This window comes from Thalia democratica, chromosome 6, assembly GCF_965202585.1.
Source record: "Thalia democratica chromosome 6, ktThaDemo2.hap1.1, whole genome shotgun sequence".
Classification (NCBI taxonomy): Eukaryota; Metazoa; Chordata; class Thaliacea; order Salpida; family Salpidae; genus Thalia; species Thalia democratica.
In genome coordinates, this window is record NC_139170.1 from 25,967,032 (window position 1) to 26,039,120 (window position 72,089).

Sequence of the window (72,089 nt, forward strand, 5' to 3'; positions counted from 1 at the left end):
CAGCTTTTAGCGTAAAGATCACACCTTTTGCTTTTGTTTAATGACTCATTATTTAAACTTGAAACGATTAATTCACAAGGTGGAAGAACTGAATTTAAAATAACTACACTTGCTTTACAAACTCCTGGCATTTTTATATCAAACACCATTGAAGTTTTTGTAAGTTGATGATGAGCAACAAGTAAATCATCCACAACATTAAATGCAAACTTTCCAGTATTCTGAAGTGGTAGAACAAACATTTTATGAACCTCTTTATTGTGCAACTTATATAGATCTAATTTACACTTTTCATTTTTGTTTATGCTGGACTGGTTTGGGTGCCTAAGAACAGCAATAAAAGTATTTCCATAAAGTTCAACAACACTTACATCTCTGTTCTGTAATTTTTCTTCGTTAGTAGATGAAATATTGCTTGAATAATCAACACTTAGTTTGTTTATTTTTATAAGTTGTTCATTTTTAAATTGTAAAGGTATTAAACAGTTTGCTTGAAGAGTGGTTGACAATACAAGTGTTTTGGAAAAAGGTGAGTAAACAGACCAATTGGTTTCACAAGGATTACTTTTAATTAGTTTCAGAATTCGTTTTTCACAATTTATATTGTAATATTCTAGTCCCATATTAGTGACAAAAGCTATTTTATTATTTGTAATCCAGTGAAAATTTAAAACAGAATTTTTCTTACCTCTTTTAGTTTTACATTTTTGACTATATTCTATAGTATCAGGCATTCCATTATCAAAGTTTACAAAATCAACTGAAGAGTCATTTCTTTGCATTGCAAGAACTTTTTTGTCAGATGAAAGTTTAATTGAAATCAAGGCAACCCCTTTGTTAGGTATTCTAAAGGTAAAAGAAGAATTACTATGCTTTGGTCCTGAAACAACTACTCCAGTTTCTCCACCAGAATTAACTGTATAAACTTGAAAGTTTGTTTCATCAAAAAACACATTTGTGTCCACACCATTTGGATCAAAAACAACAGCTTGGTCATCATCAAGCTTCAAATACTCAGCATTCATAATTGTGTTAATTAAGATGCTTTAAAACAAAAAAATTATCAAAAAAAAGAAATAATTATATTTTACTACACTAAAACTTATTAACACTTTTATCTTATTTACTAGTAGTTTTAACAAATATAAAAAAACTTAATAAAAAATTATAAAAACTACCTTAATTTTACAATGTTGGGTTTAAAAGGTATCTTGTAAAAATTAAAAAACTTATTACTAAAAATTTCTAATTTTGTTCTTTTTGACTATTAAATAAAAAACCTTGAATGAAAGAAATAAAAATATTATCAAATATTATAATATGATTTCCAAAACAACCATATATAAAATCAAAGATGTATATACATTATTACTATTAGTTTAGTTAAATTCAAATGACAAATGGTGGCTAGATTCATGCCTATCAAAGAGAATTCTCAAATCCCTAACTTGGTTTAGTGTTTAAAAAATCTCTCAAGTTTTTACAAAGTTTTAATATAATTAGTATTATAAATTCTATTTTTCAATTTTTATCAGCAACTATTGAATGAAAAAATATGGAACAATTTTTGTTAAATGGTGTAAACAGAATAAGTTTAATATTTTCTTTCAAATTAGTTTATAGAATAAAAACAACTTTTCTTGAAATTTTTCAAATCACCAGAAAAAAAAAACTTATGATATAACTTTTATTAAAATTAGGGGTAGGCACTTTTTTTTTGGTCATATTGTAAAATTCATATGAGGACATATAATTTATATGTGTTTTAACTTTATCTAAAAGAATCTAAAAAGAAAATTTTTAATTTTTTAATAACAGGGTTCGTGCGCGAAATTTTTTGTCATTTAGCCTGACTGAGACCAACTTAGCCTGACATTTTTCAAAGTAAGGAAAATCCCCTATAGAAGTCATTTTAGGTGTTTGGGAGTCTTGATTATCATATTGTAGTCTCCGACATCAACCAGCTTTATCTCAAAAATATTTTGAGCTTTAAAAATCTGCAAAAAGCAACTCAATAAAATAAAACTAAGTTGTGAAAAGAGTGATAGCCCCCCCCCCCCCCTATGCCCTTAACATAACAAATTCAGTGGTAAGTTTTAAAATAAATGTTATATCTAATGTATAACTAATGTAAAATTTTAATATATATTAGTAAACACAACTGTTCTATTTAGTTAAGATCTAAGTAAAAACATAACCAGAAGATTTATATTAAAACGACGTGCATTGTTGTGTTTTATTAAATTTTAAAATGAAACGCTTACACGAGTATTAAAATTCAAACAAACAGCCAAGTTATTGAACTAAACTGTAGTTTTTTAATGAATTTTAATAATTTAGACATATATAACCCACTCAAAACAAAACAATTAAGGTTCTTAAAAATTTTTAGAGATTCAACATAAGGTTTTAAGCACTTATTATTACAAATAGTGACTGATTTTATCTTTAATAACTAAATCTTCAATCAGAAATAAATTCACATCTCAATTTGATCTTAAAAAGATTTCTCAATTTATTCTAATCAAAAATTTTCAAGCATTTGAACTGAGAAAAACTGATATTCTTAAATTTTTAAATAAAAAAACTGATTTAGCCTGACGTTTTTTAACTTATGTCAAAAAAACTGATTTAGCCTGACTTAGCCTGACGCGCACGAACCCTGAATAAAAAAAATTGCTGCCCAAAAAAATAATTTCAACCCTAAAATTTGCAAATTTTTCGACTTAACCAGTTATAAAAATAACTTATACATGTCCTAGACTTATAATTTATATCTTAATTGAAAGTTTATAACTGTAGGCATAAATTAAAGATACTTCGACTGCTTTTGATGTATTATGACGTCATTATTACACAAAATATACAAACTTTGTCTGTAAAATCGTACTTTTTTCTAATGTAAAAAGCAAACTCTTCTGCTGGTTTTACTTTTTTTTCTCTGAATGTAAAATGTGAGGAGTCAGCTAGCCAGAAAGATATTACTGATGTAATGCCATTTCAATATCATGTTGATATAGATATTAAATACATTTTAAATCAATTTCCGTTGTTAGAAATCATGATTTTTGAGAGCACCTGTCTAAGAGTAAAAGATATAGACCTATATATCATGGAAACTGCATGTAAATTTATTAAAGTTAATCTTATTTTATTTTCAAATCTGAAGAGATTTTATTTAATAAACAATTTAACAAACAACAAGTATTATAAGAAATCTGATTTGGTAGTAGATGCGATTTACTCTTTTGTTAAAATAGTATAATACTGTTTCTTGGGGGTTCCAAATGTTTTTATTTAAAGTTTTCAATTACTATCACTAACAAGTTTCGTTTTACTTTAGTTTTTGATATAACATATCATTCACCAAATGCTTTGGTGTACTTGGCTATTAATATCTTTATCATTTGTTGTACGCCAAAATTGAAAAAGGTGCAAGACTGTTTCTGCATATTCAAAAGCCCTCAATTTACATTGGACCAAATCATTGTGAAAGATATGTTATATCAAAAATCAAAGTAAAACGAAACTTGTTAGTAATAGTAACTGATTACTTTAAATAAGTGCATTTAGAGCAATTCCAAGAGAAAAAAAGGGTGCCTCAAGAAACAATATTGTACTATTTTAATTAAAGAGAAAACCACATCTATTATTAATTCAGATTCCTTATACTATTTTTCTACTATGAATATGCTTTGGTTAATATTATTAATTAACAATAAACTAAATAATAGTTAATATCAACTCAATACCTAGTAAAATGGAATTTTATTATGTGTATAATATAGCTCTTAGCAAGGTGTAAGCTTTTATATATTTTATAGATAAAAGTTTATACCTTGCTAAGTGCTCAGTTTTGTAAATAGCATTTATATAAGTAAATACAATAATGATAAACTGCTAAGAGTTTAAAACTAAAAAGGATTTGATACTACGCTTTTAAATTAGAGAATTAAAACATTTGAACAAACTAACAGTCTAAGTTTTTATTAAATTAAATGTATAACACCTTATAAACTTCAATAGTAATGTGAAGACAATAATAAACTTAAGGCTAAAATAGAAAAACTTAATACAGATAAATAATAATTGCTTATTAAATAAAATCTCTTCAGATTTGAAAATAAAATAAGATTAACTTTAATAAATTTACATGCAGTTTCCATGATACATAGGTCTATATTTTTACTCTTAGAGAGGTGCTCTCAAAAATCATGATTTCTAATAAAGGAAATTGATTTAAAATGTATTTAATATCTATATCAACATGATATTGAAATGGCATTACATCAGTAATATCTTTCTGGCTAGCTGACTCCTCACATTTTACATTCAAAAAAAAAAAAAAGTACAATTTTACAGACAAAGTTTGCATATTTTGTGTAATAATGACGTCATAATGCATCAAAAGCAGTCAAAATGTTTTTAATTTATGCCTACAAATATAATCATTCATTTAAGATATAAATTATAAGTCTAAGACATGTATAAGTTATTTTATTACTGTTTAAGTCAAAAAATCTGCTGTAATTTTGTGGGTTGAAATTATTTTTTTGGGCAGCAATTTTTTTATTGAAAAATTAAAAACTTTATTTTTAGATTCTTTTTAATTAATCCAAAACATATATAAACTATATGTCCACATAAGTCTAGCAAACATTACCCAAGTACTCCCTACCCCTATTAAAGTACACAAATAATATTTTAAATTTTTTGTGAGTACAGGGTTGCCACTCGTTTTTTTAAAAAAATCTCCAGGTTTTCCAAATTTATTCCAGGTTTTTAAAAATACACATTTTTGGGTTTATTTATGGTTTAGAGTTAAGTTAAAGGTAAGCAACTGTGTTAAATAGTATAAAAACATTGAAAAGATACTGTAAAGCTACTTTAAGTATGTTTTTTAGTAAATAAAAAATTTGGTGATGACAAAAATTTTTATTTATATAATAGATTTTTTGAGTCAAAGCAAAATTTTATTACTAAACATTTGAAAATTATTAAAATTCCAGATTTTTTTAGTGATTTTTGTTTGAAATTTCAGGTTTTTCCAGGTTTTTTTGCCTAAATTGTCAAATTCAAGGTTTTTTGAGGTAAAGCGGCGAATCTAGTTAAACATATAGTTTTACTGTTGTTCTTCAACCATGAAGCTAATAGAATATTATTGATAATATGCTTCAACATTTTTTTAAAGTTCTCAACAAGGTGACTTTACAGTAGAGATGAAAAAATTACTAAATTCTGTAGTAAATTAGTACATTTTAATGAAAAAACACTTAACAATGTTCAAAGACTCTTTTTTTTATGTAACAGTGGTGTTTTCTTTTTTTGATAAAATATTTCACTTTGTTTTTATTAACTTTTTAATCTTCATTTCATATTTGTTTTGAAGCAACTATTAAAATGGTATTTAAATAAATATATATAAAAAACTTTAATAGTTAGTACATTGTTATTTGGGATTTTTTTCATTCAACTAATGTAAAATTTTATTTAGAGTAGTTCATATTTTATGTAATATATTGTATTTTTGTCCAAACTTTGGTTTTTAAACAGCATTTTTTTTCGAAAATATTTATTAAACTAGACAGGGTGACCACTATTTTAAAAAAATTTCTTCCAATTTTTCAGATTTTTTTCCAGATTTAAGTGAGTACAAATTTTTTGTATTTGTTTAGTAGAATTATTTTATTTATGTTTTTTTTTTATAATATAGAGTTACTAAAAAATGGTGTAATGCTTTTTAAAATGTGTTTTATAATAAAAGTTATCCAAACAATACATTTTTTGTTGACAACAGTTATTTCTTACCAAATCCAAACTTCAATAATTAACAAAAATTGTTCTAAATTCCATGTAATTTCAGGTTTTTTAAGGATGCCAGGTTTGATAACCACCCTGATTATTTAAAAAACAATGTGTTAGAATTAAATTCACATTTGTTTTTAAATATAATAAGAACTAATCATGGACTTATTCTATCTAAAATCTTCTTAAATTTTCAACACTACTGGCTAACACATTAACACATTTAAAAAAAATCAATGTCTAAAATTTTCGCTTTATAAGTTAGAGAATTGAGTTTAGAAAAAATCCTTGACAAGAATTACTGTATCAGTGTGTATGACGTTGTAAAGGGAAGAGCAAGACTGATTTTTTTTCAATTATTTAAAAAATAAACATGCAAAAAAAGAAATGATGGAAAGAAATATAATAATTTTAATGTAAATAATTATAATAATAATATAAATAATAATGAAATAAATAATAAGATAGAACTTGAAAAACTTATTTTTATTTTAGAGAGGAGATTAAGCACTGATAATTCTTCATTCAAAAAGCATTATAACTTTTTATTCCCACTTCAGTATTTCAAGAAAAAAGTAAATATTTTTTATAAATAAAACACAATGTTTTCGAACCTTAATAGATAAATTAATTAATCAGTTTTTTTAACTATTAGGTGTTTTCCTGTTGATATTTACCAAAGAAAGTCTTAGTAGTGTGATCATTGAAATGCAATATGTTGCTAGTAATAATCAACATTCTTATACAATAGTCATTTCATGCCTGGTTAATCCCCAAAACTAAACATGATCAATTTGTGTGAATACTGTTAGCTGCAGTAATACTGCTAAAATCTGATTAGATTAAAATTTAATTTTTCTTTATTTCGAGTGTAGATAACTTTTAAGTTTTTTTGGTTAAACAAAAGTACTAAAACTTGTATTAATTGACTAAGTTTGGTTTAAAAAAAGATTTAGATTTCAAACATTGGATAAAATAGGTAAGGAGCATTATTTAAAATTTTAATACTGTACTGAGTACTGAGTCTGACACTACTGAGTACTGAACTGACTGCTATACTGTTACAGCTTTTCCTTTGCATTAAAAAAGTTAAACTACAACCGATTCTTTTAAACTAGAAAAAATGTACGATAGAATTGACAACGATTGCACAATAGTGAAGGATGACAATTTATTTTTAGAGTGACTATAAATACAAACTTTGATTGTTGTGCTAGCCACGTCTACTAGAAAAGTAAATCTCTAAGATAAACTACCTCAACATTAAAAAATTAGATACCGGACTCCGGACCGGAGCCATAATAGAAGCTTAAGAACGGGTCCGATTGTAATTAAAAGGTGTTTTCCCTAATATTGGCTGAGTCGGCAATATATTTATACTTTTTTTTTGAAATTTATACCGTTATTCTAACCCACCTTACCAACACATAACTAAACATAAAAAAACAATTTTGCTGACTTAGCAAGTATTAGGGAAAGTCCCTTTAGATTACAACAAGATTAAAAAATAGTCAGCTCAGCACATTATCATAAACTTTATAAAACGGATCGGTTTAGACTTTAACGGTATCAAATCAACAATAAATTCGACTTGAAATAAAAAATAGCTTTCCGACCCAAAATTTAACTAATTATAAGAAAATACATAAGTTAAGCAACATAAAAAAAAAATTTAAAAAGTTAGAAACAGAATTATCACTAAACAAAAAAATTAAAACATGTAGTTCGAAATAATCAAAAACTGCTAATGTAGCTTGGGATAGTTTGTAGTATTGGATTTGACAGAACCGGGAATTTTTTCTGATGTCTGCGCACGCGTTGCGTTACCATTTTACTTAGGTTCATGGACAATGAATAAAAGTAGAAAATAATAGTGACAAGTCTATGGACAAGTCTAAATGGTAGACTACCATGAATCATGGTAGTCTACCATTTAGACTTGTCAGAATTTGTTTTCGTCTTAATTATAGCTGTTAAAACGAGAGAGTTGTTAAGCATGTGCTGTAGTAAACAAAAGAAATTAAATGTTTAAAAATTGAGAAAATAAGATAACTTTACCATTTTTTATTTATTTTCAAAAACCTAATAAATGTAAAAATTAAAAGGTTGTTTTGATTTATTATCTCCTTTTTATTTTAATGATTGTTTGATTTTGTATCCAAGCAAATATCATTCATAATACTTTTGAAAAATAGGGTATTCCCCTACGAAAGTTATTTATACAGTATAAAAATTTATTTCTAAAAGAATTATTTGGCAAGTCTACTAGAGAAGACTTTAACTTTTTTATTGGGAACGGGTCAGAAAAGCACGGGTGAAACTTTAGCACAGAGTGATACTTTAGCACGGAGTGACACTTCAGCTCGGAGTGTCACTTCAGCATGGCGTCACTTTAGCACGGAGTGACATTTTAACACAGAATTTATGTTGCAATTTTTTTTCTATACTTAGATAACATTAGGTACTGTTATATTCAAAAATCTATAAACGAACTATGTATCATGTTAACTAAAATTTATCAAGTTTTAATTGAATTTAGGTTTAAGCTTTAGTTAAAACTAAAACAAATGTAAACTTAAAAACTTTAATAACTTCTTTTATTATTTAATTTTAAATGAAAATATTTTGACACTTTCATTTATTTTTCGAAATAAAACCATTTTAATAAAGCTAGCAATAAATACAAGCTCTAAGATTATTTAAAAATGTTAAAAGGCATAATTTAATTATAATAAGGCTAAACTTTTAGCGTAACTTTTAAGTAAAAGGTGAAATAGTTAAAAATGAAAAACTTTCTTACAGTAACCTCTCGCATCTTTACGTACTCGTGACGTTACGCACTCTCGTTTAGTTACGCATTTCAGAATTCTAAAAAACTCAAAAATTATGTTTTTTTTAGTTTTGCAAAAATTAGTTTTATTGTTAAATTTTAAATAAAAATATGTTTTTAATTCAAGTATGCATTAAAAAATGCTAACTTACCTCTCTATATCTTTAGACTTGTAAAATTATGTTCCTTGACTAATTCATTCTATTAATCATTTTTCTTATACTTTATCTATTTCTGTTCAAAAGAATAATAAACAATGAACTTTACCGCAAGATCAACAAAAACAGCATCCGAGACAATCCTACGACCGGTTTCGTCCTTATTAGGACTCATCAGGCAGGAATAGTCGCGAGAAACCGCTATTGTAATCTTAAACAAGCAGGCTTAAGTACTAAGTACTGAAGCGACCGTTTGTGGGTAAAATTGAAAAAATGACACAGCTATATCATTCACAGCTCAACGTCTCAGACATTGTCAGCTTGTTGTGAGATTGTAGTCTGCGCTCGTTTGATCAGTTTTAGCCAATATTTATTTCGGCCATCATCAACAATGTTGAGATGTTTTATGCCATCGATAATAAACAATGAACTTTACCGCAAGATCAACAACAACCAGGATTGTCTCGGATGCTGTTGTTGTTGATCTTGCGGTAAAGTTCATTGTTTATTATCGATGGCATAAAACATCTCAAGTTTATTGTTTATTAAGTAGAATAGGTAATAAATGTTAAGTATCAAATAAGTTACATATAAATAAAGATAAAAATAAAACCAACTTATAATTAAAATTAGTAAAATTTTTCTACAAGTATTATTATTTTTTATAAATTTAAATAATCTACTTAATTTTTAACATATGTATAGTTTTATCTTCTGTTTTCATACTTATAAATAAAGTAAACAAATTGTCAAAAGTGGGAACGTCCCAAGTCTGCTTTTAACTAGAAGCAGTATCAAAACAGCCATTATAATAAGTATACTTGGTACCTCTCGTATCTTTACGATCTATCGTATCTTTACGCATTTTTTCTGTGGACACAGTGTGCGTAAATAAGCGAGAGGTTACTGTATTTCATTTTAAGCTCATAGTAAAAACTTTGTTAATAAATTTTTTTAGACGACATATTTAAAAGTGTTAGAGTTAATTTTCACATTTGTTGGTTTGTTAAGTTGACAATTTCAAAATAATTAAACATTATTTAAATGAACATTTAAAAAAACTTTAAGTAATTACGTGCAAAAATGTCACTCCGTGCTAAAGCGACGCCATGCTGAAGTGACACTTTGTGCTAAAGTATAACTCTGTGCTAAAGTGTCACTTCGTGGTAAAGTGACGACCCGTGCTAAAGTGACGCTGTGCTTTTCTGACACCTACCCTTTTTATTACCTCTACTTACAGTTTTTAGATCAATTCGACGATTTGAGTGTAAGTTGCTACCTTAACGCTTAAGCAATTTGGGTCCACTGTATAACTGCCCATGAACTTTTTGCGACTGCGGTGAAACACTTTTTTGTAACAACGCTTAGCTTAATTTCTCTTAGCAAAAATACAATCTAGTTGCCCTACTGCATTTATAGTTTTTAGCATATAGCAAGACAACTGTTTAAGTGATAAAAACTATCTATCAAACTACTATACTATTTATCTTTTAAAACTGCAAAATAGTATGCTTATTATTTGTGGAATCGCAAAAAGTACAATACATTTCTGATTTCTTAATTTTAATCGTTTGAATAAACGTAAAAATTTTAAAAATTGGCTTATTAGTTAGTGTTTAAGTTCTTACTTTTGTTAATACTTTTTAAACAAAATTAATGAATAAAATAAAGTTTAACTTAAACTAGTCCTATAACTACTACAAATCAAAACTTAACAAAAAAGCTATAAACAATAACGATGTCGTAATAATTTTTTTTTTGTATAGCTTTGAAAATCTTTCCAATAACAAGAAATTTAAAAACTATTTAGTTTATTATTGTATCACTTGAGGTTAATTTTTGAAGTAAATTGATTAAGTTGGGAACGTGTCACAAGTGCACGGAACTTTTTTTGCACTATCTTTAAATATCAAATTAAAAAACTTTTACAGTTTTACACTAATTTTCTTCAAAACGTTTTTTTTTCAATTAATAATAGTTTAGTTTGCTTTTTTTTTTAAACGTTTTTTTATTGCAAAAGTGGCAATTTGTGCAAAAGTGACGCTTCATGCAATTTCTGATACCTACACGTGTAAGTAAGTTTTTATGTAATAACCTTTACAGACGTATTCTGTTTTTATGATAACTAATTATCGATATAAAACATATTGTACTCATCGTATTCAAAAATTTATCATGTTCTTATAAAACACCCAATAAATTACGTATATTGTAAACCAAACCTCATTTTTAAGTTAAATTAAAATTTTAAGTCAAACTTTATATCACGTACAAATTTAAAAGCTACAAATTCCAATAAGTTATACAAAAATTAACTGTAAAAAAATCAAGTTTTCTTGGACTGCTAATTAAAAAGCTACTTATAAAGTATTTAAACTTATAGGTCAGTTGCTAGTGAACACGATTAAAATGATATAATTTTATTCTAATTTACAAGTTAATAAACTATTAAATAGTCTAAAATTTTCTTATTAAATGTAAAGGTTTTATTATTACGTAATTTTTATGTGTTATTTTACTTTAAACTGTTAAAAAAATAAAAGATGACTGAGTTAAATGAAAACTTTCCGGAAAACTCTTCAGAAAGCTCTCCTTTGCCCAGTTCTTCAACTTTCAATGAAGCCATCAATGTGACAGAGAACTCATCTCAACAAACAACCAATGCAGATTCCACTCAAAAGCGCTCAACTCGATCGCAATCTAGGTACCAAAAACGACTAGAACAAAATGAAGAAGACGACAAAAAGTGGGAAGGTCCTCCCTGGAAAAACTTACCACATGTAGCGCTTGTCAATGTGTTTAAGTTTTTACCCGAAGATGATCGTTTAGAAGCGCAGTTTGTTTGCAGACGTTGGTATGATCTAATCAGAAACACACCTTGTATTTGGCGGGTAAAATATTTCAAGTTTTCCGGTCGTAACAAAAGAGATTTAACTCATTCACCATATAGATTCGCGACGCACTTCATAAAAAACTTTGGCCACTTTATCAAAAAACTTGAATTTCGTTTGTACAGTCCTATTTCGTCGAGTGTTTGTAAAAAGTTTCAAAAGTCAATAAAAGTTTCTCTAAATCAGCTAACAAAGGTCGAATGCAAATTAGAAGAACTTTCTTTGCCTCTCCTCCAGCTTGATAGATCTCATTGGGCGCAGCACCGAGAAGAAATGTGCAGTTCTTTAGCTAAGTTTTTCAAAAACAGCAAAGGAAGCCTACAAAGAGTTTACCTTAGGGGAGCCAGAGTAAACGAAGATGAAGGCTTTAACATTCTAAATTCCCTTGGGTGCAACGCGGGAAATACAGTTGATCAATTAGACATTGAAGACTTTTACAACTGTGGACGTCCTGTTTATCAGCAAACAAAGTTTAGCAGTTGTTTTAAATATTTTAATCGACTGTATGAGCTCGACATTAACTACAGCTACATATCAAACAAGCTTCTAGATACTCTCTCGGACAGTCTCAAGTTTGGTAGTTTGAAGTATATGTACATCAAAGTTAGCCCGCACGAAGAAAGATGTCAGCTTATCAGGCCGCAATCGTGGCGAAGATTGAAAGACGAGTGTCCAAAACTAAAAGTAAAATTGATGTTCTTGCGTGTTATGACTTACAGCGACCATTATAGAATTCTTTGCCCTGAAATACCATTAAACCAGGTAATGAAAACTAAGCTGTAGAAAATATTTTTTTTTGCTTTTAAATAAGTTTCGTGCAAAATGTAATTAAATTACAACAGTTGCTTAAAAAATACATTAAAGTTACTTTGGCAAATTAGGGGAAAATGTTAATACGTCAGGTCTATTAGCTTTATCAAACTAGAGACTTGTCCGATAAGTTTTGTCTTGAAATATCGTTAAATCAACTTTTAACGCACACGGTAAAAGATAGCAAAAGCACGTAGGAATATAACCTCACTGAAAAATAGCTTTAACTGCTTTTAACAACAAAAAATCAATAAAAAGAATTGTTTATGACTAATAAAGTTGTTTGTCTGAACTAAAAAATATTGTTGTAATGTTAATAGCTTATTTAAATAATAGTATTAGTGCAAGTTAAATATTTTCTTCACAACCAGGTTTTGGATGTAAAATATTTATAGATAAGCAACATTATCAACTGCAACTTACTACTTTATTGTACTTGACAAAATCGTAATTTTTTTACTAACGAAACCTGGTAGTGAATAAAATTTACACTTATATTATTATGTAATTATAATAACATTATTTTTATAATATTATACGTTTATAACAAAAAATTATAGCTACTTTTATCTGTTTGAAAAGTTGATGTTTTGTCAATAAACGTATATTAAACTTGTGTCTTACTACTTAATAAATACTATTTATTAACACTTTTTAGTTTTTGTATTGCATATTCTTTGTTGGTTTGCTACATATAGTATTCTTAAGAGATAAAAAGTTATTTTACGGAAGACACAAACAGTTTCAAAATCCAATAAAAACATTTTTTATTGATATCTCAATTAAAACTGATAAAATTATCAAACTCTTGGTAATTGAGAAAAATTATAAAATTCTAATATATAAACTCTTAATTACTAAGAAAGAATCGGACAAAAAAAGAAAAAAAAGTTTTAAATTGTTTTTGTTTATTACTATGAGCTTATAATGCTAAATATCTGCAAAAAGTTTCAAACGTTTATACATTCTGTATAAAAGTTTACTTTGGACAAGGTTCAAATTATCTTATTTTTATAAAATGAACAGTTCATTATTATTCTTATATGTTTGTTTCTAGTAGCAAGTATTGCATTTGGAACCAAGTTGCATAAAATACAGTGGTTATTTAGATTTTATTATTCATCTGACTTTAAATAAAACAACAGCATACAAAAACTTACTGTAAATGTGGTTTCAATTTTTTTTTGATAATAAAACGAAACTACTTAAACTTAAAAATCGTTTAATATAGTTTATCTGTAAGTATTATAAGTATTTAGATGAGGTATAACTATTAAAAATAGAAATTTAAATGTTTTCTAATAAAGATCTTAGCGAAACAAGTTCACTAGAATATATAATAAATACAAATTTAAACAGCACTCTTTCTTTATTACACTAACACAAGTTTCTGTGTGTTAACATGTTAACACACTTCAACGGAGCTATGAAGTTTAAGAAATACTGTTATGAGGTATATCTAGATTTATTTAATTTTTGATAAAGGTTACTTTTGATGGGTGTTACTATGCGGATAGGGACTGGCAGATTTGTCCAACAATTACGAGTTTGCTCCCAAACTTCAAAGAAACGCTTGAAAGATTATACCTTGGTTGGTTTAAACTATATTTTACTTATTGTAGCTTCACGTAGTTATAGATCACAAGTACAATATTATGACAAAATCTTAAAAATATGTTGACCTATTAATACAGTTTTAAGAACTAATCTAATTTAATACTGTTACTTTACGTTATTCATAAATTTAATTTCTTAAAAATTAAATTCAAAAAATTACTAAAAATTCAATTGTTACTAACATATTAAGTTAAGAAAAACTTAAATAGAGCAATGTTTAATAAACGAGTTTAATAACTATTTAAATACAAAACTCCAATTTATTATGACAACCTTTCTTTATTAAAAGCATTTAGGTTTTTTTTGTTATTTCTAATTATTTTGAAATGTTTTTTACACTGTTTACATTTCGATAATAAAGATACTTTTATAGAGTGTAAAGTTCACATTCTCTATTAATTGGTTAGAAAAGTTTTAAGCACACAGTTTAGTTTGTACAACATAAGTATGCTATGCAAAAAACAACTATCTAAAATTTTATATACTTAACATAGAAAATAAGGCTTAACAGTTTTTTTGTTTCAATAATGTAAGAAATCTAAAGTTCATGTCCAGTAGTTAAGTATAATAAACTAGTGTTAAGTATTTTGAATCGTACATAAGTCAAACTTTATTTTAAGGTTTATGTATTTCTAATTTTTCAACAGAAATACAACAGTCTAGTCTTTTGTCAAAGTAATTTACTCGCTCTAGCTTTTTAAACTACGCAGTATAGTCAAAAGTAGTTTTGCCATGTTGATTAAACAATACGTAAAACTAGTTGAGTTGCATATATATTCTCGTTACACTTAGCTAAAAGTTTTATCAGGTTATGATTATCTGTAAAAAGTTTTTAGTTAAGTTTTAAATTTAGTTAAGTTATTCATTGTAATTGTAATTTTAACCGGCATTTAATTTTTGTCAGCAATGTTTTTATTATTTCAAGTAACCAAAGTTATGATTAAAAGTTATAACTGTAGCAAAACCATAAACCTTCTGGTTTACTTATTTTTATAATAGTCTGGTCAATCGTAATAAATAATGTGAATAAATTTCAACAAAACAAGTGCTCTTAATCAATATTTATGTTGCATTTGTTTATTTTTAAATACTTTTGTAACAAATATGATTTTATTCAAGTACACAATTGGTTTCCACTTATTAATGTTTTCTAGAGTAAACTCTGATTTTGCAAACACTATATACCTTATTATAAAATCTTAGTTAACCAAAAAACGATAATTGAAAAGTATGCTTATATTTAAAACGATACCTTCGTTTTCATAAAAAAACAACAAATCTAAAAACTAAAAATAGGTTATAAATATATTTTCTAAATCAATGTAATGTTGAAGAGTTTAGTTGTAATTAGAACTATCATTTTATTATTCACCTAAAATATAAAAATATTAGATTTGAACACAGATCTACCTGACACCAGAGAAAGGTTTGAAAAAGAATTGCTAAGTTTTATTTCAAGTTGCAGTAAGCTGACTGACATCAAAGTAAATGCTTTTATCACAACAAAATTCTTAGAGAACCTGCTTCAGTTAAAGGAAGACGGAAAATGCAGCTACAAATACTTAAAGGTAACAAAAAATTAAAACTATATAGTTTTTAAGATGATAAGTTTAAAAATGTTCAAAAAAAATCAAACTTTTTTAAAATGCTAATAAGGAATATTTAAATTTAAGTAAAAAGTGTATAATTGAAATGAAAAAAACATATTTACAATTCAGATAATTTATTATAGTCTTTTAGTAAATTGTTAAAAACCTAAATTGCTACCAAAATTTTGAATAAAAGCTTTGCAAAGTTTTTATTCATAAATATATCCAAAACAGATTCATTGCTTCACACATTTTTAATGATAAGAAAATTTCTTTAAACAAATACTAAAGTATACTTTTAAGACATAGTCTTTGGTGTTTATCAAAGAGATAAAGATAATTAAAACAAAAGTTATACTAAGTTTATTGCTTTACAAGTGTTTCTCGCAAACGCGATGGTCACAAGCAAGTAAACTGAAAGTATCAATGGATAAACACTTCATATAGTTTTAGCTAGGTAATTAGATAATTAAGTGAATTTAAATGAATTTAAGTAAAAATAATTAAAATTAACATAAAATACAACAATAACAAAAATACAATAGATAGAAGCAAAATTACAAAGTATCTAATAAAAACAATAGTAGGTGAATTAAACTTAGATCTAAATAATCGCTAACCAGGGTGTTCAACTTATACAAAGTTAGGGGCCTGGTTTATAACGAAACGTGCGCTTCAACTTGTATAAGCGATATCCCTTAGATAACAATTGAACTATAGTTGATGTTAGACTAATATGACTTACTTACTATTTACTAAAGGTTTTATAGATAAATTACTTATACTACTGTTAAACGTAATTCGAGTCTGTGGTGATTAAATGTATTTACAATGAAATTGCGAAACGAAAAGATTATAAAATACTGTAAAACATAAAACAAATAAATCGAATTATTAATTCTTTTAAAAGACTAAAATACAAGAATCAAAGAAGCTGAAAACTAAGTGGTCGTTCAAACTAAACTCATAAAGCAATATAAAAGCGAACTAAATTCGATTAAACAAGATCGAAACCATTCACAATTAAATGCAGCGAAAAGTCGTAATGGGCTAAAGCTAACTGCGACGCAGCAAAAACTAAAAAGTCATTCTCAAACGCGTTCGTTAAATTTATAGGAAGCTTGAGAGAAGAGAAGAAAAGAAATAAGATGACACTTACCCCTATAGCGGTACAAAACAATTAAGATCTCAAATTAAATTTGGTGAAATGTCTACATTTTCTAACTAACTCTGATCTCAGATTTCAAGTTGTTATCTGCAAATTCAATTTCAAGTCTCTCCAAATTGCAGAGAGTGCAAATTTTTCCTTGTCTATTTTGATTTGTACAATGAACAATCTCCAATTTGATTATATTTTTCCAATTGATGTTATCTTTTTTGATTTTGTGGATGAACATACTTAATCTTGTACTTTCCTTTATTAAATAGATGCTCTCTGTGTGTTTAAATCAAGAAGTAAAACAAGAGTTCATGTTCTAAAATGCATAATCATTTTTTTATTAAAAATGACTAAAATACACTTAACTTTACTAAGAAAGTCAAAATTATATTGTAACACCATTACTTTTGAGTGTATCTAATTGAAAAAAATTTCAATTGCGATCGTCAGCTGTTTTTTTAATGTTTAACACTTTTTCTGTAAAACTTAGGTTAAAGTTTTTAAGTTTACTTATAAAAAGATAGAAAACAAAAAAGTTTATCGACCAAAGGTTAAAACTTTAATTTGTAAAAACTTATTAAGTTTGGCATAGTCCTTTAGATTGTAATAATTAGTTGTATGTACAGTGTACATACTCTTAAAAACTAAAGTTTTGTTAATTAGGGGCGTGAAAAATCGTTTATAACCTAGCTAGAGTTAAGCAAGTTTCAAGTTTTATGTTATTCAAAAAAAGTTTCTACATTGTCTAAAACTGTAGCGCAGACAGCTTAAAAGTTACAACCTTCTTTATTCGATATGCACTCTAAAATTTGGCTATTAGTTGTAACCGAGGTTACGGCAGACAATTTTTTTACTAACCATATAACATTCAACTGAGATTGCTCTCATTGCTGCTTTGGTTGCTGTCTTAAACTCAATGGTACTTCAGGTTTAAAGTATGTGAAGTTTAAATAATTCAGGTAAAACCAGTCGTTAAGGTATTGCAAATTATAAAAAATTAATGGGTTTAAGCACGGTGAATACTTCGATCACTCCGAGTAACGTCTGCAGCTCGTCAACCTGTCAAGAACACTCACTCAGCTGTAGCCATGCCAACGATTGTTTTTGTTTGTAGGGATATAATTAAACTTCTGCCCTGACAACCTCTTATAGTTGACTTAAAGCTGCCCGGACTTGTTAACCACATAGAAATACTGCATTGTATTTGTTATCACTAACTGCTAATTAGTATACTCGAACATTGGTTTTTAACTATATTAAATTGGGATATGGTAATTCAAACAGTGTACTTAAGAAAGTGTAATGATTTTTGCAAGTTGTATTAAAGGAATGCGGTTGCTTTGAAATGTTTTAATACTTAACGTGACCAGAAAACAAAAAGTTTTGATAAACTTCTATAGAAAATACAACTATAAGTACTCTAAAATAAAGCTTAGCAGATTTTAAGAACAATAACACTTATTATGAAATCAAAAAGTATAGCAAAATTGTTTTCAATTTTTAAAGTTATTCAGTTTTTTTTCTTCCACTTTATATAAGGTAGCCAGTTTAAGTTCAAACTGTTTTTCAATTTCACTACAGATTCGAATTTATGTTCAAGATTATGATACTTCAACGGAAGATAGGCAGTTAGAGCTAATATACGATAAGTTTCGGGATTTAATTCACTCACAGTTAGATGACTACTATGCAGTTTGCTGTGTTTCAATTTAAGAAAATCAACAGAATAAATAACTTTAACAATCATTTTAATAGTTGTATTTTAATACATACTTGTGCTTAAATTTAATAAAACAGATAAATATTTAAAGTTAAAATAAATTATTGTTTCTTAGTTTTAACTAGTTTCAAAATAAATGTTTTCTATCACTAAAATAGATGACTAACGTACTATATTTTTACAAAACGTTTTTTTCTATACACTTATTGTTTGTTTCATTTAAAAAGTGTAGCTACTGTTGTAATAATTTTATGACATAATTTTATTATCATTTTATTAAAAACAGACTCTATTTCCCATACTTTTTAATAGAAGCCACTAGTTTGTTTTAATACTTTACTTTTTAAAAGATTAGAACATTAAAAAAAAAACTGCTTTATAACGTTCTACATAAAAAGAAGAAGATAATTTTACTAATTCGGTTCAAGTAAAACTATACTTTACGTCTTTTTTTTTTTCAATTTTCGAACGAAAAATGGTAAACTTCATTCTTTAGCAAAAATGCTTGTACAATGCTTTGTTGAGCTTCTGAGAACTTATTACAACTTAATTTGTTCATCAAGGTATGTACAGTTTTATTTTTATTACGCTTATAAATATAAGAAATTAATTTATTCATATGGACAAACAAAACAATAGCTTTCATGAATATTAACTAGGCGAAGCCTAAGAACTAGTAGCTTGCAATTTAAAAATGAAATCTAATAAAAAAGTAGATAAAACGTTTTTTCTAATCAAAACATGCTCAGTTTATCAAGTTAGGTTAAAACTACTACTTTTACGTTTCTTATTTGTAATAAACAATTATAAATCAAAATTTATATAACTTATGATCTTTATAAAATTTTTCATTTAAAATTTATTCATAACTACAAACTTTTATTTAAGTTTTTATAATAAACTAGTTTTTAAACTATTCTATAACTTTAGATAAGCTAGTATCAAAGAAAAAAGTACAACAATTGTTAATAATTAAATTTTAATTCGATAATTCAAATGTTGCTCAAGAGATTTGTGTCCTTAAATCATTTTTTGTAAAGTGTATAGTTGTAAAAGTTTCATGTTAAACTGCAACTATTTTAAAATAAACATTTGCATTACACGTTAATAATAGTTCATAAAGATAAAGTAAATAAGTTTTGATAAATTCAAAAACTGTTATGCTAATAGTTGATAAACAAAAAGTAATCTAATTTTTTTAAGAATAGGATAAAAAAATATTAGTTTCAAGAGGTAATTAACAAATTTAAAATTTGTTTCAATCTTGTTTTATTTAAAAACTTAAATTTAAATACTTTCATTAAAAAAACCTAAGTACATTTGAAGCTAGTAAATAGAAAGATACTGAAGTTTTAGAGAGAAAGTTACTACTTATCATTATTATTATTCAGAGCTAAAAGTATAAATTGTAATTAACTTAAAATAAAATATCAAAAAAAAAAATTTGAAAGCAAATAATTACTAGTTAGGCAAAACTTAGCAAAACTACATTTTAGATAAATCGATAGTTTTATGTACCAAACTAGTAGAAACTTAGTTTATTTTTAAATAAAAGCAGTAAATTTAGCTGTTACAAATTAAACTTAACTTATAAACTACTATAAAGTTAAAATAAAATAGTTTATTCAGTTTCCTTGTCAACAAATTTAAATTTTAAACTAATTATTTATTTGTAACCTTAGCTAGGAACTGTATCACAAAATCAAAACAAAATTATACACTGACTTAATATTTTGTTAATTTTCATAAAATATTAACTTAAGTTTTGTATTAGTTTAAAAAAATGATTTTTGTGATACTTAGATTTCTTATTTAACTCATATACTTTTGTTAGATTAGCTGTGTTCTGGATAAACAGCTTTTTTAAAAAAAACTTCACACAAATTCTATAATACTTGTAATTTTAATTTTTTGAAAATGGTTTGTTTCAAAAAATTTCGTTAAAAACAACTTTCAGCTCTATTACAGATGTTCAGTTGTTACACTTAAAACCAGATGTATAATGTCACTTTGTACAACATAAATCCTAAGATTATTAACTACATTCAAATGATATAACTTTAGGGTTCTTAACTATTTTCAAAAAATTAAGATACAACCAGCATTATGTATATATAAAAGTTTAATTTTATATAAAAAACTATTTTCGGTTTCGACGCAAAATAGCGTTAGTTTCAAAGCAAATAAAGTTTATTAGCTGTATATTCTATAAAGTTTTTCAAGTATACATATTGTGACGTTTTAAATAAACTAACTTTAGTCATTCCATTTTGAAATATAATATTGTACAAGTAAGTTATTTCTTGATTTGTAATGTCTGGTCTTCTTTTTAGTTTTAGTTTAATTTTACTTTTAGTTATTGTTTTTTCGATGTTTAAAAAATATATACTGATTATTGAGAAAAAGTATGTCCCTTTCTTTTTTTTTAATGCTATTTTTTGAAATACCAATTTTGTTTGTTTTAAGCTACATAATTTACACGTTTTTTAAAGCCTAGAAAAATACAAAGTTAAAAAGAATATAAGCTGTGAGCAATATAAAAAAAAGCATTTTTACATAAAAATAATTTACAAATTGTAAAAGTTTCTACCTTTTATATTTAGTTAATTATTTATTATTTTGTCAACTAAAAAAAAAGAAACAAATAAAAGTACTAAAAAGACTAATAAAAAGATATATATTTGTAAAAACTATGATAAATATTCTTAAAACTAAAAAAGTGTATTACTATTTCGAAGTTATATATTTGTTGCTTGATTAATATAAAAATTATGTTTAAGTCTTTTGTAAAATAGTAAGTGCGTTATTAAGGTCATTAAAATAGTTTCAGATTTTATAATACTATTTTTAAATTAGTGTTACAGCTGCTTTAGTATAAGAAGTTAGGTTTTCGACACCTTTTCTCTATCTTTTCATACCAACTAAACAAATACTTTTTATAATTTAAGTTTAGTTAATTTTTAAAGTTAGTAAATAAACTTTCACGTTTTTTTTTGGTCACCGAGTTTTTTTTAATGTCTTTCAAAAACTAAACTTGATATCTTTTTATCAGCAGCAATAAAGTTATTTCAAAACTTAATTGTTTTCTTACTTTGATCTATAGAATATATATAAACTTTGACACCAACTTAAACTATTTTTTGTATGTAGATAAGTTAAAAAAATATATTAATTAATCTATACAAAAACTTTAGAGCTGAATTATCATAAATTTATTCAACAGATTATTACTCAGCTACAAATTACATATCTTTAATCATAGTATATTTTTAAGCTTCCATTATGTTTGTTTTTTAATTTTTTTTAACTACAACTTCCTTTATCCCTAGAATTTTTTTAACGTCCTTATTAAAAAAGTAACATTTAAAAACCTAATAAACAAAACTTTATAGATTTTTTGATTTATTTAAAAAAATCAGTAGACATGATTGACTTTGACTACATTTTATCAAAAATAAATCCTCTTGGACCTTACCAACTGTTTCTAGTTATACTTGTTTATTGGCTTGCCATTCCTTCTCAAATGCACAATGTAGCATCTGTATTTATAGCTGCTAAGGAAGACTTTAGGTATACGATTGTTTTATGTTTTTTTTTAAACTCAACATGCAGCATAAAGAAGTACTAGAGAATATTTACTTCTATTTGTTTTTTTATAAGTGTTCTATTTTTTTCAAATTTATTTCAAGTAAAGTATACAAAAGTTTGAAATTTTAGTAGAGTATACAATGTTAAAAATAAAAGTATCCTAGTACCAACTTTTAAACTAATACTTGTTTTTCAAATTAGTATTCAAACTTATATAAGCAAAATATACTCTTGCAATACGTTAGCACTTACATTACAAAATTCGTAGTAATATTTTATCATTACGCATGAGTTTGATAAAGTAGTACTCATCCTAAAACAAAAAATTTTTAATTTGACTAAAACAACAATTTTCTTAGACATTTTTAAACAATAACTATTTATTCAATACAACCAATGTAAAAATAATAGAAAAAAAGGAAGCTTTTTGAAATACTAAAAATACAATTAGGATTCATACTGCGTATAGTAACAAAAATAGAAAGTAGAACAATAAATTGATGTTTTAAACTGTTTTATCTCCTAATTTATAATCGGTAAAGATACTAACTTGATTACTTGTTTAATTTTAGTTAAAAACTTGTTGTACATGAAAATTTATTACAACTGATTCCAGCCGTGTATCTATTCAGAAATAACAACAACGTAAAAGAAGTCATTGAAAATATTGAATAAAACCTTCCTGTTGTGCATTTATAATTTTTTGCAAATTTATAGCATAATTATGCACATTGTAACTGTAAAGTAAAAAAGTAGTTAATGTGGTTAATACAACAACTTAATGGCAACAATATTTTTTTAAATCTTGACATTTTCATCATAAAAAAAAATTAAAGACATCGATAAAAGCAGTTAGAATTTTTTTAAATATTAAGAAATAGTTATTGTGTTATTTTTCACTCGTAAGTTAAAAACTTTGTTTTTAAAACAGTTTTAACTCTATTTCACTTCACAAGCAAATAATGTCTTTTTATTTTATTTAAATTGCTTGTAAAAACAGACCACAAAATATTAACCTTTTACTGACAAATTTTTAACATCTTGAAACTATAGCCTTAGCCTGTAAGAGCTTGTGTTCTAGTAAATTTTGTGATGAAATCAAATATTATTTTCGAGTCATTATTTACTAACTTAAGACATCTAAAAAATTAGAACGGGTAAAATATGCATGAAAACACTTTGGTTCGAAGGGTCAAATATGCACAAAGGGACACTTTTGCACGAAGACACTTTTACAAAAAGATATTTCTTCATTAAGACACTTTTGCACGAAAGTAAAAAATAAATAAATAATAATTTTGAAAATAATTCATAAAAACAAATTAGTAAAAAACACAAAAAAACAAAAATAAGTTACCGACCGTGGGTAAGGGTTAGGGGTAACAGTGATAGTGAAAATAAAGTATAAAAATAACTAATAATATAAAAATATATATATATATAACAATAATTAAAAAAATAAAAATGAAGAAGAAAAAAATAGTTACCGACCGAGGGTAAGGGTTAGGGGTAAAAGTGATAGCAAATTAAAATAAATGAAACATTTAAATAAACAAAAATAAGAATATTAAATAAAATGTTCAACCCGTGCAAAAGTGATCCTTCGTGCAAAATTTTCTTTGTAGAAAAGTGACCCTACGCGCAAATTTGACGCCGTGCAAAAAAGTTTTTTGTGCAAAAGTGTCCCTTCGTGCATATTTGACACCAACCCCTAAAAACTAATCTTAAGATCATAAGTTTTATTTTTTCTTGTAACTTTTACCTATTAGCAAAAAACTTAAAAGTAGGTAGAACTTATAGATAAAATAATGTAAAATGCATACAACAATTGGGTGTGCAATTTTTTTTTTGTATTTTTACAGCAACATTAACAAAAATTTCTCTACTAACAACATCTATAATATTACATCTCTATGTTATAAAAAGAAATTAACCTAAACAGTTTCAAAAACTTAACAACTTTATCTAATCTTAAGTAGAATATGTTTTTTTGTCTAAAAGATACAACCTCCGCTTATATGTGGTCTAAATAGTTACAAGTATACTTTAGAAACATACCTAGAATGAAAACGAACGTATTTTCAACCTTTTTTGCTTTGTCGTGAAAAGACTCTGTTTTAGAAAACATGCACATGCATAAAAACGTACTTAAAAAGACTCATACGTATTCAATGTAAGAACTATTACAAGTCGGTTCTGTCAAAAATTAACATTATGTAATTTACAAAGCAGTTGTCTCATCTGAGAAAAATAAAGATATGTCATATATTGGATCCCCTCAAAGACCTTTCAAGAACAGATTATACGAACATCGAACACCATTTCCTAAACCCAATAAAGAGAGGTCAATCAACTGCACACAACTCGCCAACTACATATGAAAATTGTATGAAAAAGACAAAAAATACACAATTAAATGGAATGTTAGGCAAATCAACAGAAAAAAAACAAACTTCATGTGCTCATTACGCAACCTAGAAAGATTATACACAGCAAATGTTAACAAAAGAAAATCCTGAATAACAGAAATGAACTGGTTACACAGTGTCCTCATTACCCTAGGGAATACTTTTAGTTAATTTTTTTAGTCAAATTTATTTTTTGTTTCATGTCTTATTGCATTTACTTAGTTTATTTTATTTATTATTTTGTAATATCTATTTTTGTATTGTGTATATGTTTTTGCCTTGACTTACAACCTTTTTATAATTTTTTTTTTCTTTTTCTAAATCCCCTATAAAATTATTATTTTTTCATTTTTTCAAAGCTTAGTATATAAAAAAAAGTTATACGAACTAATTTTATTTTTCTTTATTATTATGGATTTAGGTAACGTATACTTAACAGAATACTAATATTAATAACAACCTATGTTTAACTTAATTTTTATCAACATCATCTTAATAGTAAGTCAAATTATAAAATTAATTTTATTTTTATTTCTATGTCTATTCTTATTTTAATTATTCACTTTGTACTTTTGTTTTTCAGCTTTTGTTTGTGTCTGATGAACTGCTCTGCAGGGAAACGGCGTAACGCAATAAAAGTTAAACAACAAATTAGTGTAATGATTAACATTTGTGATTTTGACTTCAAGTAAAAATACACTTTAAAAAAAAAAAAAAGACATTTTGTGTTTAGTTTTCAAATAGAGACGGCTACTTTATAAAGTAAAAATTTATTTTATAAAATCTATTGAACTATAGAACCTTAACAGTCTACATTACAGCATGCAGGAAACATATTTATTCTTATATTAATTTTTTCTATCACTGCATGGTTAGCATTTTGATTATTCTACTTCGTTAATAGAATAAAGTTTACAATAACAACAAAAGATACCTAGAAAAACTGTTGAGAGTTTTGTTAAACAGAGTAATTTAAACAACTAATAGAAATCTAAGTATGTTTTATTACAATTTAAACAATTTTTTGTTAGTATGTGTAAAACTATTAACATATTTGAATCGTTATCATAATAAATAGATATCAAAAGGTTTGCTAAAAAACTAACAATAATCTAATCAAAAATTTTTTTGTATGATAAAATTAAGAGTTTTAAAATTATCTATATCAACTTTTTAAATTGTTTTAACTACTTTAATGTACACCAAAAAATTTAGATTGTAAACAAACATATAAACAGTAGTTTTATTAACTAAATATTGAGAAAACACTGTAAAAAAGTTTTACAAATATTTGTTAATTTATTAGAAAACTAGTTAAATTTTAAAGTTAAGTGAGACTTAAATTTGCTACAACCGATGAAACACGTAGTACGTAGTACTTTCTTAAGTATTCAATTAAGATACTACGAGCTAAAATGTATTTATAAATTGTATACACTTTCTTTCCGTACTGTTAAGTGTTACGTAACAGAAACTAGTTCACTTAAATTATTTTTCTTTAGCAAACACTTTTTTTAGCTGCAATGTGCCTCCTTTAGATAATAAGGAAGTATTTCCAAGCTTAACGGAGGAGGATATTCTTAATTACACAACGCCTTATGTTAATGGAATGTATGACGGATGTTTTAGGTTAGTTAGATTTTTTAATACTTAGAATTTGAAATGTTATTATAAAAAAAATTCCGTGTGTGTTTTGTTTTTTATTACGAACGTAATATAAAGATGTAAGTTAGAGCTTTATGTTTGAAGATTTGTTAACTAGTCTTACCTACAAAAAAACTGTATTTAATCTTTTCAAAATATTTTTTTAGATAAACTAAGTCGTAAAAGAGTAAATAAAATTTTAGGTAGACATACAGATTAAAATCCTAAAACAACTGTATAACAACAAATAAGGTATATTTTCTGACGTTAAAACTAGTAAAAAATCTGTTTTCAGTTTTATTTAGTGTCTACTAATAAAAACACTAGGTAGGTATTTTTCAACTAGGCAAGACTGAGCTATAGACGATTGTAAGCAACTTGGCATAGTTTAGTTTTTTTAAGTCTTGCGGTTATACATGCAATGGTTTCTTATAGTTATTTCGATATGCGACTCGTCTAAATAAGTTTTTATTGTTGAAATAAAATGTTTTAGAACCGCTAGATTTAAAGAAACTTTATTTTCAACAAATTTTTTATAGAAATATTTACACCTGGCTGTGAAATTGCAGCTAAATTGCAATTATGCTATCTAGATTCCGACAAAGAACTATATTGGTTAATAAACTAAACAGTCCATTTTGAACTTAATTAACGTTAAATATTTTTGTTCTTGATTCAAATTATTTGAAAAATCAGCTTTACTTTAATAATGTTTTAAACACTAATATAACTTTTTTTTATCGGAATAAACAATTTATGTTTATCTAATTTTTGATAGAAATAAGAATGCAAAAAACACTAAGAATATTTTCTTTTTTATAGAAAAAGTTATAGTTTTTGTTATTTTCGTACAGTATTTTATGACTTTTAGAATTAACATGATTTAGCTAAAATGTTTAAAATTATTTTATTTCAATTTTTAACTTAATGGTAAGTGTACTGTCAAATAAAGAATTTAAAGACCTAACTTTACCTTCGATTAAAAATTAAACAATAATGAAAGTTAATGTAATTAAAAACAAAGTAATATTTTTCTTTATGTAAGATAAGAAAAAACCGAAGCTAAAATTTTAACAAAAACTAGTAATACGTTTTGCTAAAAAAAATGAATTCTACTATGAGGTTTACGTGTAAGCTATGGATCTACATTTTAGCTTAGATCAGGGGCCGTCAAAGTTCAATCTTAACTAAAATACTTTGAAAATAATAAAAAACTTTTATCTTTTAAGCGATATGTCTATGACAAAAAATCATAAATATTTTGAATTAAGCTAGATTCAATTTCTATGAATCAATTTATTTGGGTATTGTTATGACATATTTCCAAAAATTTAATAAAATCCCTATCGTTAATATAGCTAGAAATAAAAATTAAGTTTGACAATTTTCTTAAAAACTTATCTAAAAAATAGATATGGGTACAATGTTTCTGCTTGCACAAATCTAAACTGCGTTAACATGAGTGCTAAAACCATTCCTTGCGACAAAGGGTATCATTTTTATTTCGAAACATTTCAATCTACAACTATTTCTGAAGTAAGTAAAATATTTTTAAGTATTGTATATTTTAGAGCTATTATAAATCAAATTTTTGCTCATAATCAATTTTAATTAGGTTGCATTCTTCATTTGTAAATTTATTACTAATGGTAAGATTAAACAAAGTAATTTTGTTTAGTTAAGTACACAATGTATCAACTTAGCACGCAATAAACTGGCTACTAGCCGTTGATTATTGCCCTTAAAAAGGTAAACTTTTGATCCTTACATGAAATTAACTTAACTTTTGTTTAAAAATGAAAACTAAGCAGATACATATGAAAAGATCATCCTTGCGAAGATTTAAGTTGTAAAAAAGTATCCTTTATGAAACTCTGATATCTATAAATAAAAACATGCTTGTATAAAAAAATATTTGGTAATCAAACTTTTTATAACCATGAGAAATATTGTAAACCGACTTATACATACTTTGTAATGATCATTAACAAAAACTTTCTTAATAAAACAAAAAGAAAAATCAATAAAGATAATGCATAGTTTTCGTAACAAACTGCTTATGTTAAAAACACTTGATAAAAACTTTTCAAAATGTAACAAATAATTTAACTCTGTTCTATTTTTAATCTCCAGTAGTTAAAACAACTTAATTTTGGCTTTATATCTTTAGTAGTTAAGCCATTTTTATAGTTTAAAAATTGTAATTTTTTAAAACTATAGTGGAACTTAGTCTGTGACAAGAGCATATGGAGCACTGTTGCAACATCAATTTACTATGCTGGAATTGCATTTGGTGCCATTGTTTGCGGATTTTTAGCTGACAGGTTTAGTTTTTCATATAAAAATTTAAACTTAAGTTGTAAAGATTTAATATATCTAAAACAATACATCTGTATTTTTGTTTACTGTTTTTAAAGCAAACCTGCGTTTTTATACTAAAATTCAGAAGCAGTTTTCTAACAACAAAATCAATTTATTACCTTTTAAATCAATCTTAGCGTACATATGAAGTCTTTTATAAAATCAACCCAATTATCCATTATAACTAACTTTTAACAAAAACTGGTTTACGTAATTAGTATGTAGACAACTTGGATTTTTTATCTCTTAGATATGTCATAAAAAGTTATTATTTTCTGGAAATCGAAACAAGAAAAACCCGTAAAAAACTAAAAAAAGCTTTTGTACGCAACTACTTTATCAAAATGACAGTATTTCGCTACTAATAAGCATGAACAGTCCTAAAGAGTCATTTTAGATCACCGTATACATCAAAAAGAAGTATCTAAAATAGTATACAGTTTATATATGTTTATAATATGTAAATAACTAATATAAAACAAACACTGATTTTACATACGCTTCAGACTTGATGCTTATGCAAATAATTATACTAACATGTATAAACATACATTTATAATAACAATCGAGATATACTTTATTTTAAACACTTATAATATTAATTTATATCTAGTAAGTTCTACTCACAAAATTACAAAGTTGTTCCTAAATTCAAATCTAAATTAATAATGATTAAATTTATTTTTTTTTTTAGTTTTATAATTATTCATTTTAAATTATATGTTTTAACAACACAACTTGTACATATTTGGAGGTTGTTCATGCCAAAAACTAAATATCTAAACAAGTTATCATGTAGTTGATCCTTGTTGTCAAACAATCAAAAAATTTCAAAAATTTATGACTCAAAATTTATTACTAATTTAAATAGCAAATAAGATTTTTTTTTGATATAGTTTTTTTTGAGATAAGATTAATATGTATTTTTTGCATTACAAATCAAAACTAAAATACTCAATAAAGCATCAGAAAAACATCAAAAATTACAAAACAATATTAACATTTAAAGCTTTTTTGATTGCTATTTAATGTTGAGCTAGGTTTTTGTTTGTTTCCAAATTGTTAAGGATTCAATATTTAAATACTTCTGTTTATGCAGTTTGTATCTGATTGTAGTGTTAAAAGGGCTTTTCTTAAACATAGTTAGCACGTTTTAGTTTCCATTTTTTTAAACTGTCTTTTTAATATTTTCCAAGTTAAAATTAAGCTTTTGTTCAATATGTTTGAGTATATGTTCATAGGAGATATGTCTAATACAAAAACACATACACACTGTAAAAAACTATTGCATTTTTTTTTCAATGTACGTTAATATTTACAGACTCTGTAAAGCTGTTCATATTTTATGGGCAGCGAAACGCCGTCAATCTTATAAAGTGTTTGTGTATAACAACAGTTATTTTGTACTTAAATATATTAGTTCTTCCTTATACAATTAAACACAGTCTTTGAAAACGAGCAAAGTTTTCATGTTTTTTTCAGAAGTCATTATATGATTCGTTTGTTTTTAATTTATATTGCTTTATTTTTACAGCTTTTTAAGTTTTAGATATCTGCTTTGCATCGAAACTAGTTAACTAATAAAGCTTATAACAGAACAATTGTTTACCTTTTCCTTCGTTACCGAGTTGATATTTTTGATATTTCTGTTTTAGCTAAAGTATGTAAAAGATTTTTAACACATAAACTTACTAATGTGAGCATAAGTATTTTTTCAATAGTTGAGTGTTGCTTTATATTTACTATAAGTCTGTCGTTAAGTTTATTTATGTAACTGATTAAGATACAATACTATCATCATTACTCAAGCTATAAGAAGTCTTAATGTTTTAGTGCAAATTGAAGATTGTTTCTTTTAGTCCTTAGTAGACAAAAATTAACTTTTGAATACAAAAATATGTTATTAAACTTTTGTATCTTGTTTAAAGCAAACTTTTAAAAAGCATTTAAAGCATAACTTTTACTACAATCTAATATGTATTCAAAACTTTGCATCACAACGGACTATAATTGAATGTTATTTTTGTTTAGTTCATATGTAAGCACTTAAAAATTTAAATAAAAAACCAAGGAGCTTTGTTTTAAAATAGTTTAAAGGCTTCAAAATTCTATAAATTAGGTACGGTCGACGTTGGACTCTGTTGCTAACAGCCATCGGTGGAACAGTTTGCGGAGTTGCCGTGTCATTTAGTCCTTGGTTTGAGCTTTTTGTTTTTCTTAGATTTTTAACCGCTGCATTTACTCATGGTGGATATATTGTGCTCTTTGTTTATGGTTAGAATATTGGTATAAGTTCCTTTTTGTTTTATTTGTAAATTTTAAATAGCGCTCATTTTTGACAAATATAACAACTTATAAGTTATTTTAATTTATCTCGTATTTATTGTAGCTTTTTCAAATGATGGAGTTACATGTCAAACTTAAAACTATATTTAAAAACTAAACTGCTAAAACTTGAGCATATAACATTTTTGTTGTGTTAACTTTTTCAAGTGAGTATTTATAGAAAGACTAAACAGTTGTTGAAATAAGTGGATCAAAAAGCAGTGTGACGGGAATCCATTCACACTCGGCTGCTTCTGTTGGTTACGCGCTCACCTCATTGTTTTCATACTACCTACGAAGTTGGAGAGTTTTTTACTTTGCAATATCTGTGACCCCGCTTCCATATCTCATTTTTCACTTTTTTGTTAGTAGTTTTAATGTTGTTTAAATTTTTGCTTTAAAGCTTTAAAGAACTTTTTCAAAGAGTAGTATTTAAAAACCCAAACCACTTATCCAGATTATTTGGTTGTGTATGACAAATGTTTTTCGAAGAAAAACTCCTAAGCACTTAAAAACATATTGATTTTTGTTTATATTAACATAACATTTGTGCTATGATCAGTTCTTTATTTTTGTTTGCTTAAAACTTAGACATTAAACAGCAGATAAAGGTTGTATAGCAAATAAATTTTGATAAATGTATCATGTACTTAATATACGTTGCTCTGCTTTATTTATAAAGTATTGAGCAAAATTTCAACTAAACAACATATCATTTTTATTTTATCATAAATACTTCGAATAACAAGATTAAATCAATTATAATTTTCTATATCTTTAATAAGTTTAACTTTTAAGAAATATATTGTAATCTGTAAATCTTTAGACTAAATTGTAGATTGGAAAACAGTTTTTAAAGTAAAATAGTATAACCTTCCGTTTGTAAAATGCTTTCGTTTAATAAAAAACTGCAAATTTTGCAGTTATAGTAATTGAGTTCTTTGATTATTTTGAAAAAAAATCTTTTGGTAATAAAATATTAATTAAGCAAATTTTGTTTGGCTAATACAACGATTCATCGTGACTATGTCTCCTAATGAGGACAAAACTTGGTCTCAGAATGTCATTTAGATTGTTGTTGATGTTCTTGTTCTTATTTAATGATAAAAAAAAAGAAACGACAAAATATCAATAATCGCAAAGTGTACCAAAATAAAACTATTCTTATATTTCTAGATTCCAGAATCACCAAGATGGTGTTTTTCAAAAGGTTATGACGAGCAAGGAAAAATAATATCAGAAAAATTTGCAAGAAAAAATAGAAAAGTCCTTACAAGCAAAGACTGGGAAAACTCTACAATTGAAAAAGTTTTACATAAATAAAACTAGATCAAGCATTAAGAAAAAAAAAAAGTTAAAGAAGAATTTTCTAATTTAAAAACATTTTTTCTCAACTTGGTATTAAAAGTTTTGAACAGAGCATTTTTAATCTTTTTTTTTAAGTAAAAAAAGAAACTTACTATCGTATAAGTTTTAAACGATGTATGATGCTGTTTTGTAAAAAATTATAAAGTTTTAATTGTTTTGTTTATGTACCTGTACCTGTGAGGAAACATATAGTCTTACTTATTGTATAAACTGTATATATGTTTCGATCAGTAACAGTATGTTTCATCAACCAAAAAAAAGTTTTTAAATTTTTCAAAAATTTTCTAAGTACTCAAATTCTTTAAAACTTATATACGTTTCTCTGTTTCAGATTAATAACAAAACTCCACAGATTTTTCAAAGTGCAGTTGTAGAACTTTTCAACTACATCTAAAACTTCAGTTAAACTGATTGTGAAAAAATTAGTACTTTGCTTTGGCATAATTTACTTACTTTTAATTTAGAGTAAACATAAATTGTTTGAGATTGAATAAAAACATACTACCATATCATGGGTAGGTGTCAGAAATGCGAGAGCGTCAGTTTTTCAAGGAGCGTCCCTTTTGCACGAACCGACACTTTTCACTTTAGTGTAACCAAAAAAGTGCTAATTCAAACGGATAACCAATTGTTTTTTAGGAAAATAAATGTTTTTAAGATAAAAGTTTCAAAGTATTAATTTCTCAATAAGAACAGTAAAAGCTCGCACAATCGTGACACTGTGCACTTTTGACCCGTGTCCATACAACACATAGTTAAACAGCCGATTAGTCATTTTCAGATGTGACTTACAGTTAGAAAGTGGTTTTATATGCTATTCTATTTTTACAGGAAGTTATTGACAGAAAATACAACTCATTAGATTTATTTAAATCGACAAATATGAAGTGGATTATTCTAAAAATGATGTTTTGCTGGTATGTTGTATTTTATGGTTGTACGACCAAGTAGTATTTTTTCAACAAATAAAGAATTTAACTAAATCTAAAGTCTAGTTTGTCCTGGACAAGACGTAAAAAGGTATCTATGGTGTGCGACTCGATAACCGAAAGGTCCATCGTTCACCATGTTCTACGAACAAATATTTTGAGAGTCTTTTTTTTTCGTTCAATAAATAGTTAAAGACTTTAAAAAAAAAAAAATGGGTCAAGAAAAAAAACAATAACTACGACAAAAAAACTTTAAAGTCTTTTTAGCTAAAAAAGATTATATTTTTCCAATTTAAATGGTTCATAAAAGTTTGTATACAATTGCATGTACTTAATTTTTATAGTTTTTTTTTTTCTTAAGTAAAATAAAAAATTAAGCAATGTTAATTTGCTTTTTTCACTTCGCTTGTTTTAAAATTAATGTTTATTTGCTTAATAAAAAACAACAAATTTTTATTAAATAAGTTATAAACTTTTTTTATTATATTTAAAAAGAAAACAAATAGTTATGACATATTTCATGGTTTTTATTCTAAAAGCTACTGTATAAATTATAGTTGAGAAACTTAATTTTTCGTACATGAGTAATAAAGCTACAGTACTAATATAAAAAGCTGTTTAAAATAAGATTTCTTTTCATTACGTTGAAAAAAATATTTTCAAAAATTTAGTTTTTATCTTGATTATTTTACTAGTTTTTATGCTTACTCTTTTGCTTAATTTACGTTGTTAAAGGTTTTTGTTGCTTAAAATGTTGCAATATATGATTTTTTTTCTTTTTGCTATTTTTTTCGACTTAACTTGTTCTTCCAATAATTTAGGTTTTCAACGGCTCTTATATACTACGGTTTTTCATTGAATGCAGGAAACTTGTCAGGGAACATATTCGTAAATAATGCGTTGAACGGATGCGTTGAAATTGCTGCTTATGTTTTTGTGCAGTTCACTATTAACAGGTTCAAGTCAAATAATATTTCAAAAAAATGTTACTTATACTTTAGCTACATATAAGTTATTCTCGTTACTATCAAATTTGTCTCTTATTTTATGTTTAATTGTTACTTCAATTATTAAATGTAAATAAAGGCTAGGTAGGAGAGCACTTTTATCATCAATGTTCTTTTTACAAACTGTTTCATGTGTTTCAAGTATTTTGTTGTCGGAATTGAGTAACGGAAATGAAGGTAAGCACAACTTAAAAAGTGTGTATTAATAAATCAAGTACAAAAGTTTAATTGAATTTTAGCAATTTTGAATGCTTCGAAAGCTTTTGCAATTATTGGTAAGGCTGCGGTATCAGCTTGTTTTGGAATAGTTTACAATTACACAGCAGAGCTTTTTCCAACTGTAGTAAGGTTTGCTGTTTTCATAATTTACAATTTTTTTATTCGTTTAAAACAACTAGGGAAATTAGATTTGCGTAAAAGTTTATGTTTATCTCAGACTAGCATAATATTTGTTCTAATCATTTAACTACTACACTTAAAATAAAAGTTCAAAGAATGACTTTTGTAAGCTAAAAGAGTTACAAAAATCATCAACAACTTTTCCTTAAAACTTTTTTTCAGGGCAAACGCAGTCGGTCTTTGTTCACTTACATCACGCATTGGTAATATTTCAGCACCTTATTTACTTTACATACAAGACTACGTTACATGGTTACCATTTACTATATTTAGTTTGATCGCTTTGGTTGCTGGCTTTTTTAGTTTAATGCTTCCCGAAACAACAGGCAATAATATAATGCGGACCTTAGAAGAAGCAGAAACATTTTATACAGAAAGTAAAAAGTAAGTTGAATTTACTCACCAAAAAAAAGTTAGCCTAAGTTAACTAGTTTGAAGCCAAAATTAGTTTACTCGTCAGTCTTCCAAAATTATAAAGAAAGGTATTTTAAAAACTTTAACAACTTCAAAAATACTTAATTTTTTCTACATTTAGTTTATTTGTAGTTAGAGATAAGTTTTCTTTTATACTAAATCTAAAGCTATATATTTTATTTTTGTTTTTTACTTCTAAACAATTTTGGCTACTTTTTATCCTGTTGTAAAATCTCATGAAATTTTGAATGATCGAATAATTTCACAGCTCATTACAAAAATTACATATGTAAAGGATATGATTAAATTTTATTTGAAGCATTTTTCAGAAAGTTTTTGGCTTTTTCAAAGTTTTAAAATAAGAAAAGAAATTATCTTTAGATAGTATAAAATCTGAGTTACTTAATAGTTAATTTTAAATAAAAGCAGAAATAGTTGTAAAAAAACTGTACAGTGTAATATGGAGTAAAAGGGTTTATATATATATATATATATATACAATAAAATAAAAGAAAGGCAGCAACCCTCTCTCCACAATCAAAACATGTATTTAAAAGAATAAAAACCATTAATCGATAATAAAAAATTACAATAAAATAAAACCAAAAACAAGATCAACCAAAACAAAAAATAAGTTGAATTGTACATAAGTAAGTTGTTTTTAAGATAAGCTAACTGAAATTATTCAATTTCATTTGAAACGTCACGATGTGTTTTTTGTGTGATTCTTTGAAAATTTTGCTATGTACTTTATTTCGTTCTGAAGATATATGTTAAACATTGAAACTGAGTAAACGATATAAAAACAAGTTTTTTTTTATATAATAAAGATATATATATATAAAATAATGTGATTATATAAAATAATTAACCTTCCACAGAACCCACTCGAAGGGCTATTAATAGTTTATTGCGAAAATACGAATTTAAAATACACAAAGTTTAAATCAAAATGTAATAGTGATTTATTTGGAGTTTTGTGAATTTTAGTTGTTAATTTAAATGGAGACTAGTTTTTGACTTGAAAATTTGTACTCTACAAAATTTCATAATTACGTCACACTGTTTTTTTGTATAGCTTTTGTATAAATGTTTATCAAAATGCAATTCATTTCGAATCTAAAGCTGATGATCAAAAAAAAATTTATTATTTTTACGAAATATATGTTTTGTTATTTTTAATTCCAATTTTCGTAATAAACTACATATGTATATATATACATATTAAGAAAATTCAAGTAAAACTTAAAAGAATACTTTATGTTTATTAAATTATTCATTATTGTTTAATCTTATAAACAAGTTTTGTTTTTAAATTATAGTTTATTTTAAACTATTGTTCAGTAAACTTTACTTATTTATAAACGATATCTTTTTTTGTCTAGTTAAAAACTATAAGTATTTCAAAAACTGTTGTAATTTTTAAACAAAGATCTTTATTTTTGGCAACTAATACACTTGTTTTATTAAAGTTTTTGGTACATTTTTCTTAAAAATAATAATTTAGGAATACCAAAAGATCGTTGATAAAAGTTGCAGAGTCTAAAACATATGAAAATAAAGTTTGCATCGATGAAACTACGACAAAGTTTTAAAGCGTGTATTGACACAACACGTTATTGTACATTACACAACAATTATCTATTTTATTTAAAAACTTGCTAAGTTTAAGCAACTGCAGTCTATTGCTTTATTGCCAAAGTCATAAGAAAGAATAAAAATTGCTTCAAAAATCTTAAAGTTTAAGCAGAGCTTTAAATGACATCTTATTTAAACCTTTGTTAGTGGTACTAATAATATTTTTTAAATATTTTTTTTCTTCATGCTTAAAGTTTAGAATTATATTTTAATTAAGTAAAATTATTTTTTAACTTAAAGTTTTGTTTATTACTATATATCAAGCATTTGTACTTTCAAACTTATTCATATCTTTATAGTGTTTTTTTTTGTTATTTTGAAGTAATAATACCTTATTTTTTTTAGATATGTTTAGATGCTATTTTATTAGTATTTGACAAGGTCAAAAAAATTTCCATTGAAACCAGGTAATAAATAAAATAATTAGTTTGCACTTTTGTTTCTATTTAATAACGTTTCGTAAACAATTTAACATAATGGATAAAGGTATCTAAAGTACTAACAACATATAAAGTGAAAAGTTTTACTTCATAAATGCTATTTACAAAATCTTGTAGGAAAGCTGATAAGGATAAACTTAGCCTACGTTGATAGATAAGGTTATATGGATAACGAAAATTAAACAACATTAAAAAAAAAAAAAAGAATTCATTCCTACAGTTTTAAAGCGACTCTTTTTAGTCAAATACTTTTTATGCAAAAATTAAATGTTTAGCAGCAGTATTTTAATAATTTTTTTGAGAATTATATTTATTTGAAAAAAAAGAAACGTGTACACTTTTTGTTTGCTTTAGTCACAAAAATTTAGTTTTTTGAATTTCAATACGTTTCAATTTTTTAGTAAAAAACATTTCCTGAAATCTCAAGGTACTTATTTTGAAATCTAAACTAGGAAACGATAATTTTTTTTAAAGTAATCTAAATTTTTAAGAAATATAACTCTGACACTTTGACCTTTATACGTTTATTTTGAAAAATATCTAAAAACCAACTATATATTGATTGTTAGTTGAAACTTTTAAATTCTATAAAAAATGTTTATGTTCCATAATTTAGGCTTTCAAAAATAAGCAAATTTAAATAATCTTATACAAACTTACAACTTTAAATAAATATTAATTTTAATATTACAGCTGAACTACTCGCACAATATTGTTACTTAGATGTTTACGCCGGCCTTGGCAACTACTGACTATAACGCGCTATTATAACAATATCGTTGATAGTTACTTATGCTAAAGTTTAAAATGACTTGCTAATTAACAAAATCGATTTATCAAATGCAAATTTTACTAATCCTGTTATTCTGATAGGTTATAAGTGTTGATTAAACCTAAGCTGCTGTTCATTGAGATAGGGTTTTAAACTATTAGATACTTAAAATTAACTAATTGTTTAATAGAAGTCGAGTCTATAAACTAAAATGTGTATTAACAATGAATAAAAGTGCAAAGAATACAACAAACTGCTAAAAAATAACACAAATCAACTACTTTGACTAAAAACGATGGGAAATACATCAATTTTTATCAAGAATATCAATACTCAAATAAATGCAACCCATGGCTGTTAATCGCGACAAAGCTAAAAGCAATTAAAGCCTGTTTAAAGCGTAGCTTGAGTTTAAATACAAGATAGCTTTCTCGAAAAGGAGAAAATTGCAATAGCTTTACACAGCTACATACATCTTATGCCTACTTAAAAAAAATATTAACTAATATGTTTTGTTACCAATAATCTAGTTTCAAAAAATCATTTTCAAGTAGATATAAGATTTATGAACAAAGCATTTTTAGTTTAGTATAAAAAAGTGAAAACATACAATATAGTGACGTAACATTCATCTTTAATTTTAAGTAAAAAATAATAACATTTTATACCACTTGAATTATTTTTCTTGAGATAAAGTAACTTTTTTACGTACTAAAAGAATTTTAAAAGTAAGGTTTAAATAAAAAGGAGTACTCAAATTATTTTGGAAAAATTAAGGTACAAATTTTAATAAACAAAAATAAGTTTAAGTATACAAAAGAAATTAAAAAGTTTTTTTAGTTTGATTGTTTATTTGTAAAAAGGTAGTATTGTTTTGTTTATATTAATTTTAGCTTGTAGTTTATTTGTCCATTTGCTTTCTAAAAAATCTAGTTCCGTTTGATCTTCTGAGCTGTTCAAAAAAGTTATTGTAAAAGCATTTTCAAATTCTTTAAATATAAATGGATGATTTTTGTTATAATGAAGTTTAAGTGCAGCTCGATCGTTAACCTCATTCTTATCCATGTTTTTCCAATTATATCTATGCGAGCACCACCTTTGCGAAAAGGATGTTATCGTCTGTCCAACATAATATTCATTACATTCCATGCATTCTGCCGCATAGATCCCACAATTTTTACAATCTAATTTCTTTTTTAATTTAATTAATTTTTCGGTTTTTAATTTTAAACTATCAGTAATTTTAAACATTCCTTTATTACCATTTCGAACAACTTAACCCAAACACAATGATCACATATAAACGACCAAACACACTAGCAACGTTACTTATCAATTATAAAATAATTGCTCATCAACCTAATGCTGATAAAAGTATTTCTTACCCATGTGGGAAATGTATGCTGTGCGATCGAAATGGTAATAAAGGAATGGTTAAAATCACTGATAGTTTAAAATTAAAAACCGGAAAATTAATTAGATTAAAAAAGAAATTAAATTGTAAATATTTTGGGATCTATGCGGCAGAATGCATGGAATGTAATGAATATTATGTTGGACAGACGATAACATCCTTTTCGCAAAGGTGGTGCTCGCATAGATATAATTGGAAAACATGGATAAGAATGAGGTTAACGATCGAGCTGCACTTAAACTTCATTATAACAAAAACCATCCAACTATATTTAAGAATTTTAAAATGCTTTTACAATAACTTTTTTGGACAGCTCAGAAGATCAAACGGAACTAGATTTTTTAGAAAGCAAATGGACAAATAAACTACAAGCTAAAATTAATATAAACAAAACAATACTACCTTTTTACAAATAAACAATCAAACTAAAAAAAATTTTTAATTTCTTTAGTATACTTAAACTTATTTTTGTTTATCAAAATTTGTACCTTAATCTTTCCAAAATAATTTGAGTACTCCTTTTTATTTTAAGTTTAACCTTACTTTTAAAATTTCTTTTAGTACGTAAAAAAGTTACTTTGTCTCAAGAAAAATAATTTAAGTGGTATAAAATGTTATTATTTTTTACTTAAAATTAAAGATGAATGTTACGTCACTATATTGTATGTTTTCACTTTTTTATACTAAACTAAAAATGCTTTGTTCATAAATCTTATATCTACTTGAAAATGATTTTTTGAAACTAGTCGTAGATTTTTTTAAGCAAAAATATTGCAGATTTCTTTTAAAAATTTTTGAAGTACAACTTCCTAAATAATTAAGTACGATCAAGAAAAAAGAAATCCAATAAAGAAAAGTATACTGTGCTGGAAAGATTTAAGGTAATTTTAAAATTTATTTGTAATCTGTTACCAATAGTCGAAAGAATTAACAACAATATTATTTGTTAAGTTGAGTTTGCAAGAAAGTAGTTGTACTGCACTACTTAACATAGTTATCAAAAGTAGCCTTAAAGATATAAAAGTTCTTAATAAAGTTATAATAAAAACACAAGACAAAAAATTCCTATAAATTATAACGACTGTGCGAGAGCCTTATTACAATAGTTATTAGTCTTATGTTTTGCAGAATTAAAAACTTTAGATATTTTTTGGTAATTGAACATCAACATACCCAATAACAAATGTAATTAATCAGAACTTCTGATTCAAAAGTTAATAACGCTACGATTCTCCTTATTAGCGTCAGTTATAATACTTTAAAAAAATTAGATAAAGATAAAGTAAGATGTTAAGACTAATTTATCTTATTTATAAATTGGTGATAAAAAACTCAAAAAGTTATACTAATGAAGTAAATACAAGTTTAAAAAACCTTCAAAGACAAAAAAAATAATTACTATACTAAAATTTTCATTAGTATAACGACTAAAAAATACTTCAGTGAAGTGTATATTCACTCTTAAGTAAAATATAAACATGTGTAAAGAATTTTACTATTGTATAAAAAAACCCAAAAAATATATCGTTTATATCAGATATTTATATATCGTTCAAACTTCAGTTTAGTGGGTAAGGGTTAGGGCCCCTAACCCTTACCCACTAAACTTAGGGGTACAGTGACCTAACTTAGGGGTAACAGTGACAGTAAAAAATTGAGTAGTATAGATGAAAATAGATAAATAAAAAACAAAAATAATAATAGAAAAAAATAAAAAACTGACCAAGGGTAAGGGTTAGGGGTAACAGTAAAAGTAAAAAAAAAAGAAAGAATAAGTTACTAAAAATATAAAAGGTTCAACCCTAGCAAAACTGTTTGTACAAAAGTGTCCTTTCAAGCAAAATTGTCCCTTTGTTACATTTTTGGGTAATTACCTAGCATAATGTTGTACCAGTATTAAGCTGAAATTGTATTGAATTTGATGTTTATGCACTCAGTTTGAATAGTATTTTGAATTTTTAACAAAAAGTTTTAAAAACTCAAGGTGATTCCAGCTAGTTTGTATATATTTTTTAAAGCTCAGGCTACTTTTTAAAACTTAAATTTCAGTTTTTTCTCAATTTATTTCTAGATATTAAATTTTGCAGTTATTATTATGATATTTTTTAGTTACTCACACACTCATGACACTCAGGAAAACTTTTGGTATTTTGAAATTCTAGAAAATCTCAGGGAGACTTCGAATAACTCAGGATATTTTGACTTTTTTAAAAACTCAGGATAACTCAGGGCAGTTTGATTTTTAAAAAATTGGTGGGCAGATTTTTTTCTAAATCTAGAATGAGATTTAGTAAATCCAATTTCAATATGTTGTTATTTTATATACTCAATTTTGGGTAATTTCCTAGGATGATGTTGCACCAATATTTCATTCAATTTTACACTATGATAAGACATTTACACTTTCAATATTACACTTTTATAAGACAAGTATAGAAATAAAAAGCTCTAAATAAGAAAATAAATTTTGAAAATAGAGACCAACGTAAGGTACGCACCCTACTAAAAGTACGCTTCCAGCTTAAAATACGCACTAATTTAAAAAAAAAATAAAAAAAAATATGTATGTAAGGTAGGCTATAAAATTATATTTACCACAAAATTTAACAAATCTCACTCTTTTATTTACATTTATGGGAGTTCTTTATGACTCTCACTCTAATTATTTACAGATGGAGATGAAGACAAGCTAAAGACCTTTTAACTACTTAATATATTTAAATATATGCAAAGCTTTATTGTGACATAAATATATAGTATTTTTTTGTTTTTGATATAATTTTTTGTTATAAGCAAACTTTAATTGTAAGATAAAAATATCCATTGTTGGTAAAAATTAGATACGTGCAGGGTTGCCACTCGGTCAGGAAATCAGGAAAAGTCAGGAAAAATTAAAAGAAATTACAAAAGTCAGGAAAAAATGGGGGGTTTTGAAAAAAAGTCAGGAAAAGTCAGGAAATTTGATAAAATTAAAAAAAAAAGTCTGATTTTGTCAGTTTAAATTTACAAAATTCCTTGTTTTCCAAAGCTAAATGGTAAAAATTAATTAAAAGTCCTTTAAAGTCGTTAAAAATTCCAAAATTTTCTTAGAAATTTACAAAAATATTTAATTTTATTTCCAATACCTTAACCTGGTATAGATTAGTAAAATATCCTTTAAAAAACTGCAAACAATTTCTATTAACATATTGAACAAGTACCCTACTTGAACAAGCAGATTTTGTAGCTTTTTAGTATTGATGATCTGTAGCAAGGACACTTCCATAGTGAAACTGTGATATATACACAAAAGTTTATCTTGCATAATTTTAGAATCAAAGTGTTTTTTGTTTAAATTATTGAGTTCTTTATAACTAAGCAGTTAGTTTAGTATTTTATGTAACAAGTTAATGTGTATACTTTACCTCTTTATAATTTTTTTCAAAGTTGTTTAAATTTATAAACTTAAGTTATAAGAGAGGTATATGCCAAGATTAAAATTACTTATTGTTTGTATTTTTTGTAGAGTAACTTAATTTTTAAAGTAAATAAGAGTATATTTATTTGTTACAAATTTTTATACTAAATGATAAGAGGAAATATTTTAAACAACAGATATATAGTTAACTTTTTTATGTCTATTTTTTAAAGTTACTTAAGTATATTCTTTTTTAATTGATTTTTAATATAAGGATTTTATATTAAATAGTTTGGGTAGTATTTCATTAAACTAAGTGAACAATTTATATAAGTATAACTGATTTAGAAAAGTCAGGAAAATTTTGGTAAAAAGTCAGAAAATTTTTCTCAGCTTGATCAGTGGCAACCATGTACGTGCATATACTTGTATAGACAATATAAAAAAAAATGGTTTTTAAGCTAAATAAAGCAAAACTATTGTACGTGCAAAAACTTATAGCCTGTAAACAACTATTATTTTTAATTGAACGTTAAAAAAGCTTTCTAAAAGTTTGGTCTAAGAATCTGGGTGTACAAACAAACCTTTCAGTTATTAAGTCTAAAAGAATTTAATACATTTTTTTGTATTACTAAGCATAAATAACCAAAAAACAATTTAATTTTTAAGTAATTTTATTATTTTCTTTGTTTTTATTGTTATGTTGTAGTTATTTTATTTTTTAATCTATATACTGTTTATTGAACAATAGAAAATAAAGCGCTCAAAAAGTTTGGTCTAAGGACCAGGTGGCATGTGGATGAAAAATATTTTGGTTATCAAGTCAAACACTGATATTATTTTTTATTATCATTTAATTATAATACATTTATCTAGTAAACTTTTTTATGGAATATGAAATAACTAGTTATGAAAAAGTTATTATTCTAGTAATTTTTTTTTTGTTACCCCAGCTAATGTCATAAAATAAGTGTTTTAGACATAACTTCTTATTTCTGTTTTTGATTACTTCTTTACACATTATTTCTTTATACAATTAAAATGATAGAACTTCGAAAAGCATTAGTTTATGTGTTTATCAACGAAACAAGTTTATTTTAATTTAAAAGTTCATGACATTGATTAGGTATCATTTTCATTCATTAATAAAACAGTTTATGTATAAAGTTTGTTTATTTTAGTTGTTTAAGTTTATTTACTTAGTTTATTCACTTACAAGTGTTAGATAAGTAATTTTCATGTAGCTAGAAGGATATATTCTGTTTAAGATTTATTATTGTAGTTTTAATTTGAAATAAATACAAACTTTCATAGTGAGAATATTTTATTTATGTCACAATAAATCACATGTAGTTAAAATATCGAAATTAGATGAAAGGTCAGCAGAAGTTGCAGTAATTTATCTTTGCTCTAAACAGCTTGTCTTCATCTCTATTTGTAAATAGTTATAGTTATTCTTTATTTAATAAATATCTGTAAAACATCGCTTAGTTTAAATAATAAGTGTGCGTGCATTATTTTAAACTTTGTGTTAAATAAAATTAATTTATATACGTAAACAAAACTTAAAATTTTAAAAATATATTTAAAAATTTATTTTTATACATTATATTTTATTCTTTATTATTATACTTGTTCTTTTTATTTACCTTACGGTCTCTGTTTTCAAACTTATTTGGAGCTTTTTATTTCTATACTTGTTTTATAAAAATGAAAAATTGAAAGTTTAAAATAGTGATATTGGTACGACATCATCCTAGGAAATTACCCAATTTTGTTCAAGAACATGATTTTATTGATTTTGAAATGCTAATTTAAAACACTTTTAGCCTTGCAGCTAGCTCATTACTATTCTTAGAAATAACATTGTAACTTTGGTTGAAAATCTAAAACTAATGTTTATGATGATTATATTTATACTAAACAAAACAGTTTAGAGATATAAAAGTTTAGCTATGCATTAAAAAGTTTTAATAACTTTACAGTTTTCGTTACTTATATAGTTTAGTAACACTATACTAAACATTTATATACACTTAAGTTATTGAATAAGTTGTTTTTTATAACTTATAAGTACTTTTTTTCACCAAAAGCAACTAAAAAATGAGTATAGACTAACTTGTCTTACTGTTACATCAGAGGTTAAAGTTTCATTTGTAGTAGATTAACCACAATAATTTTAATTCTGTTCGTTTAAAAATATTATATTTTTGTATTTTTATAGTTTAGAAATGAGCATGTGATTTAAGTAGTTTGTGCCAGAGGCAAAAAGATTTTTAAAGATTTAAAAAAAAAAAAAAACAAGCATGACCCAGGGAAGTTTAAGGTCACTCAGGGTAGTTTTTTTTTTGACTTAAAAAAGTACAACCCTAGTATTTGACCTTGATAAAAGTAGTTTTATTCAATTTTGAAAACTTTTTTTTTTTGATTCACAGGGTTGCCTTGAAACCTGAGAAAACCTGAAATTTTAAACAATTTTAACACGTTAAATAGTAGAATTTTGATTTGACTCAAATTACCTATTAGATAAATAATTTTTTTTTTGTCATCATTAACTTTTTTATATTAAAAAACACATTAAAATAGTTTTAGAGTATCTTTTTAATGTTTTTATACTATTTATCACAGTTTTGTACCTTAAACTTAACTTTGAACTAAAAATAGACCCAAAAATGTGTGCTTTTAAAAACCTGGAGGAAGTTTTGAAAACATGGAGAAAGTTTGTCAAAAACATTTGGAAACCCTGACTTCAGGTTGTTTTGATGTAATTCAGGCTGTATTTTTTGTCTCATAGAGCCACAACTGTGTTATATGTCACAACAGTCATGTGTTGAACAATAAAATTTTTAAGGATAAAGTAATGATTCTAAATCAGTCGTTAGAGAAAATTAAGATTGAAAACTAAAAGCTGTTAAAAATTAAAATAGGGTTTTCACTAAATTTGATTTTACTGGATAATTGCAATTTTCAAAAAAAAAACAAAAAAAAAAACACTGGATTTCCTGGATAGAAAAAATTCCTGGATTCACCTTAAGTGTCTTAAAGATAATATTTTTTGTTAAGAAATGACTGAAGTTTGTAAAATATTAAGAATTTAAGACTGAACTTTTTTTAACCACTAAAAGCAATATTTTTCAAACCAGAAATATTATTAACCATTAAACCTTTTTTTGTACAATTGTTGAATAACAATTAAATATTTTAAGTAGGTTTAAATGTTATTAAATATATTTGAAATTTAAATTAAATATTGTTAATATATATTTAAATTTTTGATTAGTGCTAAAGTTGACTATTTTCATACAATTGTTTATACCATTCTATCTTTTATACATCATGCTCCAATCTAAAGGATTAAATAATGCTTTATTGTACTATAAAGTCATTAATGATAGTTTTATACAAATTTACGTAAATTAAGTGTTACAACATATTTTTAGAATAATATAAAATGTCTAAAGTGGAGTTTAGGTTGCCTTCTAAAAGGAGAACAATTGTTGATGATTTAGGTAATTTTGGAGGTAAATTGGTAACTCCTGGTGATGTTTGCACTGAAAGGAGCAATTATATGAGAGGACATGGTTAGTTATTTTATTCAACTTTTTAAAAGTTAGTCTGCTTAAGAGATTTGTTTTAATTTTTAATTTTAAGGTATATAAATGTCACTATAGCATCTAGATCAGGGCTAGTAGCTTTTTGTAAGAAACAAACCATATTAACTGAAAAAACTCTTTGTGGGTCACATAGAAAGGATAAAGTTTTTTGATAACCATAGTAATTTAAGTTGTACTTCATAGTTTGAAAAAAGATATAACATCAAATGTGTAATGAAATAAACGTAAAACAAGCAGAACTTTACTCATAAGCAACATAATACTATGTTTGTATTTTTTGTAATAAAAAATATTGAACTAGCTTCTTTGAACCAAAAAATTTTGCTTGGTGATTTAAATTTGGTCAGCAGATTGCAGTTTGCAACCCTGATCTAAGTGAAGTAACATACTAAGTTTTTGAGTTAGTTTTTATTTTGCAAAGAACAATTTTCTGTAAATCTGGCCGCTCCTCATAAATACTTTCTAATCTTAGTCTTAACACAACAAATCTACATATACCAAATAGTATGACTTGGGTCAAAATACCTGAACTTACATACTAACAGTTATATTCATGTATAAAGTGTAATATTACAATTAGCTTCCATTGTTTAAAAAATACAATAAATCATACTATTATTAAAATGTTATGCATGTGGCACAATCGTTTTTAAAGATCGGTATTTGCAAAATAGTTTACGTTTTAGAAGCTTTATTTGAAGGTTAATAGACCAGTTCAGTAATAATGTGATTTTACTATTTATTTATTGGATGGTTGTATCCTTTTGGCAACTAAAGTTAAATTGTTTAAGTGAGTACCTAGTTACAATATGTCTTTAAAATTGCATTACATTTTTCTACATTTTTGCTTTAGATTTTACATAATATCATTGTTGGTTTTTTTTAAATATTTCAAAGTATATATTGCTTAAAAAAGTATTGCGTTTTTTATTATAAATATTTGTAAGTTTGTATTTTTTTTATCAGATATTTTAATGCTAGTTTTTTATTAACAAAAATATAGTTACTTTTACATAGTACTGAAAAAATAATGTCATTTCATGTTTGAAAAATATTTTAGAGTTTATTTATAACTTTAAAATTAGTATTAGAATTTCTTGCTAAATTTTGATCCAGCATTACAGCATTAGAAATTTTAGTCAATAAAACATGCGTATTTGTTGTTTATATCAAAGTTTTTGACAACAAATATGGTTTTTTAGTATTTTGTTTGAAGGAACAAACAAAAAAATATTGTGTACATATAATTTAATTTTTGATAATTAAACATAATTATATACAAGGAAAACTTAAACAGTTTATGGAAATCTTAGTCTACTGCTTTAAATTTATATTTTAATATGATAGTTAAATTAGTTTTTCTTAGATAGTTCTCAAAAAAACAAGCTCAACTCAGAACTTTATGAATTAGTTGTCTGAAAACCAAACAAGATTAGCTCTAGTTAAATTAGATATAAATATAACTTATATCACCATTTTATTAAGTTGTATACAAATAAAGATAATATAATTTTGTTTTTTAATTATGTTATATTTGATACATTTTGATTGACCAGGCACATATGGAACAAAAGATGAAGAGGACAAGAGAATCATTGCATCAGTTGCAGGACTTGTTGAACCAATCAACAAGCTTATATGCGTCAAACCCTTCAAATGCAGGTTTACAATTAAATTGTGAGACACAAGAGAACGAAAATAAACCAAGTGTTAAAAAAAAGAAAACGCATGTTAATGTTATGAGAAATATATTTATACTTCTTCAACAAACGGTAAAATAAGTATATTAAAACTTGATTAAATTGTTAATACCAATGTGTAACTCCCTGTGAAACTAAATAAAAATCCTCTTCATCAAATATGTGAAGTAATAGTTTAGAAACTATTATTTAGATTATTGATAATTTTTATCAAGTTTCAACATTTTAATTTAACTTACAACCAGTCAAATTTGGTCAACAAAATTATATAATAATAACACTTCTTTTTAACAACTTTGAAATAATTTTACATGAATTAAAATTTGAAAGTTCAAATAAAATATGTCAAACTAAAACAGTTAAAGCTCGAATAATCAAAATTATAACAACTCTGTTGTTTTTATAGTTTAAGAATTTGATATTTTAAGTTTTGAAATTAGATTACTAAAGGTAAAATCTAAAAATAAAAATAGGAACTATTTAAACTAAGAAAATTAAAATGAAAAGTTGTTGTAATTTTTAATAAACTAGTTACCTAATGTTTCTTTTTACAAATACAAGAAATAAAAGTAAGTTGAAAACCACCGGTTAAGTTAAGATGTTACTAAAATGATCATGTAAGTATAATATATATGTTAATGATGTTATAATTTAAACTGTTGGATTTAAGTTGTTAAGTTTAAATGGTCAGAATTTTAATTATCACATTAAAGTTGTTTCGAATTCAACATCATATTTTAGAATCAGAGTTGTTGATAACTAGTTAAGATATAGCTATTTAAAGTCATAGTTTCAGTTCTCATTTTTGAATTGAAGGTATGTGAATAGAAAGTAGTAATTGATTAACAAAAATAGTATTTGATAATAACATAGCTAAAAAGTTTCCTTATTCTAAAAATACTTTTATCAGTAGCTAAAATTTTTGAGCACAGTATATAAAAATCTATGCACGTTAAAACTTTAAACAAAACTGTTTAGTTTTTTTTGAACTTCTAAATATTTAAGATGTAATAACTTATTCTTAATTGTAAAAAAAAAAAAAGTATTTAATAATGAAATATATTAATTATTAACAATAAAAAACATAAATTATTTTATTTTTAGATACAATGGAGAAGTGGGAGATGTCATTGTGGGCAGGATTAAGGAAGTGCAACAAAAAAGATGGAAAGTAAGACATACATTTTGAGTATCATTTTTATTTTTTCAATGTTGTTGGATATTGTGTGATGAATTTAAAAATTAAACTTGCAACTGTTTTGTTATTCTTTTTTACATGTTTTACTTAAGGTTTTAAGTATGAAAGCTCTATAGACGGCCATAAAATTAAAATTTTGTGTCTACTAAATTTTGAGCAACTCTGTTACTTAGGAAATTTTCTTGCAAAAAATCTCTCTGAACACTTTTGAAATGCGTTTTAAGTAAATATGTAACAATATTAAAAATAAAAGAATGAACTAGAGTAAGACATTATAGAAGTATTCAAAATTTAATTTTTAAACTCAAATCTTCATCAGAGTCTTTGTGTCAGTAAATCAGTTCTATTTTACAAGGGCACTAACTTCTGAATAATAAATATAAGTCATTTTAAAAATTTGAATTTACCAAACAATACTAAAATTCGTGTTGTATTTAATAATTAAAAAAAAAAGCACTTAGGTAGACCTGTACTATCTGATGAAATTCAACTTAATTACAAGTAAAAATTTCAGTTTTTTTATAAAAATTCCCCAACTTTAGGTGGACACGAACTCGCGACTGGACAGTAGGTTGGACCTATCAAACATCAATTTAAAAGGCGGAGAGCTGAGAAAGAGAACTGCTGCGGACCAGTTTGCGATGAGAGAGTACTTGAAGGAAGGCGATCTAATTAGCGCCGAAGTTCAAAATGTTTGTTTAAACTTGTATTTTTCTTTCATGTTCTCAACTTGAATTTTTAGTTTAGAGTTATTACGTCTATTTGCTTATGTTGTATTTATCTTTTATGTTATAAAAATCTTTGAAATAGATTAAAAGTTTGTAAAGGCTTAATTTAATTTACGAAATCACAAGCTTTGTTGTTATGACGTCACAGGTGCACCAGGACGGTTCTTTGTCGCTTCACACGCGCAGCTTGCGCTACGGCAAACTGGGTCAGGGCGTGCTGCTGAAAGTGGCGCCGTCGCTGGTCAAACGGCAGAAGAACCACCTGATCCACCTCAATGCTCAGTACAGCCAAGTCAACATCATACTGGGCAACAACGGCTTTGTGTGGATATCTCCGCCCGTCAGTAAGGAGAACACTGGTATGTTTGTGTTATACTGGGTAAGCTAGGTTGTTTTTTGATTATGTTTTAAGATTGGTTTAATGAGTAGTCTGTTTAAATATCTGTATATTTGTTTTAGCAAGCAGTAAAGCAATTACAGTCTGGTGTACAGTATACTACCGCTTAAGTACGCACTTTTTTTGGTACGCATCACGCCTTAAGTACGCACTTATCCAGAAAGACAAAGTAAAGGATATTATACTAGAACTTCAAGAAATTCCAGTTTTTTTGCCTAAATTTTCAATCATCAAGTTTTTCCAGATTATTTTATGTTTCCAGGTAGAATGGCCAACCTGCTGAGTTAGCCTGAAACTTTCACAATTTTTAAACTAGGGTGAGTAATCCTGAGTAGGCCAAGTGGCCTGAGATTGTGACAGTCCTGTTATTAAATGTTAACAAACTAAATACTTATGTTGTGGTTGCAGAAAAGTAAAAAGAATAATGATATTTGAGCTGTAATGCTATAAAATAAATAAATATAGATGACAAAGTTAAAAAAACCTACATATACAAAATAGCTAAGTCATAATTTAACTTAAATGTACATACATTGATGATTTTAAAATGTTTGGTAAACACAAAGTAGTTTGGTACTTTCCCTCTAACAAAACAAAATGTAGCTTAATATTTTTTTTTAAATCATTGACTGACATTGACTTTCTATATTAAATATATGTATTATTTATGTAGAAGCTTTTTATAGAAAAAATAAATCATTTTAAAATCTATTAAAAAAATTTGTAAATTAGAATTATGTTTTAAATGTTATTTGAAATAAATGACTTTTTTATTTGACTTAATTATTTGGTGGCTAGTTGTAAGAAAAAAAAAACAACTAAATTTCATATTATACTATATCGTCAAAAAGTACGCACTACCCGTGCTAAGTACGCACTTTTTGGTCGGGTTCAATTTGCGTACTTAAGCGGTAGTGTACTGTACTTGTTTGTTATAACAGATGTTTTTTTGACAATAATAGTTGAATGGTGTTAGCTACCTAAAAAATTGGTGTATGTTTTTTATTTAAAATGAATCAAATCTAGCGAAGTTATTTTATTTAGTAAGGAATTTAAAGTAAAATTAATATCAAATAGTAGTTGTTAATTTTTTTTATCTTTGGACCTTTATATTCTGTTTAAATATATAATATTGTTGTAACTATTTATTATCTTAAAAAAAGAATATTTAAAAGCGTATGTTACAATAAGTTTAAACAATCACTTAATTAATATTTTCATACCATCTTTTTCCAAAGGATGCACTACTTTTTCAAGATATCAAAATCTAGTCTAACAAGTGCGTCAGTTGACAAAAACTTAAAAGCTTACAATTGCATTATGTTGTCACAACCGCTTTTTTGACGCCGTAACTAACTATAATGACGTTACGACAGGCGACGGGGGGTTCGAGTTGGACAAGTCGTTGGTGAGCATCGAAGACAGGGAGGTTATGTGCCGGGTGAGAAACGTCATCACCAACTGTCTGGCTCCCCACTCAGTTTATTTGTACGACACTTCGGTGCAGTACGCCTACGAAGCTTCACTCGATTACGAGGTGGTTGATTCTATGTTTTTTGTTTCAGTTTTGACTTAAATTCAATGCGATATTATTGGCATGCTAAGAATATGTTTCATCATTAATATGATGAGTAGAATTATGTTATTTAAATTTTTTTGTTACAACTTAAACATATCTTAATTACATGGACTAATAACTTTTCATGTTCAATATTGACGTAAACTTAAATTTATTGTATTTATTTAAGCTTATCAACTTTTTTCTTAAATCTAAAGTGTTTAAAGTAAATAAGTGAAAATTTTACAGCCCAAGGATATTTTAAAGGAAGAGGTAGCAGAAGAGATCAAAGAAAAAACTTTAGTGCAAATTCAAAGACTTAAAAACGGCCAATAACTATAGTTCTTTTTTAGTTAATTATTTACGATTAGTTTAATTTTAATAGTCACTTTTTTGAAATTTTGTATTTAGTTTAGAATATTAAGTTTTTTAAACTTTCGTTTCCTTTTCTTTTTTCTAATATTTAAGCTGCAGTTGAATTTAATTTGTTTATAAAAAAGGTCTTTTTTTATAAATGTTAGTTAAATTTTAGATAGTTGTATCCCTGGTATTTCAATAATATTAATAAAGTTGATTTAGTTTATACTATAACTTTATTTGTGAATTAGTTTAAAGAATGATGAATTTTTAAAAATTAATTTAATTTCTTAATTTTAATTTTTCTGGTAAAGATTCTGTTTAAGTAATTTCGTTGTTTTTTATATATAATAACTTAATTATACTAATATTTTAGTCAAAATTAGTTGGAAAGAAACAGCTTTTCAACAAAATAATAAAAGAGTAAATCATCATAGTTTAATTTATTGAAGTTATACATTTTTTTAAATTACCGCTGTATCCAGAAAATTTTGATAATATACAATTTTTATATTTAGTTTTCAAATAAAAAATGGGAAAGTAAACGTTGATTTAATAAAAACTTAAAAAGCTTAGTTCTATTGTGGTCAAAAATTTCAATTTCTTTTGAGTTATTGTTATAATACATAAAAATATAAAATTATTAGTGATGTACCGAACTCACTATCCGGGTCCGGCCGGATATTGCCATTTTTGTCTGATATCCGGATCCGGCCGGATTCTAATTTGAAAAAAAAGTCCGGTTCCGGCCGGATTCTAATTTGAAAAAAATGTCCGGGTCCGGCCGGATCTCTGTTAGGATCTAGTTAGTAAAAAAGAGCATACTGAAAAGTATTTTTTCATAAACAAACCCTGTGCAAATTAATAAGAGTCATTTTCGTCAGTTAAAATTAAACACCTACCGTGATTGGCTCATTTTGTACACGTGACTAATTTACATTTGTTTACATTTAAACTATGAATTAAACGTTTCATAAAATGCAACTCTTTACATATGTTGTAAAATTGAAAACTTTAAAATGAATACTTGCATTATTTATTGTTTAAAGTTGAGCTCAGAGAATATTTAGAGTTAATACTGTTGAATGTACGAGCCAATGAGAATCATATGATGAAATTTTTCAAACTAAATATTGATGTAACAAAACTTCAGAACATGACAGGCAGTTTATATGTAAGCAGTTAGTTAGTTTGGTGTGTAGCTTGAAGCAACAAAATATCTTGAACGTTTTTGTGAATGCTTATTGTAAGTAGTGTTTTGTTTTAAAATTGAATATTTCAACAGGTGTTTAATTATTTAAATATTTAAGCCAGGTTTATAGTTTATTAAAAATTTTGCAGTTTCTTGTTTACAAAAAGTTTTATTTAGTTTTTTGTTTAAAGTCTTTTGATATAGATTTAAGTAGCTTCCAGTTTTTAAAGTGTTACCAAATTAATTAATAATTTTGTATATGCTAGTATTTCTTCTTGTGTTTTATATAAAAGATTCATCACTCAAAACTGTCAAGTCTGATTATTGAAAGTAGTCTCAGTTAAAATTTAGTATTTGTTAGATATTAATTAAATAAGGTAGGATTTAATTATGATGGGTAGTACTAATAAGTTAAGTGTACCACAATCAGTCTACAACTTTACTACCAAATTGTCAACCTTTGCTAGCTGTTCTACTGATTATTAGATTAAAGTATCTTTTTCAGTTTTTAAAAACCTCATTCTGACTCAGGCTTGTTTATACTCACTCTAGCTAGTTTTATTGACTTAAACAGTGACAACCCTGCTAGTTTGAAAATTTTTGGGAATTTTAGAAAATCTTGGACTGCCTCAGGCTAGTTTAGTTTTTTATAAAAACTCAGGCTAGTTTTATTTTAGATTTTTAATGAGTTTGAGCTGATCCAGTTTTCAATATTTTGTAATTTTCTAGTGTATTTTGTTCAAGAACATGATTTCAGATTTTATATTGTAAATAACACCTAAATTTGTAAACCTTTTGGCTAGCTGTTCTTCTTATTATTAGATTAAAATTTTATTTTTTTCAGTTTTTAAAAGCCTCATTCTGACTCAGGCTAGTTTATTCTAGTGATGTACCGGACTAACTATCCGGGTCCGGCCGGATATTGCCATTTTTGTCTGATATCCGGATCCGGCCGGATTCTAATTTGAAAAAAAAGTCCGGTTTCGGCCGGACTCTAATTTGAAAAAAAAGTCCGGTTCCGGCCGGATTCTAATTTGAAAAAAAAGTCCGGGTCCGGTACATCACTAAAAATTACCTACAAAAACTACAAATTTAATAAAAGCATATACTAACCTCAAAAAAGCTCTAAGAATTGGCAAGTTTTTTTTAAACAAATTAAGTTATGCAGAAATGTTACATCATAATATATTTAACAAATTAGTAAATAAGTTTTTCAGCTTAAAAACATGTAGTATTAAACTTAGTGTTTGTGATTGTATAGAAATGTTTAAGTAAGAAAACTACCTAAAGATTAATACGAATATTAAGTAATAGTTGTACTCTTTTCAGATTGTATTTTGAAAACTGGTTCTGGGTAGTTTTATAAAACTACTACTATAAATATTCTTTATATAGCTTAAATTTTATTAACCATCTATAACAGAATTGCAGGAGTAGTTTTTAAGTACATTTTTAATATAGTTGTACTTAAAAAACTTTGGATAACAAAAGGTTTCTTGTACATTAGAAAATATTTATCGAGATACAGTAAACTTTAATACTGTATTAGTATTACTTCAACACAAACAAATTGGTAGCAATAATGGGAACCGTTCAGTTCGAACCCGCGCACAATTCCCACCCAATCAATTCCAAATCAAATCCAACCCGATTCAAATCCAACCCGGTCATTTCCCACCCGATCAAATCCAACCCGATTAAATCCTACCCAAATCAAATCCCACCCGAGCATTTCCCATTCGAATCTAATCCCACCCGATCAAATCCCACCCAAATTAAATGCCACCCGATCAAATCCCACCCGATCATTTCCCACCCAAATCAATTCCAACCTGATCATTTCCCACCGGAATCAATTCCCATCCACATAATTCCTACCCGGTCAATTCCAACTATATTATCTAACTCGATGATTCTCGTACGAATTAAAAATTTTAATACGTTTGGAACTTACATCAAAAATTTAGTTTTTGTTATTTTAAAAATCATTTGAAATATGAAATTAGTAAGGTAAGAACGGTTTTTTATTTAAGCTAAAATTGTTACTGTTGCTTATTTTATCATGTTTTTAGTTTAATGTCATTTTTGTTAGTTGATAACTACGATAATTAAATAATTACGACTTGCGAGCAACAGAAAGTTGGTCTGTTACTTGAAAAATGCTATCATTGTTACTTAAGTTTAATCCAGATCAGGTTTAGATAATAATAAAGCTTTTAGGATTGGAACCATTTTCTATCATGTTAATTAATTTATGTCCAATTGATTTCTTTTTGTACGAGTTGGAACAATTGATATTGACACTTAATTATATATTAGTTTTTAACTAATTATAAAATAATATAGTACTGTACAACATAGTTTTCTTTAATAAGAACTTTGGAATTTTAAAATTATATTAATGCTTATTTTAGTAAACTCTTGACCTAAATTACTTTTGTTCGTTGATTACTAGACTTTTTTAAGTAATTACGGCCGGCAAGGAAAATTTGCCTATGTTTTTTAAAATGCTTTTACGGCTTATACAATTCAGTCCAAATCAGGTTCAAAGCAAGTTCAAGTTTTTTTAGTTTCCAAAACATTTTTACAACAAAGTATTCTACGGTAACTGATTTATGTTCAATTAAATCTACCTTTGTAACGACTATAGAAATTAATATTGCTCGGCATAATTATTTTAAATTGCAATTTTCGGAAAATATTCTGTTTTATTAAGCTTAATGTTTCATATTTCTTGTTTAAAAAAATACTTCTTAAGTTTAATTTAACAACAATTTTAAGTATTTGATGCCTGCGGTGCGAATAAGTTATTATAGAAAAATTGGTCTTTTTTTTTAAATATTTGTTATTCAAAAAAGTTCTTATTTGGTTGTTATTCAATTTTTTCTTTAAGTCTTAGCTTTTAAACCAACTAAATTAATTGAGTACTATATCTACTTAAAAATGAGCTTATTTTGATTGTAACTATGAAGTTTTTTTTCTAAAACATATGTTTTATTATTTATGTGAAAATAGATAAGTTAAATAAAAATTAATACTTGAAAATAACTTGAGTTATAGCGTAACCGAGCGAATTTTCTTTAGCAGAGGACTAAATTTTCGTATTCACTAGTCGCAATATAACATATAAACATGCTCTCGAGCCACACTTTTACAAATATGGGCCACAGTTTGCCGAACTCTTGTGTAGTTCATTAAAAAAAAAGTTATTTCAGTGTTGCAGAGACATTTCTAGGCCTTTTCAAATGGAGAAGCACTATTTTTTGCTTTAGCTTAAAATGATTCTTCTTCTAACTATAAATAAAAGTTGTCTTTTAAATATATAAGCATCTGCTCAACTGATAATATATTTGTTAATCATAGTATTTAAATACATAATGTTAAACTATCAATAACGTTTTTCAGTCAAATATCTATATTTTTTTTGTCTATTTCATGAATAGTTTCTCACTTAATAACCTTGCTAGTTTAGATCAGGGTTTCCCAAACTTTTTTCCTATTTGATTTGATCGGGTGGGAATTGATTTGGGTGGGAATTGATCGGGTGGGAATTAATCGGGTGGGAATTAATCGGGTGGGAATTGATTCGGGTGGGATTTGATTGGGTTGGAATTGATTTGGTTGGGATCTGATTCGGGTTGGATTTGATCGGGTGGGATCTGATTCGGGTTGGATTTGATCGGGTGGGAATTGATCGGGTGGGATTTGATTCAGGTGGGAAATGATAGGGTGGGATTTGATTTGGGTGGGAATTGATCCGAGTGGAAATTAATCGGGTGGGAATTGATCGGGTTGAAATTGAATCGGGTGGGATTTGATCGGGTTGGAATTGATTCGGGTGGGATTTGATTCGGGTGGGATTTGAACGGGTTGGAATTGAGCGCGGGTTGGAAATGTTAGTATACCAGCAATAATATATCAGTTACTAATTTTTGTCTAAAACCAATAGGTTATTTAACTAAAAAAAATGATAATCTAGTTAATGAACACAAGACCAAATAGACTTTTTGAAGGTTTAAAACCAATTTTTTTTAGACTGCTAATTGTTTAAATTAATGTTCCGGACGGATCTGGCCATAAAATTTTAAGATCTCTGGATCTAACCATGTTTAATTTTGAAAAATAGATTCGAAACTAGTTCCAGCAAGTCCATCAAAATCAGTCCAATAATCAATTGCAGATCAGTCCAATAACTCAAGTGTTTTGAATATTTTATCTAACTATATGTCCAGCCGGAACAAGATAGTATCATTTTTTCAAATTGTATTAATTTTATATTGAACTATGATCCCAATAAAGAGCTCAACTAGAAATGAGCAAATAAACATTAATAAGACTTATTAATATTCATTTTTTTCAAATCCAATCGGGACGGGAATTGAATTTATGGTTCAAATTAAGGTTGGTTTGATCTCGGCAAGTCGTGGCCGGATCCGGGCTTTGGATTAGTAGAACATTAGTTATACTACGTTCGGATCATTTAAAATTTTCTAAAATTAAGTAATCTTACGTAGATCCCTGATTTCTGTCAAGATTGCTACTATTTCTGCCCAAGATGTAATCTAAGCAGACGAAAATTAATACTAAGTCTTAAGATATACTAATGTGCTCAGAAGATATCTTAAGATAATAAAACTTATAACTTTTCTATTGATAATAAAAATGCCAGTTAATATGCCGCTTATACTTGGTTAAAAAGTAGTGTTGCATTACTAATTTCTCGTCGGTGACTAATAATTTTTAGAAGTGAATTATATAGCTCAATTGGGGACGGTTAAAGTATGCACGAAGACACTTTTGCACGAGTGACAGTTTTTTAAAAGAGTAGAAAAAAATAAACTAAAATTAAAAAAAAACTATTTTCCGATCAAGGGTTTGGGGTAACAGAGATAGTAAAAAAAAACTAAAATATACAAAAAGCAAAAAAAAATTATTATAAAAAATAAAAAACCGACAAAGTATTAGGGGTAACAGTGATAGTGAGATATATTAAGAAGAAAAAATGGTTAGGTAACCAAGGGTTAGGGATAACAGTAATAGTAAAAAAAAAGATAAAAGTAAAATAATTAAAATTGAAAACAAAAAAACATGTTTCAATTCGTGCAAAAGTGTCCCTTCGTACATTTTCGACACCTACCCAGCTCAGTCAGTCAGTTTGTAATTTTTTTTTTTTAATTAATGTTTTTAAAAGTTTGCGAAATATTGGTTGATAATGTTAACCTCTCGCAAATGACATTACAAGTTACCAAAACATACATAAGAAGTTAAAACCACTGAAAAGTAAAGTTTAACAAACTCGAATGAATTTTAAAACTTTAGTATACAAACAAAATTCTAAAATATGTATACATATAGTTGTTATAATACTCAAATTCTATGATTAATAACCAAATCAAATATTTTGAAATTAACTGATGAAAAATTAATAGAATTTAAAATTAATAGAAACTATTGCAACTGACAGCATTGATATTTGTTTGGATTGTTTTGTTTTTACAAAACAAAAGATTATATAATAAACTATAAACAGAGCAGTTAAGATCTAGTCTGTCGATTTTTTTATGAAAAAATAGGAGAAAATTAAAAAAAAATATTTTCAATACAGAGTTACCTGAAAAAGGTTGAATAGACAGACGACTAATGAAGCTCAAACTAAAATTAAGAGTTTATCATTTTTAGTCCAAATTCTACACAGTCACTTACAACTTCTTTACTTAGTTGAAAGTTCTTTAATAGCTAGATAGGTTTCATAAACCATTAAGTCCAGTCTAAACACTTTAAGAGTTTTGTATAACATAAACAGTATTCTTAATGTAGTTGTTAAAGGTAATACACCATCACTTGATTTAAAATCTTTTTATACTTACTAAACTGTCATTTTAGAATCTCAATGGTTTTTTGTTAGTCGTGAATAACATCTTTGAAAAGTTAATATCTAATTGTGTGGCAAGTTTAAAAGAGATCAGTTTTTTGTTCACGAACACTTTTAATATTTCAAAATGCTGAAAGATATGTAATGATAAAATATTTGAAACTATTCCAAGATCAAAAAAAGCTTATCGCTAATTAATTCTAGAATTGCTGTTCATTGAAATTCGTGAGCCGAAAACATCTAAAAAACGTGTTGTCTTTTAATTATATTTATACAAATAGTACGCTATGACATTTATTGTAATGTTTTAACGTTTTTAATTAGTTGTTAATGTGTCTTTTCGTCATCTTTTAATTTTCGGAATTTAGTTATTTCCGAATTGAGATCAAATTCAGACCGTCATACAATAAATCTCAACTTTTATTTCATAAAAAAATATTTATTAAACGGTTTAATTTTTACACCTATTTCAGTATGACGTTAAACTATTAACAGACATTTATAAAACTGACCGAAGAAAAGCTAAATCAGGGATCAGCAAACTTATTTACGGCGGCATAACTTTTACCTCATTAAAAAATATTTTTTTATTATAAGGAATGAAAAGTTTGTTTGTTTTTCATTTGAAAGTTCATTGTGCTGCTTATTCTATGTTAACTTTATTACACAATTGCTGTTCTGTAAATTTTTGTTTTTAAGTTTCAAAAGTACTATGCCCCGCGAAGAAAATCTCACTTTAAATTAAATATGAACCGCTACGAGTTTTTTCAATTAATTATGCCCATCCTTTACAAAAAGCAATGGACCCCTGGAGCTAAACTAAAGTATTCTCATTATTTTAAACACTACAGATTTTATTTAAATACTTTTGATTAAAAGCTATTCTAATTAACAACAGTTTACTTTGTTTTTTTATTACGCAATCACTTTGTAATACGCATTCGAAGATTTAATAACCCCTTCTGCAGCCAACATCAAGATTATAAGTTGACAGGCGCCTCTCATAATAACTACCAACAAACTTGACACAAAACTGATCAGATGAGGGTTTTCTTCGTCAGAGAACATTGAGAACCAAACAATAAGTTCCAACAGAACTAAAGTGTAAAGACTGACAATTTCAACGAAAAGAGTAACACTTACATCAGACATTTTTTTGAAAAAAGACAAATTTAGAACGACAAATTTGGAATTAAAAAATTTTTAACAAAAATCATCACAATCGAATATGACTAAATAAAAAAGGGTTTTTAAGGTTTAAAATATTTTAAAAAATGTAAATAATTAGTGTTTCGCCTGTAAAAACTATTTTTTTAAATTTAATTCTAATGAACAAAAAATAGCTTTATATATTTTTTATTGAACGAAAAAAGCGCTAAAAACTTTGATCCAAGGACCTGGTTTACGAAAAAACATTTCGGTTATCGAGTCATACACCAGGATACAGTATGATGCCATGTCCAGGACAATATATAATTACATTATAAAAATGTAGTAGCTTTTAAATAACAATTAAATATTTAAATATTTTGACTAAGTATAAAACCTTTGTAAGGGTTGTCTGTGTATTATAAAATTTAGGAAAAACATATAAATAAGTTGAAATATTTTTGTTGCTAGAACAATTTTTATTAATTCATACGTTATTTAACATAGCTTTTAGTACTACAGTGCCGTGTTGGGCATACAAGTTTTGAAACTATGGTCAGATTAGCATTTGACCGGCTAAGAACAAAACATCGTTTTTTTCTTTAAATGATATAACTATTTATATTGTGCAATGCATGTAATAAAATGCATACTAAATTTTCCATTAACTTATTGTTTTTTTTTCAACAAACCAGACAATTAAAATAGACAAAAACAAACGAAACAAAACTTTGATAAAGTTTAAAATCAATTTAGCCTAAACAAATCACACCGTAAACAATCTAATTTATATTGGTTTTAAGTTTTAAAGTGAAAGCATTTGTTTTAGCTAGTTTAATTCAATCTGCCTCTCGACTAAAACAGGTCGGATCATTGAGGGCCGGGAAAGCAAGGATGCACTGTGTTTGGTTTTAGCTAACCGTTTTATAAAGGAAGAACTTTAAAAATTGTTACGTAGTGTTGCTACATAGGGTGTAACCGAAAACTTGCATTTTTATCAAATCAAAACTCATATATTTTTTTTCTTAATTCAAAACGATAATCAAACAATTATAAATCAAAGCTTTTTTTCTAATTTAAAACCTTAACAACTTTGTGTTAAGATAATAAAATAGTTAACTTAAGTTTACTTCTTAATAACTTCCTCTAGAAGTTAAGATCTTTTTATTAGTTTTCGCAAAATCAAAGCATATAAGATTAAGTTTACTTAATGTGAAATATACTATAAATACTTACAACAGTTTTTAGTTTTAAAAGAGATTTGATTTAGGTAATAAACAATTGAATAACTAAAAAATACCTTTTAACTACTTTCTTTTGTTAAATATTATGATAAGTCGCTGCTCAATAATACGCTATATAATGCCCTAGCAGACTTATACATTCAAAATTTGACAAGTGCTTCAGACTCCCACATAGTTTTTAGTCAAAAGCACTAGTGAAAAACCTACTAAACATTTTTTCGCAAAATAATTTTTTTCACCTGTAATGTAAATTAAATGACAATATAGCTGCGGAGGGTAAGCTGGAATCAAAACTACGACAATATAAAAAATTTGCTCAAAACTTTCAAAAGGCTCTCAAAAAGAGTATACGAAAATAAAAAAGTTGAGAAAAAAAAAAGCTAACTAGAAAAAAACAATTAAATATAATTTGAAACTTATTTTTAGTAAAACTATAAAACAAAGTATAACACCTTAAGTTATTTAACAAAAAGAACTTTAAAAGTATACTAAAATATTTTCATTATTTTTAAATGTATACTCTAACATTTCAAAAAGACTTTATTCAATATAAACATACTATTAAAAAGTACCTTCGTAACGCTCATTGGTGTTTATAATATAATAATAATAAAAGGCCCGCTATCAGGCGGGATCGGCTATTCGTAATTGTGCATAGCGAATAAATATAAATAAAAATAACAAATTCAAAGCACAGTGATGCAATAAATAAAACAAACAGATAATAAATAAAAATACAAATAAATTAAACTTTGATATAAATCATAATGGTATTTCATATATTTAGGTCAATAAAGTATAATCTAATGATATCACAAAAAGTTTTAACATTAAACTTTTAAAAGTTTTTTCAAAAAGGCGTAATTACGTGGAAGGTTGTACAAAGATTATTATTTTTTTTTTCATTTACGGCTACATTGTAAATATGAAGTTGTATTTTTAAAATAAATCATATAGTTTAAAAAAGAGAGTTATGAGAACAGTGAAACAAGTTGAGCGTAATAATGTGTATGGCGGATACCTCTGATTAAAATTATGATTATTTGTCTGTAAACTTCGTACAATATAAGTACTACAGATTTTATAAGTAATACAAAAGATTGTTAATATAAATAACAAAAAGTACAATAAGACTAGTAACTTAATAAACATTTACTGATTGTTTCAACCTTTTAACCAAAAAGATATTTTATGTCTAAGTTAACTCTAAACGGTTTTCTAAATACAATCGTAATAAACAAAGTCTAATAACTCAATATTTCACAGGTGTTTATTAATAGAGTTCTTATAAGAATACAATATATCCAAAATATTAAATAAGTTTTAAGGAAACACTATTTTCATATATGTTGTCAAATTCAAAGCTTCGTTTAATCACGGAAATACAACATTATAGTGATTAGTTGATGTGATAATCTAAATCAGGGTTTCCCAAAGTGGGCCATTACAGAAATTTAGAGGACAAGGGGCCGTGAGTAGTAAAGAGGCCACAGGGGGTGGGGTATGAGGCTATAATCTGAAACTTACACTAGATCTGAAATTTAGGAGACCATGAGCTGTAAAAGGGGAAAAACAAGGTAATGACTTGAAACTTATACTAGATATTTTTGAGTTGATTTGGTCTTAGGCGTATTTAAAAGTAATATTATGAAAGATTTTGAGAAGGGGACCGTAGTTTTTTTTTTTAAAGCGGGCCTAATGAAAAAAGTCTGGGAAAACCCGATCTAAATATTTTGGCTAATTTATTACGCAAAATTGAAAAAATACTGCTGTTTAATGTTCTTTTGTATTATTAGGAGCTTTTTTTAAAGTTCATTGTAGTGTAAAACAAGTTTTATCACTACAATGTACATTGTAGGCTGAAAATGTTATAGTCATTCTCATAATTTTTTTTTAACCTTAAAGTATCTTAAGTTAAAATTATTTGAAAAGAAACATATATGTACAAAACTTGTTTTAAAAATAAAAAAAGTAGAATGTAGACAACTTTCTATACATTTTCTAAATGTCATTGCTAAATTGAAACCTTAAGTTTAAAAACCTAAATTTTGTTTACTATACATTAAAATTTTTTATGGTTATATAACAACTCAAAAAAAAAGATATATCTACTGCCAAAAGATTAGAATTCAGAACTTAGAATTAACTGAAGAGTTAAACATAAACTAGTAAAATTTATTAATCAATTTAGTTGAATAACAGTATTTTTTAATAGTTTCTACGAACAACTGATTGGCAACTATATTTCAGACTACACCGGTACTTGATGTACTGCAATTTGGCTGATCAGTTTAAAGTATAATACCAAAATGGTAAAGTTATACCTATAATAAATTTAGATAAGTTTATTTAAATAAAATTTTAGATTAACAGAAACAAGTTTTTTTCTACCTGTTTCTAAACTAATAACATCAAAACTAAATTAAACCTTGACTTTAAACAAAATTAAAGTTTTACTAACTAGCGTCTAAAACCACAAAATCTTAAAGTAGCTTGAAATGAATAAATAGTCTTTCACTTGGGTTATAAGTCTCGAATAAAAATTATTGTAGTGTAGAAGAATAAATTAAAGCCAACACATTAGTAAAGTTTCTTATATATCAGCAATTGATTATTATTATTTTGAGTTTGAACAAAACCACTTATATACTTAGTAAAATAAAATTTTACGCAAACATAATTGAAAACTTAAAAATTTGTTTGGAATAATGTTTTTTACTAATACTAATAAAAAGTGAAAATAACTGGTGTTAATTTTTATTATTCTAAAGTTTAAATTAATGAAAAAACATCGATTTAGTTAATACAACTGACCGACAGCAGAACTGATAGATTAATAAATTACGTTCAAAAATATTCTAATTAACTATTAAAACATGTTGCGTCACAAAACTGCATATAATGTTCAAAAAGATTACACCTAGAACTTAATCAGGAAAATACTATAAGTACTGAACTACAAAAATATAAATAAAAAAAATTTAGATAAATTATTTTCATTGAAAAATTAGATAAAACATAGTTGAAAACATATAAATTTTCTTCTAAACTGAATAAATTTTAATTTCAGGAAACATAAACAACATAATAAAATGCACAAAGTTATTATTTGTTTATTAAAATGTCTTAATTAGTACAATAATACTTTTTTAGTTACTGATTGTGTAAACAAAGTAAATAAAAAATTTTAAACAAGTTCGAAATAGTATAACATAAAAAAAAGCTTAAAATATGTAATTTTAGAATTAATTATACATATAAGTCAAAGTAATGTTTACAAAGAAATAAAAAAAATTACAAAGTTGAAATTAAAAAACTTTATTAATCTACTTGTCATGTTATAAAAAATATCTTAATGCTTGTGACTGAAAAACTTAAGGTAGTGTATCAGAATAATATTAGTTAAAAAAGCACGTTATTGACTAGCTTTAATTATCTAAAGTTTTTATAGCAAGTCATAAAAAAAATCTAAATTAATTTACAAATTCATGATTTAATAAATACGCAAGACTTTAAAAAAATTGAAGAATATAAAAATAAGTAGAAAATTTTAGCTGTTCAAGTTATTACATATATCTATCAAATACAAAGGTCACAAAAATAGTAATTTAAAGATAGTATTGTAAAAATGATAATGCATAAAAATTTAATATGAACAGAACTGGCTACTATTTGCATAAAAGGTGCAAATACTAAGTAGCCATGTAGATTTTTGAAAACTTGCAAGAAAAGGCAAAATGTCAAAAGGAAGATCAGAAACAATCTACTTAAAACGAGCGATAGATAATAAGCACCATATTAATATATAATATAGTATTCAGTACTTTTAAAAGGAAATTAGAAACAGATTTAGGCTAAAAATTGTTATTTTAAACTATAACTACAAAGGAACTGTTTATCATTGAAAAATTGTGTCTCAAGTTAAATACTTTTAAGTCATTTAAAGTAAAAACACACTGAGTTTTTTTTTTCAAACTTTAGCTACCTTCAGCTAAACTTGACCAGGTTCAGGCGTCAATTTCTTCTGGGTTTTCTGTAAGCGGACTCAATTTACTCTTTGACTTAACAAAAGCGAGTCCATGACTTCTCATGTGGTGATCTAGCTCATCGCTGGTTTCAAAAACGCGAAAACATTCCTGATATACATTATTTGATATTTATGTGCAACTTACTCTGAAGACAAGAATAAAAGGCAGAATATTTCAATAATTACATAGAATGGAGTTATAAATAACTAGAAAATAGTAATAATTTATTGCCATAAATCTCTAAACAACCTTACAAGTGAAGCTATTTACACACGTACTGGCACATTCACTAGAGTTGTTTAAATTGCCTGTTTCTTTTAAGACTTCGATGTTGTACTTCCTTAAAAGGTCAACATTTTTTATCTGGTAAATTGTAAAATGTAAATATAAAACGATGGTTGTTAAATCAAAAATTTCAAAAAAGTGTTTGGTCATGTATCCTTTAAAAGTACACGACTGTTTAAGTCTGACAATTCTAAAGTGTCAACTAAAACTACAACAACTAATACTAAGACAAATCTAATTACGACCAACTAAATTAGTATTAAAACTTACGTAAATTTTTCAATCTCATGCAAAAACTAACCTTATGCTTCATTAAAAGGTGCAGCTTTAGGGAAAGTTCGCTCGAAAACGATTGTCCGCACTCGCTACATTGAACGCAACCGTCCTGCTTGTGCTGCTCGATGTGCATCTGAATGGAATTTGTTTTTTAAGCTTGTGAAACTATGCATATTAAAAGTATCAACAAACCAGAAATTCAGCTTTCTTTTCGCAACTGAAGTCGCAAAGGCTGCACTGGAAACTTGAAGCTGATTCAAACTGTGAAAAATCGTTTTCAAGAGGCACATCTGGCTGTAAGATAAAAGTAAATAGTCTGTGTGGTTTATAAACCATGAACGTGAAATTAGAGTTAACGCCTATTAAGTTTAAATATGAACTAGTATTTATAAATTACGGGTGATAAACTTACTTGTTTGTTGATGCTAGCACCATTCAACGTTTTAAAACTCTGTTTTACATGAGAACTTGTCATTGTCTTTTTAATACTTGTCTTAGGTCGGGTTGTAACCTTCATTCGGGCTCGCTAGAAAAAGTAGATTTATAACAAATTTGAAAAACAAAAAGCTTAAACAAACTAACAGTTTTAGAAAGAGCTGGTTTTTCGTCAGGTTTTTCAGGCGAGCTGTCTTTGTAACTTTCATTTTCAGAGCTACTTTTTCTTCCTCCTAATGGTATTTTCAAAAATTATTACTTTTATGGTAGCGTTAAATTTTACTTTCAATAAGGAGTTATTTTTTATTATTCTTCTTTATAATTTTTTTTTTGATCTAAATATAATCAATCTTAAAAATAATAAAATTTTGAGTAGTTGTTGCATTTAAACATACTGATTTGGGTTCGACTCTCTGCTTCAGATGTAGCTGGTTGTTCCGTATTCACATCATGGAACTGATTTAAATGCGCCTTTAGTGAAGATTTGCTCGTGAAAACTTCAGTACATAAACAACACTGTGGTTTAAAGACTTTTTAGTCATTGAGCTTTTTTTTTCAATTAACTTTTTAAAAACAGTAATATTTTGATGTTTACCTTTATCAACTAATTTTGAGGCACAAAAAGTATTAAATTTCCACTAAAACTGTGTTATAGTCATTCATCATTAGCTTTTATACTATTTAAAAAACACGAAGATGGCTACAAAACCTGAAAACCGGTCTCTTTGTGTTCTGGTTTGTGATATTCTCGCAAGTGCTTCAACAAAAGTTCTTCAGAGTTCTTGTCGTCGTGAAACGCCGTTTTGCACAAGGGACACATGAGAAGAGACTCGCGAACTTTGTCCACCACTCCGTTTTTACCTTGACACAATCTGTTTTAAATGAATACTTTTTTTTTGCAATCTTACTTAGTTTAGATGCTGTAGTCGCCAGACATGATTATAAAAAAAATGTAACCAAGGAAATATAAGACTAATCTTATCTTATTTGTGCTTAAAATAGTATATATCTACATATAACATATTTCTTAGATTAAGGAGTAAAAAAAAAAAACTAACTTTTCATGCTTATTAAGCTTCTTTTCTGTTGAATAAGCTTTACTACACGTAAGGCACTTTAAAAACTTCTTTCGATGAGTCTATGAACAAAATTTGTAGAATATAAAAAGAACATTGGAAAGCATTTGTTTTGAAAAAGTGTAAAAACACCAAATTTAAAACCTTGTTTAGTTAGTTGTAAAATAAATTATTTTTTATTGAGTTGGTATTTAGTTTTTTCTGTAGCTCATTACTACTGTTTGCATAACTTAAACATGATAAACAGCAACTAATGTCACAATCAACTGACGAGCATGTGCTGATGATAAGATTCTGTAGTTTTTGAAACTTCATCGCACAAAGTGCACTTGTAAACGCTCGTCCTGCTCTGATGCATGCATTCCAACTTCAAATGAGTGTTAAACTCATCATCGTTTCTAAAAAAGTAAACTATATAAACTATCCTTTCACGAACGAAAAAAAAATTAAACATTTTCAAAAGTTTTAAACTCAAATGCAATATCTAATGTTTTCTTTATACAACCAAATAAGCAACACCTACTAACAAATGAAAATTGAATATTTACAATTTGTTTAAGATTAACGTTTTACAATAATACATTGCAAATAAAAATCCAAACCTCTGGTAGATGAGCCCGCACTCGGGACAGGTGTGGGGGGACATGCCCATATGGGTGCGCAGGTGGGCGCGGTACATGCAATCGTTGTTGAAGTTGGCGTGGCAACCGGCGGTGCTGGTGTGCTTGCACATGTGGATCATCTCGTCGGAGGAGCGCTGCATGTGAAGCTGAAGTGAAGGCAAGTCGGCGAACGAGGACGAGCATTCCGTGCATTTCTGAAAGTGGATAATTTCAAGATGGTAAAACTTTTAATTTTTTAGGATTGATTTGTCGAAACTGTAAAGAAAACGACATGTTACATGCTTAAAGATAAAAGTTGACGACAATCAGCTGATTTGACTTTAATTAGTGATTAATAGAATGCAGCAATAGAAAATATGTCAAAAATTAAAACTAAGTAGTGTTACTGGCCGTTTCTTAATACAACCTAATTATACTAGTTTCTACTGACGACTCTTAGGAATTAGAAATTAACTGGTGCATTAAACTAAGCTGGTGGAAACTCTATGTGTCCTTTGTATAATTAAAAGTGATATCAAAATAGACTGAAACTGATTTATTAATATACATACTAAGTTTGTTTTAAATTTATCTATTTTTAGTATTTAGAGAATTTGTTAACTTACAAATTTGTCTTCAGATTTCCTTTTCTTCATTAAGTTTTGGAACTCGGATAAAACATTTGAAGTAGTTTGTATTTTGTCAGGAGCTGGCTCTTTTACCGGAGTGGACGTAGGTTGGTAGGACTGTTGTCTCAAAAAATATTTTTTCTTTCGCGGTTTGCATTGGAGAATTGAAAGAGGTGAAATTCTTGGCATGGCAAATACAGAGCTTTCCCCTTTGTCTCGGTGGTTCCTGGCATGCCGCAATAGATCACAGCGATTGTGGAAAACAAGCGTTTGTGAACATGAAATGCATTGTACCTTAACAAAATTTAAGTTAAAAACAAAATACTCTTAGAATGCGAATTTAACATAATCGAAATCGATTGCATTTTAACTTAACACTTTGTTAGATTATATTTAAGTACTAAATATTAAAAATAACTACCAAATTTATTGAAAAAATATTACGTGAAATACATTCAATCTTATTAAGACGTTTTATTAGCATAATATGAGAACTTTTTAAGTTATATTAAAATTTTAAGGGACAAAAAAATTGCATAAGTTAAAACGAATTGCATAAATTAAAATTTACTGATAAACTCAAAATAGTTTAATTGAGTATATAATACTTTGTACAGAAAACTTAAAAAAAGACAAACCTTTTTGTGCAATTTTCTTCAATGAAAAAATAATTTATTTTATTAATGATTTTTAGTCTCAATTTTATGAACAAATTTTATTAAATTTTTAATCATGTTAATCGTAAAAACTACTAAAATCGTAAGTGTTAAACTGTTGTTAAGTTAAATACAGTGAAATTTACATAGTAGTTTCGAAACTAAGACACCTTAACTCAAGCTTACAAACAGCTATCTAATTATTTAAAAAATAGTCCACTTTCAATGCTTCACTAACCTTTATAACTAAACTTTTACGATCGTAATGATCTTCTAAACTTTGTTTAAAGTAAAAGGAATCACCACACTCGGCACAGCTATGCAGCTCGCGATCACCGTCATGCGGACATTTGTTTTCAGACGCAACAAAACTCTTGATAGCGTTTGGTGCTTGTAAGAAATTCGCAAATATTTTCTACAATTTTTATAGTTGAAGATGAACATTGATTTTCACAGTAACAAACAGTAAGTTTATAAAATAGTTAAAAGGTATGAAGTTCAGAAAACAATCAGTCTTAATTAAAAATTGATTTCAAGAAAAAACTAAACGATTTGTTGTCTTATTATATTTTGAAAATACCACAATTGTTATGTAGTGACAACATATTATGACATTTATTTTTATCCTTTTAATTAAAGTTTTATAATATTTTAAAAATAAAAACAGATTAAGTTAAAATATAAATTCTTAGTACACTATACACTTTAGGTCTATTTATTTTCAATTACCAATTGTTTACGTGTTTTTTGTACTTTGGTTTTTTGCGTGCTTTTTGTTTTAATAAATAGTATTAAGTTTAATTTTTTTATCTGTTAAATTAACTTTTTCTAAAAAAATTTAAGAATAGTTGAATGTTATAAGTCAGTTTGATAATGTAATAATCAAATTAAAAATTAACTAAATATACTTAAACTTATGATGATATTACTAAATAATTATGCATAGTAATAGGTTTATGTCCTAGACAAGACATTAAACGGTATCCGTGGTATGCTCGATAAGCGTAAGGTTCTTCGTGCACCAGGTCCTAGGACCAATAATTTTGAGCGCTTTTTTGTCATTTAATAAACTATATCTTAGTTTCATATTAATTTTTTGCTTTTAATATTGTTTATATTTGCGGTTCAAGTTTACCTATTTTAATATTGAAGTTCTGATAAACCTTTATTATGTGAAACACTGTTAACTTCGTGGCATATAATTGAATGAAATTTAACTATACATAGTACTAAGAAGGTATAAACCTTCATAAATTAACTCAGACTGTTTTTAGCGCTAGAAAATTTAAATTGAAGAGTTAAAAATGAACAAAGTTTTTAAGCTTATTAATTACAGTGTAGAAATAGCTGGAACACAATTAAAGTTTTTACAAAAAGTATTAATCTAACACTAGTATACTACTAAAAAGTAAAGTTATTATTAAAGTCTTAAAAATCAACTGTATGTTAACGTTGATATGAAACTAATTTAAGTAACTATTAAAACTGTTACAAAAATACAAATATTGACGCTGATATGCTGCTAAAAGATAAAAGAAAAGTTTTAACAGTTCAAGTTCTTATTAATAGAAATTAATAACTTTTATAGTCAACGATAAAAATAAATTTAAATTGTCATTATTCGATAAAAAAAATTCTCCTTTAATTGTCAAGATTAAATATATATAGAACTATATTTAAATGAGATTATTTTTTTGTTACTGTACAATTTACAACAAAAAAATCAAAATGAAAAATATCAAGTAATGTTTGATTTATAATGAAATAAACTTACAAAAGTTATAAGCCTTTTTTTTAGATGATTTACTTTTAAGAGAAATGAATTCTTTTTATAGAAAAAAATATTTGCCACTATATTTTAGGAAAATTCAGTTAATAAAGTCAAAGTAAATAAATGTAAATCTTCGGTATTTAGAAAATTTGTTTTTAAACTACTATTTATTTTTTGTTAAAAAAGGTTAATCTACTGAAATACATACTTGGTCAATTAAAAAAAAAACTTTTACTTACGAAGCTGAAAGTAGCTTGATAGCACTAGTCTACTATAAGAAAATAATTATTTTACTAAGTTGTTAATCAATTGATACAAATATTGAAAACTAAAATCATTCAATAAAAATAAGTTTTGTAAAACGTTTAAGCTATATCATTCAAAAATGTATACGGATAAAGTTTATAAAACTGAAATAGTTAAGTTCTTGACTTTTCTAAAAACTTAATGTAGTTTAGTTTTTAAATATTTTATACTAAACTTGATATATCTTTGGAATAGTTGATATTCATTAGTACAAAACTATTTTTTATTACTTTATAGTTTAATACCATAGACTAAAGACAGTTCAAATGTAAACTAGATTTAAATTTGACCATCATAATTTGGTCATAATTTTAGAGTAGTTTTTTATAGAAA

The 72,089-nt window shown here is 26.1% G+C and overlaps 5 protein-coding genes across 5 annotated transcripts in view; 3 read left to right on the forward strand and 2 right to left on the reverse strand.

Annotated features, from left to right (window-relative positions):
• Positions 1-1,035, reverse strand: part of LOC145838044 (regulator of MON1-CCZ1 complex-like) — a 2,101-nt gene extending 1,066 nt beyond the window's left edge. Inside the window, exon 1 of the mRNA XM_082945572.1 lies at positions 1-1,035. This exon is cut by the window's left edge and continues 1,066 nt beyond it. Within this exon, the coding sequence (XP_082801698.1) occupies positions 1-1,025 (1,025 nt within the window). The 5' untranslated portion in view covers positions 1,026-1,035.
• A 10,301-nt stretch (positions 1,036-11,336) lies between these two features.
• Positions 11,337-18,572, forward strand: LOC145838910 (F-box only protein 39-like). The gene is made up of 4 exons (XM_082946531.1): positions 11,337-12,446; positions 13,980-14,085; positions 15,516-15,679; positions 18,441-18,572. The coding sequence occupies exons 1-4, from the start codon at positions 11,337-11,339 to the stop codon at positions 18,570-18,572; spliced, it is 1,512 nt and encodes a 503-aa protein (XP_082802657.1).
• Positions 18,573-24,425: 5,853 nt separating this feature from the next.
• Positions 24,426-36,617, forward strand: LOC145838911 (solute carrier family 22 member 16-like). The gene is made up of 12 exons (XM_082946532.1): positions 24,426-24,511; positions 26,094-26,204; positions 27,632-27,755; positions 28,440-28,543; positions 30,700-30,854; positions 31,100-31,212; positions 32,082-32,213; positions 33,105-33,190; positions 34,024-34,187; positions 34,449-34,557; positions 34,771-34,992; positions 36,542-36,617. The coding sequence occupies exons 1-12, from the start codon at positions 24,426-24,428 to the stop codon at positions 36,615-36,617; spliced, it is 1,482 nt and encodes a 493-aa protein (XP_082802658.1).
• A 9,511-nt stretch (positions 36,618-46,128) lies between these two features.
• On the forward strand, positions 46,129-52,420 carry LOC145837727 (exosome complex component RRP4-like). The gene is made up of 7 exons (XM_082945155.1): positions 46,129-46,264; positions 47,854-47,959; positions 49,102-49,168; positions 49,738-49,887; positions 50,072-50,282; positions 51,697-51,857; positions 52,128-52,420. The coding sequence occupies exons 1-7, from the start codon at positions 46,135-46,137 to the stop codon at positions 52,212-52,214; spliced, it is 912 nt and encodes a 303-aa protein (XP_082801281.1). The 5' UTR covers positions 46,129-46,134; the 3' UTR covers positions 52,215-52,420.
• A 12,837-nt stretch (positions 52,421-65,257) lies between these two features.
• LOC145839528 (uncharacterized) overlaps positions 65,258-72,089 on the reverse strand; it is a 23,759-nt gene continuing 16,927 nt past the window's right edge. Inside the window, exons 9-21 of the mRNA XM_082947126.1 lie at positions 69,918-70,094; positions 69,021-69,317; positions 68,395-68,609; positions 68,064-68,190; positions 67,775-67,854; positions 67,426-67,588; positions 67,112-67,232; positions 66,864-66,949; positions 66,694-66,807; positions 66,474-66,575; positions 66,307-66,414; positions 65,970-66,083; positions 65,258-65,828 (exon numbers count right to left, since the gene is read on the reverse strand). Coding sequence (XP_082803252.1) covers positions 65,700-65,828; positions 65,970-66,083; positions 66,307-66,414; positions 66,474-66,575; positions 66,694-66,807; positions 66,864-66,949; positions 67,112-67,232; positions 67,426-67,588; positions 67,775-67,854; positions 68,064-68,190; positions 68,395-68,609; positions 69,021-69,317; positions 69,918-70,094 — 1,833 coding nt within the window. The 3' untranslated portion in view covers positions 65,258-65,699. The remainder of the gene's footprint in view (positions 65,829-65,969; positions 66,084-66,306; positions 66,415-66,473; positions 66,576-66,693; positions 66,808-66,863; positions 66,950-67,111; positions 67,233-67,425; positions 67,589-67,774; positions 67,855-68,063; positions 68,191-68,394; positions 68,610-69,020; positions 69,318-69,917; positions 70,095-72,089) is intronic.

Excerpts from the sequence above, each read along its gene's own strand:
- LOC145838910 (XM_082946531.1), top strand. The coding sequence starts at position 11,337 with ATGACTGAGTTAAATGAAAACTTTCCGGAAAACTCTTCAGAAAGCTCT. Across the intron at positions 12,447-13,979 it reads CTGAAATACCATTAAACCAG|GTTACTTTTGATGGGTGTTA; the intron begins GTAATGAAAACT and ends TTTTTGATAAAG. Across the intron at positions 14,086-15,515 it reads GCTTGAAAGATTATACCTTG|ATCTACCTGACACCAGAGAA; the intron begins GTTGGTTTAAAC and ends ATTTGAACACAG.
- LOC145838911 (XM_082946532.1), top strand. The coding sequence starts at position 24,426 with ATGTCATATATTGGATCCCCTCAAAGACCTTTCAAGAACAGATTATAC. Across the intron at positions 28,544-30,699 it reads TGCGGATTTTTAGCTGACAG|GTACGGTCGACGTTGGACTC; the intron begins GTTTAGTTTTTC and ends TCTATAAATTAG. Across the intron at positions 33,191-34,023 it reads CTAAAAATGATGTTTTGCTG|GTTTTCAACGGCTCTTATAT; the intron begins GTATGTTGTATT and ends CCAATAATTTAG.
- LOC145837727 (XM_082945155.1), top strand. The coding sequence starts at position 46,135 with ATGTCTAAAGTGGAGTTTAGGTTGCCTTCTAAAAGGAGAACAATTGTT. Across the intron at positions 46,265-47,853 it reads CAATTATATGAGAGGACATG|GCACATATGGAACAAAAGAT; the intron begins GTTAGTTATTTT and ends TTGATTGACCAG. Across the intron at positions 47,960-49,101 it reads GTCAAACCCTTCAAATGCAG|ATACAATGGAGAAGTGGGAG; the intron begins GTTTACAATTAA and ends TTTTATTTTTAG.